At 45.5% G+C, this 72089-nt stretch overlaps 1 protein-coding gene and 1 long non-coding RNA gene across 2 annotated transcripts; one reads left to right on the forward strand and one right to left on the reverse strand.

The window, feature by feature from the left end:
* The first annotated feature begins 630 nt into the window (after window positions 1-630).
* Window positions 631-7604, forward strand: LOC115460576. Its single transcript, XR_003940514.1, has 3 exons — window positions 631-643; window positions 1686-1689; window positions 7524-7604. It is a non-coding gene; the product is annotated as an uncharacterized LOC115460576 (long non-coding RNA).
* Window positions 7605-27233: 19629 nt separating this feature from the next.
* Window positions 27234-55341, reverse strand: CLP1 (cleavage and polyadenylation factor I subunit 1). Its single transcript, XM_030186191.1, has 3 exons — window positions 55299-55341; window positions 53860-54502; window positions 27234-28885 (listed from the first exon to the last, which is right to left on the reverse strand). The coding sequence occupies exons 2-3, from the start codon at window positions 54466-54468 to the stop codon at window positions 28214-28216; spliced, it is 1281 nt and encodes a 426-aa protein (XP_030042051.1). The 5' UTR covers window positions 54469-54502; window positions 55299-55341; the 3' UTR covers window positions 27234-28213.
* Window positions 55342-72089: the final 16748 nt, after the last annotated feature.

A 72089-nucleotide genomic window follows, 5' to 3' on the forward strand; every position in this document is an offset into this window, starting at 1 on the left:
CATCCCCGTTCACTCACAACAAAGCAAGCAAACCTATGAGATGCTGCAGGACATTTAATAGACAGGAGTGGAAGAAAGCACAGCAAGTCTACAGTAAGCAAGGAAGCCCATTGGTTAATCTCTGTTTCCACTCCCCTAAGCAGTCGTCATTGGCATACACTCAAAAACAAGCAAACCTAGGAGCTGCTGCTGCACATTGTCGTTTTTACATTGTTGATAGTGCCTTAAAACGTCAAGGACAAAAGGAGGGGGGAGGGGGCGGGGGAAGGAGGGAGGACCCTGCAACTTGGAGGAAGGAAGGGAGGGACGGAGGGGGGACCCTGCAACTGAGAAAAAGGAAGGGAGGGAAGGGGGACCCCCCCTGCAACTGGGAGCAGGGGGGGGACCCTGCAACTGGGAGACGGACCGGGGGGGGGGGGATGATGACTCTGGAACTGGGAGGGAGGGGGACCCTGGCACATACTCTCATTCATACACACACACTCGCACCCAGTCTCTGTCACACACACACACTCGCACATTCACTCTCTCACACAGTCACTCACACACACTCAAACATACACACTCCGAGGAAAACCTTGCTAGCGCCCGTTTCCTTTAAAACAGAAACGGGCCTTTTTTTACTAGTGGGACAATAAAGAAGGTGACATCCTATATAATAATTCTCACCTCCAACGTTCTAATGTGCCTGGGACCGTGGCTCCCTCGGAGGTGGTCTGCTAGGCAGTTTAGAATGCACTGACGTCAGTGATGTCACTGACAGCTGATTCCAAGGCAAGGGGAGGAGTAGGGAAACATACGGAGCGTGTTTTCCTACTCCTCCTCCTGCCTGGGAAACAGCTGTCAGTGCCTCCCCCCTCGGCGCAACACCCAAGCCCCTGCCCTGCAAAACCGCGAGCCAGGCAGGGGGAGGAGTAGGGAAACACGCAGAGCGTGTTTCCCTACTCCTCCCCCTGCCTACCAATCAGATCTCAGTGCCACCCCCTCAGCGCAACACCCAAGCCCCTCTGCCCCGGCGCAGCACCCAAGCCCCTACCCCCCCCAGACGCATCACCCAAGACCCTCCCCCGGTGCATCACCAAAGCCCCTACCCCCCCTCTCGGGCACATCAACTCCCTCGTCACCCGCAGCCGCCAATACTAACGCTGTCAGGCCGCTGCTGCTTCTCCTGTGGAGCAGCAGCGGCCGGTGCAAAAAGCCAAAAAAAGATTTTTAACCTGAAACGCGGCTCCGTAGACAGCCATCTGGCATTGGCTGTCGTCACTGCAGCCGCTCCTCCTCTCCCCTCCACATCACTGCCCCTGCAGGAAGACCCCAGAGGAGCGCAGCGACGTCAGAGGGAAGAGGAGGAGCGGCTGCAGAGATGACAGCCAATGCCAGATGGCTGTCTACGGAGCCGTGTTTCAGGTTTAAAATCTTTTTTTGGCTTTTTTTTCTTTTTGTACCGGCCGCTGCTGCTCCACAGGAGACGCAGCAGCGGCCAGACAGCGTTAGTATTGACGGCTGCGGGTGGCGAGGGGGTTGATGTGCCCGAGGGGGGGGTATGGGTTTGGGTGATGCGCCGAGGGGGGAGGGGAGGGTCGCTGGACATGGGTGGCTACAGGGGGAGAGGAGGGTCACTGGACATGGATGGCTGCAGGGGGAGGGCAGGGAAGAGGGAGGTGGGGAGGGGGTCCTGAGACCAGATGGGTGGCTGCAGGGGAGACAGAAGGGATGCTGCAGGGGAAGAGGAGGGTTGCTGGACATGGGTGGCTGCAGGGGAAAGAGGTGGGTCGCTGGACATGGGTGGCTACAGGGGGGGGGCAAGGGGAAAGGAGAGGAGGGTCATTGGACATGGGTGGCTGCAGGGGTGGGTCGCTGGACATGGGTGGCTACAGGAGGGGAAAGGAGAGGAGGGTCGTTGGACATGGGTGGCTGCAGGGGGGCAGGGGAGAGGAGGGCTGTGGGACATGGGTGGCTGCATGGGGGGCAGGGGTAGAGGAGAGCCGCTGGACATGGGTGGCTGCAGGGGAGAGAGGAGGGCCGCTGCACATGCGTGGCTGCAGGGGCAGAGGAGGGTTGGTGAGGAGGGGTCCTGAGACCAGATGGGTGGCTGCAGGGGAGACAGGAAGGACGCAGCGGGGGGGGGGGGGGGGGGGGAATTACCTTGATAGCGCCCATTTATTTGCCTACCGAAACGGGCCTTTTATACTAGTTTTATTCATATTTGTTAATTTCCTTTCCTTGAGTCCTACTAGATACTCTGGGACTCACCCTGGACGACTGCTGTATTAAGGATTGTTTAGGGTTTTCAATCTGCTCTTTTCTTGCTTGAAGCAGGGAATTATGGTTATTAATTGTAATGTTCCGCAAGAGTTATCTCTAGGGGGCAAGTTTTTTGGTCTGCTTGAGCAAAGCAAATACTGAAGCATTCCAGCAGGCACCAGCCCTTTAGAATGACACAGGGACAAAGTTTGTCCCTATCCCTGCGAGATTTGGCCCTGTCTCCACAAGCTCTGACCCCATCTGCACAAGCCTCAAACAGTTATGTAGTACAACACCAGAGATACAGAAAGAGATGCATTTACTCCTGTACTGTGCAAATATAAAGATTGCACATGCCAAGGATGGTGTTAGGGGAGCGTGACTAGACAAAGCTTGACCATTTAGATTCTACAGATATTACTGCTATTAATAAAAAATTATGCCAACTGACAGATTGGTTTCAAAGTAACAAATTGATCCTAAATCCTGTAAAATCTACTACATTACTTTTCACCAATCATTCAGTCAAAACATTGTGTATACTTATTACTTTACTAGTAAAAATGGCCCGTTTCTGTTTTAAAGGAAACGGGCGCTAGCAAGGTTTTCCTCGGAGTGTGTATGTTTGAGAGAGTGTGTGTGAGAGAGAGTGAATGTGCAAGAGAGAGTGAATGTGCAAGTGTGTGTGTGACAGAGAGAGAGTGAGACTGGGTGCGAGTGTGTGTGAGAATGCGAGTATGTGCCAGGGTCCCCCCTCCCAGTTCCAGGGTCATTGTCGTCCCCCCCCCCCGGTCTGTCTCCCAGTTGCAGGGTCCCCCCCTCCCTCCCAGTTGCAGGGGGTCCCCCCTCCCTCCCTTCCTTCCTTCCTCCCTTTCTCCCAGTTGCAGGGTCCCCCCTCCCTCCCACCCAGTTGCAGGGTCGGTCACCCTCCCTCCCTCCCAGTTGCAGGGTCTGTCTGTCTCCCCCCTCCTTTTGTCCTCCACGTTTTAAGGCACTATCCAGTTGAAACAGCTTTAGACTTGTTTCAGATGGAACAACAATTTAAAAACGACAATGTGAAGCAGCAGCTCCTAGGTTTTCTTGTTTTTGAGTGTATACCAATGTCGGCTGCGTAGGGGAGTGGAAACAGAGATTAACCAATGGGCTTCCTTGCTTACCATAGACTTGCTTTGCTCACTTCCACTCCTGTCTATTAAACGTCCTGCAGCATCTCATAGATTTGCTTGCTTTGTGACTTCACCCCCAATCAGTGGGATTCATGACGTCAGTTTGATCTACAGCACCTAGCAGACCACGGTTCCAGGCAGCCTCAGAACGTTGGAGGTGAGAATTATTATATAGGATGTAATAGCCACGTTCCTGTACTTCTACCCACGCGTATTCTTGAGATTATTTTAGATAATACTCTGTTTTCAACAGCAAATTGGCCAGCTTGTTCATTGAACCTTCTTTACATTATGCTTGATTAGATCTACATGACAATTGCTTGAACCTTCAGTCCTTAATGTTAGAGTTCATTCTCTTGTGATCTCGAAGATAGATTATTGTAATTTCTTGTACAAAGGAGTCAGGGTTAAAGATTTTAAACAGTTACAGCCACTTCAAAATACTGTTCTTCGATTGATATATAAGATAGGAAAATGTGACCATATTATGCCCCATATGAAGACAGCCCATTGGCTCACTGTACAACAAAGGATTACCTATAAACTCTTTCATTTGGTCTATAAAACACTACATGCAGAAGAACCTCCCTATCTGTATCACCATTTAATCCAATGTGTCCCTGCTTGCGCTCTTTGATCTCTCAATCAAAATCGCTTATATACGCCTAGTTATAAAGAAATTCTACCTGAACATACCAGAGAATGTATTTTTTCAGTACAAGGACCACTTTTGTGAAATTCACTCCCTTCTCATCAAAAGAAAATTTGAAATAAGAAGATTTTCAGCTCTCTGTTCCCTGTACTTGGAATTAAAATATGGCACTCTCTACCTATTGCCATTAGAACAGAAAACAGCTACCTTAGCTTCAGGAAGAGGCTTCATAACAATCCATTGACTTCTATCTCCTAGTATCATTCATTATCCTTTCCTATAATGTTTTTGGTCTCATGCATTACACCAGTGGTCTCTAATTGTTCCCATACCTCACACTGCACTGAGCCCTGGAAAGGGGATATTAGCGGTATACAAGATTTGATTTGAATTTGTAGATATCCTTGACCCAATTCAAAATAGGCTTGAAGACCTATCTTTTCTTAGAAGCTTATACCTAAAGTGCTGGCTTATGCGAATCCTGCTAAGCACTAGAGTTACCTTGTGTGTATTCCTCCCCTGCTTTTCTATTAAACATTGTAGTTCTGCCCCCCTTTCCTTCACTATGTTGTGTCATCTATGAACTCCCCCTTTTATTGTTGTTTTTAGAATGTAAACCACCTAGATGGCAATGCCGTAGAGCAGGATAAAAGTGTGTAATAAACTTGAAACTAGGGCAACTGCCCTTGGCCCCTGACCAGGGAGAGCCCCAAGCCTGCTCGAAGCCGAAGAAAGTGCAGCCGGGTAGTGGGCTTTGGGGTCCCCTCCCAAATTTCTGCCCTGGGCTCCAGCTAAGTCTAACACTAGTGCTAGCACGATGTACATATCAAATCTGACATATTCTAATCACAAAATAGAAAATAAAAATTTTTTTCTACCTTTTGTTGTCTAGTCATTTTATTTTTAAAATCATGTTGGTCTCAGGCTCTGGTTTCTGCTTCCCTGTGTCTTCTTTTAACTCACTCACCAGGTTCTCTTGTCCATTTGACATCTCTCTCCATGTCTATCATCGGTCTTCCATTTCTGCGTTCCTATCATCCCCCACGTTCAACATCTCTCTTCTCTGTATCCCCGTACTTCTCTGTCCAGTATCTCCCATGTGTTCATATTCCCGCATCCATCATAACTTTTCTATCTCCCTATCCTCTCCCCCTGTGTTAACAACATCTCCCTTCTGTGTCTGGCATTGCCTCTCTGTGTCCGTATACTATCCCCACACGGCATCTCCTCTTTACGTCCCTGTCCCTATGCCACCCTGCCCATCTGCTGGTCAGAAAGAGATATAACCCATTGGTATGGACCGGTCTAGTAGGACTCAAAGAAAATAAATCAACAAGTAAGAATAAATTTCACCATTTGTTTTATTCTTAGTTTGTTCTATGGGTTTGGTTTACTAAAGCTCCCCCCCCCCTCATTTTGGGACAATTGTCAGGCCTTAAATCTGTCTTGTCTGACATGCCTTATTGCTATGGCCAAGACAGCTGTTCTTCTTCAGTCCTTAGGTTGGTATTCAATTTCACCAAGAGTCAGTTGTTTCCAACACCAATACTGGAGCATTTGGAAGTGATATTCAACATAGGCTTAGGGAAGATATTTCTTCCTGTTGCTCATCAGCAAAAGATTCACACCAAAGTCAGGATCTACTTTCCCTTCCATGTCCCAGGGTCTGGGAATATGTTGAATATGTTCAAGTTCTGGGCACAGTGGCCTTTATCTTGGATGTTCTTCCGTGGGCCAGATTCCACATCAGACCACTTCAACGATCCCTTCTCAGCTGTTCGTCACCATCTCTCTTGGATCCTCCAAGTCAAACTCGGCCTCAACTGGTGGATTCAGCGCAGCCTTCCTCTGACAATTCAGAACTGCTCTCTCTCTCTGCAGGCAGCTATCTGCAGCTCATTTGCTACTAAGGTGTGCCTTAGCTTGGTACAACAGATTCCAGATTCCTTCCAGGAGTCCGACAGTCAACCTCGAATTGCTGGATGAGACAGGGCTGGCATAGTTAGCGGATTCCTTGTATGACTTGATTTGGGTGTCGGCCAAGCAGATATCTTTAGCGGTTGCGCCACTGGGCGGGAGATGCAGCTTCAAACAGCAGCTGGTTAAGCTCTCTTCTAAGGGCAAGCTGTTGTTTGGAGAGGGCTTAGCGAAGTTGGTGAAAAATCTGGGTGACTCGATGACTCGGCATCTTCCTGAGGACATCTAAATGTTCTTTCCGGTTGGGCCGCGCTTGCCCTTGTTGTGAAGCTACCAGGTGCTATCATCCAGCTATCAGCCCAAGCAGGGTTTCGGAACGCCAGGATTTTTCCTGTCGAGATTGTCCAGATTTGTCCTTAAGGAGTGACGCTGCGCGCAGTCCCATCTTGTCATCCTAAGATGGTTTTTGCCTTTCATCTTAATCAACCTTTGTTTCTTCCCATTTGTTTGAAGTTTGCTGTGTACTCCTGCACTATTTGGATGTAACCAACAAGTTTCATTGGTCAGATCATTTGTTCGTGCTTTGCTTGGTATCTCAAAAAAGTAATGTGGCTTCCAAAACCACGATGGCTCACTAGGTCAAGGCTATCACATCCGTGTATTTGCTAGCGGTAAACCACTTCCGGCTGGATTCCAGGTGCATTCTACCCAAGCTGTTGCTACTTCCTGGGTGGAAACCTGTATGTTCTCCCTGAAGGAAAGATTAAGGGCAGCAATATGGTCTTCCTTGCATACCTTCTCTAGACACTACCATTTAGATGTCTCCACTCAGTCGGACAAAAAAACAAATGAGGTTCACACCCCTTTACTGTTGTAACTTTCCACCCCTTTACTGTTGTACCTTTCCACCCCTTTACTCTTGTGTCCACTCAGTCGGATGCATCTTTTGGAGTATCGGTGCTATCTGCGGGAGCTTCAGGTTCACACCCTACTTAAGGACTGCTTTGCTACATCCAATAAGTCTCTGGATTCAGCTGCTACTTATGCTAAGGAATGAAAAATTATGTCTTATCTGATAATTTTCTTTCCTGTAGTCACAGCAGATGCCATGGTTTTCCGGCAGTTCCTATCGGTTAGTTCTCTCTGTTGGACCATGTTGCTGGACTGTTATAATCGGTTTACATGTTTGTAGTTCTTGATTTATCACTTTTCTCTATGGGGAAGGAGCAATGTTATAATTGTTTCTTTCTGCTTTGTTATGAGAAATACTGACTGACCAAGGAGCATTCTGTCCTAGAAGACAGTTTGTTTTTTATGTATTTATTTATGGCATTTTACTCCACCTACTGGTAGATGGTCACAACTCACAAGTCTCTAAATTTATCTGCTAAGGCTAAAGGAAAGAAAATTGTCAGTTAAGAGTCATAATTTTTCATTTGTGTGTCCAGCAATGTTTATACTAGGATATATTTCTATTGTATTTTTGGTGTCTGAATTTAATATTCATTTTCCTTTCTTTTCTAGGATGCCCTGTAGAATGCTAGAAGTGATGGACTAGGACAGATATCCCTGGAGTTTTCCAAAAAAATAAAAAATTGTTGGCCTTTCTCAGACGATGTTCCACATAACTGAAGGGATGCACTTAAGGTCAATGTAAACTTGACCGATGAGCAAAAACAGCAGATATGGTGGAAGAAGGTGTTGTGTGAGCTGTGGGACCATTTCAAGCTTTGGTAAAGGTCTCGGGGGAGTACTCGTGTGTCTGTGGAGACTCCTTCAGAGACAGCGGGGCTGCAAACTTGTTTGTTTTTTTTGCCAGGAACAGCAGCCATTTACAGGCAGTGTTTCTCATACTGCAGCTTCTCTGCAACAGGTGTCTGTACAGCCCCATTGGGGCTTGTGGAGTCAGAATTGGTTTTACTGCCTCATTCCAGGGTCCATCCTCGGAAGGGAGGGTTTCCCCCTAGGGCCACTGAATGCTTATTGATTCTATCATCTTTTATAGCTTTTTAAACCTGCTTAAGTCGCTGAGGCTGGTGCAGCTGGAAGTAATGCTGTAGCCAGGACCAGCCCACCAGGGGATGCAATATCCTCTCTCACCGAGGATGTGTCTCCAGGAACTTCTGCCCAGGAGGGAAGGGTTAGGACTGCTATTGTAGTTGGTGATTTGATTATTTGGCATATAGATAGCTGAGTGGCTGGTGTACATGAGGATCACCTGGTCACTTGCCTACCTGGTGCAAAGGTGGTGGACCTCACGCATCACCTAGATAGGATTTTAGATAGTGCTGGGGAGGTGCCGGCTGTCTTGGTACACGTGGGTACCAATAACATAGGAAAATGAGGGAGCGAGGTCCTGGCAGCCAAATGTAGTCTCTTAGGTAGAAAGCTCAAATCCATAACCTCTAGGGTAGCATTTTCCGAAGTGCTCCCCTTTCCACGCACAGGGTCCAAAAGACAGGCAGAGCTCCAAAGTCTCAATGCATGAATGAGGCAATGGTGCAGAGAGGAGGGTTTTAGATTTGTAAGGAACTGGGCAACATTCTGGGGAAGGGGAGCCTATTCCGGAATGATGGGCTCCCATTTAACCAGGGTGGGACCAGGCTGCTGGCACTGGCATTTAAAAATGAACCTGGGGAAGGCTGACAGTCGTTCAAAGTCGCATGGTTCAGAACAAGTTATCTTTCAAAGATATCACCAAAACAGGGAAAGACAGGGTATCCAGATAGCAAGGTTGCAATAGAGACCATAATAGACCAGTAGTACATAAGTAATGCCACACTGGGAAAAGACCAAGGGTCCATCGAGCCCAGCATCCTGTCCACGACAGCGGCCAATCCAGGCCAAGGGCACCTGGCGAGCTTCCCAAACGTACAAACATTCTATACATGTTATTCCTGGAATTGTGGATTTTTCCCAAGTCCATTTAGTAGTGGTTTATGGACTTGTCCTTTAGGAAACCGTCTACCCCCTTTTAAAACTCTGCTAAGCTAACCGACTTCACCACGTTCTCCGGCAACGAATTCCAGAGTTTAATTACATGTTGGGTGAAGAAAAATTTTCTCCAATTTGTTTTAAATTTACTACACTGTAGTTTCATCGCATGCCCCCTAGTCCTAGTATTTTTGGAAAGCGTAAACAGACGCTTCACATCCACCTGTTCCACTCCACTCATTATTTTATATGCCTCTATCATGTCTCCCCTCAGCCGTCTCTTCAGGCAGGCGGCCCCTATGTGAAGAAGGTCAGATGAGGTGCACTACTTGTTGACCCTCGGGGACGTCAGTCCAACCCCCAGGCGGAGAGCTCCTGGCTAGCTCGCAAAATATGTTGGTCCACTAGCCCCAACAAAAATACATATACTTTCCCGTAAGGATTGCCTTTATTCAGCAACAATCAGCAACCTTTCTTCATCATATGCATACTATGACAGAACATAAACACAAACACAAATACAAAAAGCATTCCTTTAAGCAGCTGAGGATACAGGCCTCTTCAGCAGCTGCAGCAGCAATGAGAAGGAATGGGGGGGGTGGGGGGGAGAGAGAGAGAGAAGAAAGATGTGAGAGTACATAGGGCACCAACCTCTGTCCTAGTTCCCCAAGAATGTGGCTGCCCTCCTAAGGTCTGTTAACTACTCTTAGATTTAACCATACAGCACTGTGGTTGTTACAGCTGTTTCCCCACATGGAAGTACATATATGGCAATTCAGCATATTTATGCAGGAAAGTTACAAGGACAAACCCACAAAATTTGGTTATGCCAAAAATCAGCCTGTCACTTAAAAGATAAAGGGAGGCTGTCCCAGCCTATGCCCCCCCCCCCTCAGAAATATTATCTGAGACTTCATCTGGGAATTTGCCTGTCCCTAACTTGATTTCCAGGATAGCAATAAGAACTGAGAATAAAAAATAAAAATTGAAACTAAGGCTTACTAAAAAATGAAAAAAACAAAAAAAATGCTATTCCACGAAGTAACTCCCAATTTCTCCCACCTTTTCCCTGCCTCTCACAAAAGATAGTCCTCATTCAGGACTACAGTTACTGTGAGGCAAGTTCCTCCCAAACCGATTTTAGAAGCAGCAGCAAAACCTTCAACTAGTTATTGTAACTACTGTAGGGGCCTCTGCACTACCGTCTTAAAATTAAATTATTGTTTCAAACAAGACTGAAATTTTGTAGCAAACTATAAGGATGGGTTGGGATCACAGTCAGTGTTACATTTGCTTCTCCCTGCAGCAGGGGCGTAGCCAGACTTCCGTGGGAGGGGGGTCCAGAGCTCGAGGGGAGGGGGCACATTTTAGCCCCCCTCCCGCCGCCATTGTCGCCCCCCCCCCATCTCTGCCGACCCCCCCTCCCGCTGCGAACCCTCCCCCGCCGCCGCCTACCTTCCATTTTGCTGGCAGGGGACCCCACTCCCCGCCGGCCGACGTGCTCTCCGACCGTTCTGCTGCAGAGGGGGGTCTTCTTCCTTGCGTGCTGGCATCCTGCACATTGTGCATGCGGGACTTCAGACTCAGAGAACAGTTCTGTTCTCTGGGTCTGACGTCCTGCGCGTGCGGCGTGTGGGATGTCAGCGTGCAGGGAGGAAAACTTTTCTCTGCGGCGGAGCGGTCGGGGAGCACGTCGGCTGGCGGGGAGTGGGGTCCCCCGCCGGCGGGGCGGAGGGTAGGCGGCGGCGGGGGTGGGTTCGCCGGGAGGGGGGTCCCGACTGAAATCTATGGGGTCCCAGGCCCCCTCAGGCCCCACGTAGCTATGCCACTGCCCTGCAGCAGAGGTGGGCCTCCCTGACAGCCCAATATATCTAATAACCTCCAAAACCTTCCCCTAGGAAAGGTGGAGGATCCCCCCCCTCCAAAATTGGGATGCCGTCTGCTGATCCCATTTAGTCTGCTAAACGGACTCTTCAGAACTCTGCTGCGCGTCTTATTTTCCGCCTAGACCGATATACTCATATCACCCCCTCTCCTCAAGTCACTTCACTGGCTTCCGATCAGGTACCACATACAGTTCAGGCTTCTCCTACTAACCTACAAATGCACTCGATCTGCAGCCCCTCACTACCCTCATCTCCCCTTACGCTCCTACCCGTAACCTCCGCTCACAGGACAAATCCCTCCTCTCAGTACCCTTCTCCACCACCGCCAACTCCAGACTCCGCCCTTTCTGTCTCGCCTCACCCTATGCTTGGAATAAACTCCCTGAGCCCATACTCCAAGCCTCATCCCTGCCCATCTTCAAATTCTTGCTCAAAGCCCACCTCTTCAATGTCACTTTCGGCACCTATCCATTGTACCTCTTTCCAGGAAATCTAGACTGCCTCAATCTTGATTGACTGCACTTTTTGTCCTTTAGATTGTAAGCTCCTTTGAGCAGTGACGGTCCTTCTTTGTTAATTGTACAGCGCTGCGGAACCCTGGTAGCGCTTTAGAAATGTTAAATAGTAGTAGTAGTAGTCATGCTAGAAAAACTAGCTTGAAAAGCAGTAGTTGGCAACCCATCAAAGCAACCATTGCTGTTAACAACTGTAAGCTACCAGTGTCCCCCTCCACAGGCAACCATTGATCCCCAGTGGGGCCAAGTGTGCATCATAGCCACACCCAGATATCTGGTTCTTCATGTATGGTCATTCAGCTAGCACCCATACAGGATTCACCACTACAAAACCTCTCATTGGGCTTCACTCTCATTCCCTGTGGTAGTGAATCTCATTCTTTGTGATTGGCCACCCTTCATCTCTGCGATAATGCTAACAATGGAAAGGAATTATGGCAGTGCTAGCCTCTGCTATTATCTATAGGTGCTGGAAGGGGGCGAGACACCCAGCAGGCCATGGCCCAGCCAACTTTTCTACCACTGTCCTGATCAGCTGATAAGCAGACATGGCACCAAAACCTGCACTCTGCTGAGACTAGCATTATCCAGCCAGCAGTGTTCCCACCAAAAGTAGGCCCCTTTGTAGAGTTAGGAGCTGGCTTTTTTACCTGCCTACCAGTGACAATGAGCTGCTTCTTCCCTCCTTCCTTCTTCCTTTTGCATTCAGCTCTAGTGCCTACCAGGGACATGGAATGTGAAGTGAGCGAAGCACCCCGCCACACATGCGCACCAATAAGCAAATGTCACAGCCTGTAAACCAACTGCATCCGGTTCTTAGGGACTCTTGCTGTACATGCTCCTCATAAGTGTCTTCTGGAAAAAGGCATAGGCCTTGCTCTACTGTTGCTGCTCTCTGCCCCTAAGCAGGAGAGGCCATCAAAGTCATGGTATCTAATTTGACCAGAACCAGAAGTGGTCATCAAGGGAGCTTGACAAACTTTGTCTCCCGACTGCCAAGGGACTGGTGAAAGAACCAGATCTTGCTGCCTTGCAAGATCTCAGCCTTCTCCCTCTCCCGTTTTCTCCCTGCAGCTGCAGTCTATGTGCTAATCCTGTGGCTGTGCACATGTTAGATACTGTGCTGAAGGCAAACGGTGCAGTCTTCCAAACTGGAGGAGCAGTTTAATGGTCAGAGCAGCAGGCTAAGAACCACGAGGCTGGGGCTCAATTCCCACTGTGGTGCCTTGTGATTTTTGTGCGTTCAATTCTGGTCGCCATATCTCAAAAAAGATATAGTAGAATTAGAAAAGGTTCAAAGAACAGAGACTAAAATGATAATGGGGATGGAACTCTTCTCATATGAGGAAAGGCTAAAGAGGTTAGGGCTCTTAAGCATGGAAAATAGATGGCTGAGGGGAGATATGATTAAGGTCTACAAAATCCTGAATGGTGTAGAATAAATAAAAGTGAATTGACCTTTTTACTCTTTCAAAAAGCACAAAGACTATATGGATGTACTTTTCAAACAAATAGGAGGGGGGTCACATGAGGCAATGGAACAGAGAAGACACTGAATTGTGAAGCTCCTCCGTGTCCACTTTCCATCGGCCATTAAATCTGCTTTGCAATACAAAATCTACTTACTGGTCATGGGAGCTATTCAGGAATGTGTCCCTGGTCCATTGTCGTACATCGGCGGAAGGCTTTGTTGGCTGGATTATGCAGAAAATACTGAGAAAGGAAAGGAATAAACTACACATGCAGGACAGCAAGATGGTGGCTCCATGCTCTCCTCTGAACCGTGCTATCAGCTCAGCTTAGACCTCAGAGATCACCACCGAGGTGACAGCAGTGGTAGAAGCTGCCCTGGATAAAAAAACTCCAAATCTTCGATAGAGCAGAGGAAGCCCATGAACCTCCAGATACCGTTGGGCTGAAATTTGATGCTCACCAACAAATGACAAGTAATTTGGAGGACCAGGCTCATTCCTTCACTCAAAATCAAAACCAGCTCCTGAAATGCTTAGAGAAGCTAGAAAAAAGAAGTTGATGATCTTGAAAATAGATCCCGATGCAATAACTTGAGACTTGATGGAATTCCCGAATCCTTAGTGGAGAAGGACTTGTGCTCCTTTTTGGAAACTTGGATTCTTCAATCCCTTCACCTTGAGGCGTCCTTACAATCCTTCCAAATACAGAGGGCATACAGACTGGGGGCCCACCACATGGTGGAGAATAACCCTAGGGCAGTTATTTTCCGCACTTTGAATTTTATGCACAAACATAATGCAAACGATTAGAGCTTGGAAAGAGCTACAGTATAATAGGAAGAGAATATTATGCCTCCAAGGTTATTCCATCAGTGTTCAAAATTTTCGCAAAGCATTTGCGCCCGTATGTACCACACTAGATAACAAACACCTGAAATTTGCCCTCCTATATCCTGCAAAGTTGCGGGTGCTCTATGATGGACAGCATCAAGTTTTTGAAACAGTGCAAGCAGCGCAGGACTTTTGAATTGTCTGCCTGGAGCTTTGGCAGAGACCTGAGGAATTTCAGTCCATCATTGCCACAAGTAATATGCATGGAACTTCACCGCACCTTAGGTGATCTCCTGCTGTTCTTCCCTTGTGGGTCTTTGGTTGGACTGCTTAGCTTTGATATGATGGTCTGTCAAGCCATTCTCATGTTGCAGATCTTTGGTTCCTTGAATGATATACCTATTGCCTTATTGGATATGGAACCCATGTAGTTTTACATTGTTGCTTGCCTTCTCTTAGGACTGTTCCTGCCCCCTTTAATGAGATTTACATTGAGTGTGGGGCATTGACTGTTCTCTGTTGATGGGGATCTCCGCTGCTAGACTCTCAAGACAAGAACCCTTGAACATTTGTATGTGATTTTTTGTTTTAATTATTACTTTGCCTTATGGACTATCTGACTTGGTTATGTCTGCTCCCTTTGTAATTGATTGGTGACTCTTTCTGGATGTGATGCTCAACATTTGGGGACAATCATTCTTTATGGACAAAGTGTTTTGGTTACATATGATCTATAAAGGGTTTTTTCATCATCTTTGTTACGTGATGACACCTGGACCTGGGTTTGTTTTCTTTGCTATCATTGCCTGGTAACTTTTCTTGGCTATGTTACTAAATGTTTAGGGACAGTCAATCCTCATGGACACCATTATCATGCTATGTATGTTGAAAAGTTTTTATTGTGTGTGTCTTATTATACTGCCTTATAGATAGAGAAGGGACATAGCATTGTGGGTGACTTGATCTTTGCCATTGGCGAATGGTTAGTGGGGCTTGGAAGGAGGAGTGGGATGTTGTAGAGGGGGTTGGGGTGGAGGAGGGTTAGGGTGGGGAAAGAGGCTACTGCACAGCTTTGGATTTGGTATTTCTGGTGTATCCTGGAATATTGCTGTGGGGATGATAATTCAGACCCTAATTTACTTTGTTATGGTTGGTGATTGGCAACTGGTGTGGATCTGCTTACTGGGGTGGCCCAGGTTGGGATGTTGGAGGCTAGGACGGCATTACAACCCTTATTTTTTTATGTGGTGCTGTTTCTCTTCCTCTTGTCCGGGTATTACCTGATGGGGATACAGATATTCTTATGGAATGTGGGTGGTATATCATCTCCGATTAAGCTTTAAAAAAATCCTACATAGCTTTCATCATAAGCAGGCCACAATAGCTATGTTGCAAGAAACTCATTTGACAGCAGCAGAGCATAGTAAACTTGGCAAGTGGTGGGTGAGTGGTTCGTCTATGGCAGAGTTATGGTGTCACCCCTATGCCTTCCCTCCAGACGCGATTATTTTTATTTATTTTAGTTGTTACATTTGTATCCCACATTTTTCCACTTATTTGTGGGATTATTAGTAACACAGGCGGCTTTGAATGAGTTCTTACATCAAAGGGCTAAAAAGTCAGTTCTATATTATCAATATCAGCTACATAAATTTGGGAATACCACAGGTAGTTTGCTAGCTCAGTTGGCTAATCCCAGGAGCTGTTCTTCTAAAATTCTAATGCTTAAGACTGCTTCTGGGACCTTGGTAAATACTGATAAAGAAACCAATCTGTTTTTTAAAGATTACTACCAGAAATGGAGTCAATTCTGAGCCTTTTCAACTTTACAGAGGTACCAGACAGGGCTGTCCCTTGTCTCCCCTACTATTTGTGTTGATCCTGGATCCATTAATTAGGGATATTCTGGCTAATCCAGAAATTACAGGGGTTGCTCTAGGTCATACTGAATTTAAAATCTCCACTTTTATGGATGACCTACTGGTGCATCTATCTCTCCTTATGGACTCTGTCCCAGTGCTTTTAGAAAGCTTTGCTAAACACGGGGCATTTTATAGGTTAAACTCAACATGAATAAATTGGGAGGTTCTAGCAATATCTCATTCTTTGCAGAATCAATGGGTGGGTGCCTTTCCTTTGAAATAGGATACTATGGGCTTTAAATATCTAGGCATATATCTTCCAGCGAATCCAAGATCTCTATATCATACAATATAGGCATCTTACTACAGCATTCTATACAGCAATTACTTTTATGGACCACTCTTCCTTTGTCCCTGTTGGGCTGTATTGGTCCCATGGTAGCTGCATGTTCTCTGACATATTCCCATATGGGTGATCAAACATGACTTGAGGACATTGTATCAGGAGCTCACTAAATTTTGTTTGAAGGGGAGGAAACCCAAACTTAAATTAGAATTCTTGATTGGGGGGTAGGTAAAGGGTGGGTCAGGTGTCCCCAATCTACGGAGTTATAGCCTGTATTTTATGACACCTACAGGATTGGGTATGGGATTGAGAGCTGCACAGGAACGGGGTTCACAGGAATCCCGCGGGGATGGAAGCAGTTCTGCGGTGTTCCCGCAGGGACGGAGGCAGTTTCTGCGGGGTTCCCACGGGGACAGAAGCAGTTTCTGCGGGGTTCCCATGGAAGTGTAAGCTGCACCTGCCCCAGCCTCTCATCTACAGAGTACCAAGTTCTTTGAGTGCTGTCTCCTCCTTCTCCTCGTCTTCCTTGCTTTGACAGCACAAATGTGGAAAGTCTTCCATTAAGGAGGTGGTAGAGACACAAATGATTACGGAATTCAAAAAGGTGTGGGATGAACGCAGTTCTCTAATTAGAAAATGGAAGTTATAAAAAACCTAACCGTAAATGGCTACATGTGTGTGGCTGTGTCAAGTGATGTTTAGATGGCGACTCTGGCTGTGATGAACTAGGACTGATACTTGTATGGTCTGTGTCTCATACATAGCAATCTGGTTTAGGATGGGCTGGAAAGGGCTTTGACAGCAACTTTAGTGGCTGGAACATAAGGACAATGCTGGACAGAATTTTACAGTCGTGTCCCACAAATGAGAAGACGAATAGACTGGAGTGGGCTTCAACGGCAACTCCAGCAGTTGGAACATAAGTATAGGGCCAGATAGACTTCTATGGTCTATGTTCCAGAAACACGAAAGACTATAATCAAGTATATAATATCACACTCATTGATTTAATCATGAATTGATAATGAGTTTGACTATTGGGTAGACTGGATGGACCTTTCAGGTCTTTATTTGCTGTCACTTACTGTGTTACAATTAATCCTCTTTGCTCCTGGGCTGATGCACAGACCTCAGCTCTGACACAGGCATGAGCATCGGATGTCACCTGACCTACTGGCACAAGCATGTGGTGACCTCTCAGCACACAGTGCCAGTAAATCAGAGACAAATCTTAGATGTGTACACCAGAGTGTTCCAATTTTCAACTTCCATTTCTTCCTTGCCTACAGCGCTGTGGCTCAAATCCAGACAGAGACTGAAGGAGCTGACCAGAATTTTCTTTCATGTACCATTAAATTCTTACGGGGATGGGTTAAATTCTTGCAGGGATGGGTGGGGACAGGTTGGGATAGGTTACATTTTTGTGGGAATGGGTGGGGATGGGTAAGAGTCTGGCAGGGATGGGTAAGATTTTTGTCCCTGTGCAACTCTCTATGGGGAACTTAGATTTTACTTCAGGGCTGGATAATGCGGTTTTTAGGCATTGGGCTACTCGGGGTTTAGTATCTGTGTCGCCGATCGAGGCTGATAGTGCTCTCAAATCCTTAACTACCCTTCAACAGGCTTTGGGCCTGCCATCTACTGAATATTATTCATATTTACAAATTTCCCACTATATTAAGGCCCTTTTGAGTAGTTCTTGCTCTAGGGGGCTTTTAGATAAGCCGGACAGTTTCTTTGCTCCCTCTGGGAACCCACAGATATCAGTATCAGGCCTCTATAAGTTATTTGAAAAAGTAGCCCCTCCACGGCATTATGATCTTATTGCAGCCAAATGGAACATTGAATCCGGGGGTTGATTAAAAGGGGTGGATCAACTTGTTGCCATAACTCAAATTCCTACCAGAATTCACACTGCCACTTACTGGGAATGCTAATTTCACATACTTACTAGAGGCTATTTTTCTCAGAAACAAGCATTTAAGCTGGTTGTGTAAATTCTGCACTCTGTTTCAAGTGTGATGTTTCTGATAGTACTCTGTCTCATGCATTTTGGCATTGCTCATTGGTACGAAGATTCTGGAACAAACTTTTAACATTGCTGGAGCACTTTTTGGAATATTTTGCTTGGTACAAGGGGAAGCTGTTTTTCAGAGGGCAGGAGTCACTGGTTTTTCTCCGATCGGGAGTTTTTTTCAGTGACGTAAGAAACCTGACCTCTGAAAGATTTTGATAGTAAATACAGGACCAGTGATAATAAATACTTTCAGAAAACAGCTTGAGCGCATGTAAGAAAATATCATGCAAATGAGTTCTGAATAGAACAGCCAAGCTGGGAAGATTTGAGGTCCTCTTAATAAAAGTAAGAATAAATAAGTGATTTATAACCAGCTGCAGTTGTTTGAAGCAGAATATTTTGAACACCACGTGGTAATACAACATTAGAATAAGAATAGATCACCAGTGGTCCCTATTTAGGTATTTTTATGGTATACTACTTGCAATGACAACACAATATGTACTAGAACATTATAATTGGTAGTGAAGCAAGAAGCCGGCAAAAGAATCGGTTGGACCGCTAGATGACCGAGGGGTAAAAGGGGCAATCAGGGAAGACAAAGCCATAGCGGAGAGATTAAATGAGTTCTTTGCTTTGGTCTTCACCAAGGAAAATTTGGGAGATACAGGTGCCAGAAATGGTATTCAAAGCTGACAAGTCGGAGAAACTGAATGAAATCTCTATAAATCTGGAGGATGTAATGGGGCAATTTAACAAACTGAAGAGTAGCAAATCTCCTGGGTCGGATGGTATTCATCCCAGAGTACTGAGAGAATTGAAAAATGAACTTGCGGAACTATTGTTAGTAATATGTAATTTATCTTTAAAATCAAGCATGGTACCGGAAGATTGGAGGGTGGCCAATGTAACGCCAATTTTTTTAATAAAGGTTCCAGAGGAGATCTGGGAAATTATAGGGTGTTGAGCCTACCGTCGGTGTTGGGCAAAATGGTAGAGATTATTATAAAGAACAAAATTACAGAGCATATTCAAAAGCATGGATTAATGAGAGAAAGCTAACATGGATTTAGTGAAGGGAAATCTTGCCTCACCAATCTATTACATTTCTTTCAAGGGGTAAACAAACATGTGGATAAAGGTGAGCCGGTTGATATTGTGTATCTGGATTTTCAAAAGGCATTGACAAAGTACCTCATGAAGGACTCCAGAAGAAATTGGAGAGTCATGGGATAGGAGGTAGTGTCCTATTGTGGATTAAAAACTGGTTAAAAGATAGAAAACAAAGAGTAGGGTTAAATGGTCAGTATTCTCAAAGGAGAAGGGTAGATAGTGAGGTTCCCCAGGGGTCTGTGCTGGGACCAGTGCTTTTTAACATATTTATAAAATGATTTAAAGATGGGAGTAACTAGTGAGGTAATTAAATTTGCTGACGACATAGTTATTCAAAGTTGTTCAATCGCAAGAGGATTGTGAGAAATTACAAGAGGACCTTAAGAGACTGGGCGTCTAAATGTCAGATGACGTTTAATGTGAGCAAGTGCAAAGTGATGCATTTGGGAAAGAGGAACCCAAACTATAGCTACGTAATGCAAGGTTCCACGTTAGGAGTCACCGACCAAGAAAGGGATCTAGGCGTCGTTGAGACGTTGAAACCCTCTGCTCAGTGGCTAAGAAAGCAAACAGAATGTTAGATATTATTAGGAAAGGAATGGAAAACATAAATGAGGACGTTATAATGCCTTTGTATCGCTCCATGGTGTGAATGCACCTCGAATATTATGTTCAATTCTGGTCACCGCATCTCAAGAAAGATATAGTGGAATTAGAAAAGGTACAGAGAAGGGCGACGAAAATGATAAAAGGGATGGGGGCGACTTCCCTATGAGGAAAGGCTGAAGCATCTAGCGCTCTTCAGCTTGGAGCAAAGACGGATGAGGGGAGATATGATAGAGGTCTATAAAATAATGAGTGGAGTGGAACGGGTAGATGTGAATTGTTTGTTTATTCTTTCCAAAAATACTAGGACTAAGGAGCATGCGATGAAGCTACAAAGCAGTAAATTTAAAACGAATCAGAGAAAGTTTTTCTTCACTCAATGTGTAATTAAACTCTGGAATTCATTGCCAGAGAATGTGGTAAAGGCAGTTAGCTTAGCAGGTTTTAAATAAGGTCTTGACGGCTTCCTAAAGGAAAAGTCCACAACCATTATTAAATTGACGGGGAAAATCCACTGCTTATTTCTGGGATAAGCAGCATAAACTGTATTGAGCTTTTTTGGGATCCTGCCAGGTATCTGTGACCCGCATTGGCCACTGTTGGAAACATGATGCTGGGCTTGATGGACCTTTGGTATGTCCCAGTGTGGAAATGTACTTATGTAACTCTGGAAGAAAATCCAAATTACTCCTAATAGGAAGAAGGTCAGAAATTTGAGGATCCTGGTTCCAAGCCGTGCCATATCTGTCCAAACTGCATGGAGTGGGGCCAAGAGCAGACTCTATTTCAAATGTTTGGAAAGAGACTGAATAGTGGCATGTAAAAGAGACAAAGGAGACCATGGAGCCAAAAAATTCTGTTCATGTAACAGACAGGCTTTATTGTATCATCCCAATTCTGGCAAACCCAAACCATCATGAGATCATCATCCATAAAGCAATTGAAGCTTCAGCCTCGCTTTCCTACCCTTCCAGCACAAGTGGGTCAAATAATGGGAGAGGAGTTTAAGATCCTTCTTAAAAGATACAAGGAGAGTAATTGCAACACGTACAACCACTTGGGGAACAGCGCCATCTTATACAAACTAATCCTCCCCAATATTTGGAAAAACGCGATTCGAAAGTGCCAAACCCCTCTGAGAAAAATTACACTGGCTACCAATCAAAGAACATATTGCTTTCAAAATCTGCACCCTGGTTCATTAAATTATCTACAGAGAAGCCCCGGGTTACATGACAGACCTCATAGACCTACCAACAAGAAATACAATCAAATCAGCACGAACATATCTAAATCTCCATCACCCAAGCTATAAAGGACTCAAATACAAATTAACTTATACATCCAACTTCTCCTATATCAGAACACAACTGTGGAACACACTACCAAAAGCCGTGAAAACAACATACGACCACCTAAACTTCCGGAAATCACTAAAAACCAACCTGTTGAAAAAGGCATACCCCTTCGACCCAACCTAAATCCTTAAACCTTGCAATACAACGAAACCAAACCCGGAAACAGACATTGCATAACTCTTCCTGTCTGCGATCCCCCAATGTGTCTATAACACATGAACCTATTCGACCACTGCCAAAGCAGCCCCCTTCCTCCTTGTGCTGCCTCAAGAGCGAGGAAGTCAGATGCCTCCAGCTGCCAATGCCAGCACTCCCCAACCATTCTCAGTTCATGCATGAATTGAGCATGCTTGGGGAGTGCAAGTGTTGGTGACTAGAGGCACCCTGCTGACTTCCTCGCTCCTCAGGCAGTACAAGGAGGAAGGGGGTGAGTCAGGCAGCGTATTTCTTCAGCTGGTGGGGCTTCAGCTACTCCACCAGCCATTGAACAAGTACTGCAGCTTTCTCTCGTATGTTCACCCTGCTGTCACCCTTTCTCTCTATGTGTGCCCCCTGTACCTTCATCCTTTTGCTCTTACAGTATATGTACCTCCCTGCCTTCACCCATTTTCTCTCATACGTGCCCTCCTTTTTTTGAACTTCTATATCTGAAGATTCAAGTAGAACTGAGACGTCCAACGCTTCCCTTTTCCATAGTGGTAGATTTCTTTTTCCCTCAAAGAAAGTAAATCTTGTTAATAGGAGGCATCACAGTCTGGAATACCCAGTATTTCATGCAAATACTCCTTAAATGTATCCATAGGGGCCAAACCAAGGATTTTTGGAAATTTTAGAATTTGCAGATTTAAGTGTCTAAAGTAGTTTTCCATCTGCTTAAGTTTTCTGTGTATGGCAATCTTATCTTGCACCAGGGTATTAACAACCCATTTAGATTCTTCAACTTCTTGTTCAAAACATTGCACATTTTTTTTTGATGTTCTCTACCAAGACCATCTTTCTTCTGAGCCAGTATTCCCACAGTGTTGAGCAGAGCATTCAAATCCGAAGAACATTTCACTAATGAATCAACAGCATCACCCAGATAGCCTTGAGGGATACATTGGGGGCTTCGACTACTAACTTTAAGCCATTGCCCCTGAGGATTCAGTCAGCGCGAAGACAGCACTTATTCCGCTGGCTTCACTCTTCAGCACTTTCTTAGTAGGGACTCCTACCGCCATGGGACTCGGCAGATTATCATTGAAGGGTACAGTTGCCACACTTTGAGGCTTATCTGCACAGCCCAATGCTACGCACAAGTTCTTTCCTCATCTGTGGAATGCTGTTCCACCTATGGCATTGAGTGATCTTGTGGGGGTTAGACCTTCGCTCCCAGGAAGTTCAGACACTTTACCTTTGGATGACAGAGCAGAAGACACCCGAGACTACGGTTTCTGGACAAAGCCATCCATGCATTGTTGCTGCTACATGAATGAGCTGGATGATTTAGAAGGTCCGACTCTGCCTTTCCTTCTCTTCTTAGGAGCCATAATGAAGGAAACAGAATAAAGGTAATTAGTGGAGAGAAGTAAGCAGCACACTGCATTGCTTGCCAATGTCATGCTGCCATTTTGACTTCTCCTCCGGGGATCGACCATTATATTCTAAGTAGATGCACAGTGTTTTGATAAGAAGCAGCACAATGCCACAATGATTTATCTACAGTCTTTTGAAATGGATAACTAGGAAATTTCAAAGATATTTTAAAAATAGAAATATCACTGTAAGGCCTGCCTAGTCTTGGGCTGTGCTCCCATAGGGGGAGTTGTTTGGTGTTTGGGTCCACAGCCAGTTACTGTCTTGTGTCTGATCTTATGCTGTGTTTATCGATGTTGATTGGCTCTACAGAGACCAGCCTGGAGGGCCTGGGTTGTTTCCTCACTAGGTTCTCATTTCTTGTTTATGGATTCTGGTTTATTGTCTTGTTCCAATGCTGCTGGATTCTAGTCTTGTCCAGAATTCCTACTTTGTTCCAATGTTCCTGGATTCTAGTCCTGGTGTTGTCTTGCTCCATGGTACCTTGCCATATTTTTCCTTGTTTGAATTCTGTTTTGTGTCCTGCAGCAAGGTAAAGGACTCTTTAATAGCTCAACCTGTGTTCATGATTGTCCAGTTATAGTCATCTGCCAAGTGCTCCATCAGGTCAAACTCAGGCTCTGCAGATGGGGCAGTTCCAGTTATCATGGATTCTCACATACAGGTGTCTCAAGTAAAAAATTCTCAGGCTTGATAAAGTGGCACAAAAATCGTTCTGTTCTTCTCTCTCTGTGCCCATGTAGCACTTCTCTAGGCCTCAGCCTCTAAAGAAATGTCACCACTCAAACCCAGGTAAGTAAGGACAGCAATGTACAATGGTACTTGTTCAAAAGTTTCATTAAATCTCTTGTGTAGTCTTGTTATAGTGAAGGTGAAGTGCCATTAAACTTGCCTTTGAGATTCTTTGTGGACTTGTAGTTCTCCTCATAAGGGCACCAAATACCACCAGCGAAGACAGCCCGAAAAAGACACCTGGAGAAGTGACTCTCGCCATTATCTTGACCATTAAGTGAGAGAACTCCACAACTCCCTTCAAGTAGAGCAGAAAAGGTAACACCTCCTGTGAGAAAACTTGGTCTCATTAAATAAGACAAAAATTAAAGCAGCAAGTCTTGCCATAAAAATGTCTGACTCGCAGAAAGGTATTCAACCTCCGTTTCTGCAGCACTGGGAAGGAAAGGAGGTGGAGAGGAACTCAGCACTGTTAAGTGTCACCCCGGCCCACGTACACTTCCATCTGGAACAGGAGCTGGATAAGAGCACCAAGGAAGAGCTACACAGGTTGTCAACTGAGACAGAAAATACTGAACATTCCATGGCTGAACAATACCCTTAAGGGGCGATTCACACTTTCGTAGTTTTTCTGTCTCCATCCACTAGTAGATGGCCATAGCTATCCCAATAGTCTGGACTGGTCTAACACGAAGCTGCATGCATGCACACAAATCATACAACCAAAAAGGAAGGGTTGGACCAGTGGTTCCAATGAAGGATATTTTTATTAAAATATCAGTAAAATAACAATGATGTAGTCTGTGTTTCAGTGCCACAGTTTGCCTGTATCAGGAGTCAACGGTTTCAATAATATTATGAATCCAAAAATGCTGAGTACAATGTCCAGGTCATAAATCATACTGCATCAAAACACCAAAAAGTGTACTGCAAGTAAAGCACAAGTCACTTTTCAACTATTCTACAATTTTGTCGGTCAAAAAGAATTCCTCATGGCCTACGTATTTCCAAAGCCCTATGTTTCCGGATAACCAACAATTTTTAGACACTTGGTGTACAATCCTTAAATGCTCTCTTGATGTAATTATCTTGATAGCAGAAACAGTGAGACAAAAAAGTGAAGAATTACATAATAATTTTAATGCTAAGAAAGAGAACTTAAGCAGCATAAAGATTTTAATTTTCGATTGCACGAGGTTAATAAACGTTTAGATGATTTCCGTAAAGAGATCAGGAAAACAAAGAGTGAAACATTTGAAAGAAATGAGCAGGATTAATGTAGAGGTAACGTGTACCCCTGGTCTAAAGCCAGACCATATAGAAAGCAAAAAGTTGTAATTACAAAGAAGCACCCGTTCCACACACAATGAATAATGAGTCGAGATCAAGACAGCAAGATAACGTTACTTCCAAGAATAGGAAGAAAAGGATATGTAGTGATTCTAAGGTGTTATATACTCCCCCCCACCCCCACAGCCCAGTTTCATTAGTACGGACAGCATCTCACACACATGAAATGCTCTCATCCATTCCACCAAAATGTTTTCATCATTGAAGAGGCTTGGCTTGTGCTTTGCTTGCACTACACTTTGGTGTTTTTGATGCAATATTATTTGTTTACTAGATTTTGTACTTAGTATTTTTGGATATTCATTGAAATCGTTTTAACTCCTGGTGCAGGCACATTGTAGCGCCGAAATGCAGACTGCATCAAGTCATTGTCATTTTAATGATATTATAATATACTTATTTGGAACCACTGGTCCACCCCTTATTTTTTGGTTGTGTTTTGTGCTTTTTTGACTAGGGTTTTTCCACCCCCCATTTCCTTTGGATTGCACACACAAGACTGAACACATGCCATTTTGCACTGTTGCTCCATTTGCTGTAGTTGCTACTTGGCAGGGAAAGCAATGCTTGCAGTGGACAGCTCACATTGCGCCCTAGTTCAGAGACTATCAAACTTCTTTTTAGTGCCAGAAGTCACTGGTAGCAAAAGCAATTCATACATGCTGCCTGCAGCTGGTCCCTGGGCCTTCCGTGTCACTTCCAGCTGGAAACAGGAAGTTATGTCAGAAGGGGAAGGATGTGACAGAGGGAAAATTCTTTATTGTTTGTTTTGCTTTCAGTTTATCTGAAAATGTTTGATGCTGCTATTTGGGTTTGGATTTGATACTGAACTATAAAGTAAGCATCATGCTACTATCTAGATCACTGTTTATGCTTAAGAATGACTTCCCCCTAATGCAAAGTTTGCCGAAACACGGCCTATATCGGGTTTCCTAAGTTGCTTCAATAAAGCCGCTTCCCTTATCCCACTTTTGGCTGACATTATTGTTCTTGCTGGTCATTTCAACACTGTGTGGCTTATTCCCTCTGTTCTTGTTCCAGAAAATGTAATAGAACAGGACCGAATTTGGCAAGGGGTAAAAACCCATAAAAAGATACAGAATTTGAAAATATGTCAGATTGTACCAGGGGTTCCAGAGAAATAAGCTTCCCCCCCCCTCTCCCTACACACAAAAGCTCAAAGTTAAAAAAAAAAAAAAAAAAATCACCCAGTGCATTTCTATGGGAGAAACAGTGCCAGCTTCTGCAACGTAGAAATCTGATACACTCAAACACAGTGGTTTGGGAATTGCTCCTTTGAAACTGCCACTCTCCTCTTTTTTATGCTCTTGGTCACACAGAGCCAAGAACAAAATACAGATATATAGATAAAAAATCATAGATACAGGACATAATTCCATAAAACATACTCTGCATGTTTTCCCCAGCCTGTACCTCTCTCTTAGTGCTGCCTACCCCAGCTAGGCTGGCTCTTAGTACTTCATTTTCTTGTTGTAAATTCTACTGTGAAACCTAGACACTGATATGTGTAACTTTCTTAATGGTTGCTATGTACAGTGACATGTGGAGGCAAATTTTCAATGCACATAGACTTACAAAGTTCAATACTAATCTATGGAACTGTCTAAGTGCTTCGAAAATGAGCCCCTTAGTGACCAAACTGTGTAGTTTGATACTGGTTGCTATGCATGCTGCCAACTAGTAGTAGAGAAGCATGGTAATTGAGGCACCCTCTGCTTAATCTGTACAATCTGTTCTTTAAAATATGTTGATCGTGACATCCAGCGGTTAGATCACATTTGGTTTTATTTTATTATCTTTTCCAAACCAATGGATTAGACTGGTACTACTCAGTCAAAACAGCCTTCTCTCTCCTTTCCAGCTCAGATACAACACAGACACACATGAAGAGGGATTGGAAATAATTCCATGAGCAATACTCCATATTCTTTCCCCACTCGTATAATGAGAAGACTAAAATGGCCCTTTCCTAAGAGCATAAGCAATGCCATACTGTGACAGACCGAAGGTCCATCAAGTCTAGTACCCTGTTTCCAACAGTGGCCAATCCAGGTCATAAGTACCTGGCAAGATCCCAAAACAGTAAAACAGATTTTATGCTGCTTATCCTAGAAATAAGAAGTGGATTTTCCCAAGTCCATCTTAATAATGACTTATGGTCTTTTCTTTTAGGAAATTATCCAAACTTTTTTAAAACTCTAAGCTAACTGCTTTTACCACATTCTCTGGCAACAAATTCCAGAGTTTAATTGTACGTTAAGTGAAGAAATGTTTTCTCCAGTTTGTTTTAAATTTACTTTGCATGCCCCCCTAGTCCTAGTATTTTTAGCAAGAGTAAACGTGATTCACATCTACCCGTTCCACTATACTCAGTATTTATAGACCTCTATCATAATCTCCCCTCAGCCTCCTCTCACCAGTCCGCCTCTTAGAAGCATTCAAATGTTAAGACATATGGATATCATGTGACCAAATGGTGTATTACTGTGGAGGTTCTTTATCTTTCAGTCCCTCTATAAGGCTGTTACAGTACATCATTCTGATCTGCTGTGGCCAATCTTTTCAGTTCCCAACTGTGCACCACTTTAATGTGTCACCTGGGGTTATTTTATTCAGAATTAAAAACAACATCAGGATACTGGCAAAAACTCTTTATTAAAAAAGACAAAATAAAACTATGTACGCAGCACTTTAATAAAGATTCACACTATTTTACAGCTCAGCTCCTATCAGATACTTCTGGTTTGTTTGTTTTTTTTTAACACAGGACAGGGAAGACAACCAAAGCACAGATCAACATTTTAAATACAATGGATTTCTCATTATGGGTTGTATTTATTTTGTGTTTAGAAAGGTCTGAATATTTATTAAAAATACTTTTTTTTTATAAAATCTTCATTATGTAACAAGAATCTTAGCATTTAGGCCACAGGCCTGAGAACAAGCTATGTCATTGCATTGATAACGCACCAGCACAATATCAAGGGTCAAAATAACATTAAACACTCCTTCCTGTAATAATCAGAATGGAATGTCTTCATAAAGAAACTCTTTAGAAGGAAACAGTTACCTTATTACCTAAGCCAACTGCTGCGGGCCACCTGCAATCAGGAATCTGAAAAAAACTCAGGCGAGAGAAACATACAAATAAATGAAAACACTTTGTCAATAATAAAAAAAAAACATACCTATCATGTCTCCAGATATAAATCAGCTCTCAGCCTCTACATGTTAAAGTATAATAAAGGCAGTGGGATTCTGCTGGTGTTCCACACTTGAGGGGAACTGAAGAGAGAACATCAATGTCCTCTTTATTCCTGCAACCAACACTCTTTCCCTCCATAAACAAAATGGTTCCCTTTCCCAAGCAAGACCTTTTAAAGATAATGAATTCACCAATTCTCATTCTGGTTTACACTAAGGCCTGAGAAATCCTTGCACCAATTCTGACCACAGATCTTGAAGTCCAAAAATTCAATCCATGATCAGGAAGTGCCAGAGTTGTACTGGAATGAGTCCAGTATCATGTGGCTCCATAGTCATCTCATGAGTAGAGGTTCTGTTCAAGGTCCTACTAAAATGCTCAAGATCCTTACACTACATTAAATGCTGGCTATTACTTAAGGTCCATAAAGCGTATGTCCATGATGAGCAGGATGCCCTTGGGCAAAGGTCTTGGTGCCGGGGACAGTATGGTGAACACCTGCCTCTCGAGGTCCACACCTGTCACCACAATGAAGCCTGCCACACTAGTCTCAGAAATGTTTTCTTCTATGCTGTCAGCAGTGCTGACACTCAACAGATGGTGCACCATGTCTCTACCTGGTGTTACTGGCACAAGCTTCAGTTGATTGTCCTCTTGTGACATTCCCAGCGGCAGACAGGAATCTGGAATGGTTGGTGCTCCCACTTTGTAAATCTTCACATCTGAAAAGCGCACATCAAAAGCATGAGGGTAGAAGCAGCCCCGGAAGCCATAGAAATACTCACGGATGCGGTCATCCCGGCATTCACGCCGGAAGTCCTTGGAACGCTCCACCACACCACCAGATTTGGGTAGCAAGACAATGCGCACAAAGTGCGGGAGATCACGCTTCAGTTCATTGTAGAGTCGCTCCTGGTCTAGCACCACCACTACATCTACCTCAAAGGCTGAAGCTGCATGGACAAGTGCCTGGTAACCTGAACTCTTCACCCAGCCACATGTGTTAATGACACAACCACTGACTGATGCCCGTCTGTTCACCTCACAGCGCTGGTTGAAGATTTCTGCTAGGCGCGATGTGATCTACCAGAAGAAGTGAGAAAAGGAGTCAATTGTCTTTCATTTCTGTGACTCAAACTTTCCAATTCCCACAAAACAGTAATGGACACCCACAAAGAAACCAACTGCACATGAAAAAAGATGAGAGAGAGAGAGAGAAAAACAAAAAAACAAAACAACAATTAGGATACAGACCTGTGATAATGATGATGGGACCACTACATTAATAAGGATCACAATACAATCAAAATCTGTCATCACTGGAAGAAAGACACTAAAAGACAATTGCTATAGCACTTAATTTTAAAAAGGAGACCATGATAAAATGAGGAAATTAATTAGGAAAAAATACTAAAAGGAGCAGTTGGCAGAGTTCAAGGTTTGCAGGAGGTATGGACATTATTTAAGACTAGTAAAAAGGGAAAATTAGGTTCTTACCATGATAATTTTCTTTCCTTTAGTCATAGCAGATGAAGCCATTACGTATGGGTTGTGTACATCAACCAGCAGGGGGAGATAGAGAGCACTCAACTTTTCACAGTGCCTCATGGCCAGCTAGCTCCACTGCCTCTTCAGTATTTGAAACTTCCAAAGCAGTATGGCAAACCGCAATGGGAATAACATGAACTTTCCTCACAGCGAACGATGGCCCTTAACAAGGGCATGAACTCAAAAAAGGAGGGAATGAACTCATCCTCCTGAAGGGATAAACTCGTCCTCCACTTTGTATAAACGGAGGGAATACTTGCATCGTCCTGGAGGGAATAAACTCATCCTCCCAAAACATGAACTGGAGGGAATGAACTCATCCTCCTATAACTGTAACAAGAATCCTGAAGACTGTTTTCCGACTCCCCAAGGAAGGAATATAACTTCAGGAAACAAGAACAGCACCTAAAATCAGAATCACTGCAATACAGACAATCATACAGGGAGGGCTCATGGCTTCATCTGCTATGACTAAAGGAAAGAAAATTATCATGGTAAGAACCTAATTTTCCCTTCCTTGTCATCAAGCAGAAGAAGCCATTACGTATGGGATGTAACAAAGCAATCCTTAAATAGGGTGGGAACAAGCCACACCACGCGCTAGCACCTGTGCTCCAAAACGCGCATCCCTCCTGGCAGCCACATCCAGCCTGTAATGTCGGGCGAAAGAGAGCTTAGAAGCCCAGGTTGCAGCACTGCAAATCTCCTGAAGAGATAGTGCTCCAGTTTCCGCCCAGGAAGAGGAAAATCGCTCTTGTGGAATGTGCCTTAAAGGCTTCAGGCGGAGCCCGGCCAGACAGCAGATATGCTGAAAAGATAGCTTCTTTGAGCCAACGGGCAATAGTGGCTTTAGACGCTGAAGACCCTCTGCGAGGACCTGCAAACAGCACAAAAAGATGATCACACTCAGAAGGGGAATTAGCCCTTCTGCGTTTATCAGGAGGATAAGAAACAGGCAAAGCCAACTCCAAAAGGCCAGGATCCACCAGGGGGGGGGGGGGGGGCAGGCAGAGGGTCCGAACAGTGGAGGAGTGGCCTAGTGGTTAGGGTGGTGGACTTTGGTCCTGAGGAACTGAGTTCGATTCCCACTTCAGGCACAGGCAGCTCCTTGTGACTCTGGGCAAGTCACTTAACCCTCCATTGCCCCATGTAAGCCTGCCATGAGTGGGAAAGTGCGGGGTACAAATGTAACAAAAAAAAAAAAAAAAAGATCCCTGTGGAAGAGCTCTTTTAAGCATGTATGCCCTATGCAGCATTAAAACAAAATCAGGGGAGAAAACTGCTCCCTGACCGCCCAGGGCTATCAGCTCTATTATTAGCCTCACTCAGAGGACCCCCCCCCCCCCCGGATTCAGGGCTCTTCGTCGCAACGGAAGCCACGCCATGTGGAAAAGCCAAAATGGCGTCCGCTGCCAGCTCAGAGCGCGAAAGATCGCCGCTCGCCATGCTCGGGCCGGCTCTACCGTCTGTACAGCACGAATTACAGAGCCCCGCTGCTGATCTGCGCTTGCCACATTTAGAACAGCGCTTTACAGTCTCCGCAGCCATCGCCGAAAACGGCGGTAAAATTAAAAAATGGTGGTTCACGCCAAAAACGTCCCGATCGTGGGCCCACCCCAGAGGAGTCAGAAAAGTGAATGATACATACCTGTAGCAGGTGTTCTCCGAGGACAGCAGGCTGATTGTTCTCACGACTGGGTGACGTCCGCGGCAGCCCCCACCAACCGGAAGAAGCTTCGCGGGCGGTCCGCACGCAGGGCACGCCCACCGCGCATGCGCAGCCATCTTCCCGCCCGTGCGTGACCGTTCCCGCCAGTTGAATGACAAGAAACAACATGAAAACGCAACTCCAAAGGGGAGGAGGGAGGGTAGGTGAGAACAATCAGCCTGCTGTCCTCGGAGAACACCTGCTACAGGTATGTATCATTCACTTTCTCCGAGGACAAGCAGGCTGCTTGTTCTCACGACTGGGGTATCCCTAGCTCTCAGGCTCACTCAAAACAAGAACCCAGGTCAATTGAACCTCACAACGGCGAGGGTATAACAGAAATTGACCTACGAAGAACAACTAACTGAGAGTGCAGCCTGACCAGAATAAATTCGGGTCCTGGAGGGTGGAGTTGGATTTACACCCCAAACAGATTCTGCAGCACCGACTGCCCGAACCGACTGTCGCGTCGGGTATCCTGCTGGAGGCAGTAATGTGATGTGAATGTGTGGACAGATGACCACGTCGCAGCCTTGCAAATCTCTTCAATAGTGGCTGACTTCAAGTGGGCCACTGACGCTGCCATGGCTCTGACACTATGAGCCGTGACATGACCCTCAAGAGCCAGCCCAGCCTGGGCGTAAGTGAAGGAAATGCAATCTGCTAGCCAATTGGAGATGGTGCGTTTCCCGACAGCGACCCCTAGCCTGTTAGGGTCGAAAGAAACAAACAATTGGGCGGACTGTCTGTGGGGCTGTGTCCGCTCCAAGTAGAAGGCCAATGCTCTCTTGCAGTCCAATGTGTGCAACTGACGTTCAGCAGGGCGGGTATGTGGCCTGGGGAAGAATGTTGGCAAGACAATTGACTGGTTAAGATGGAACTCCGACACCACCTTCGGCAGGAACTTTGGGTGGGTGCGGAGCACTACTCTGTTGTGATGAAATTTGGTATATGGAGCATGAGCTACCAGGGCTTGAAGCTCACTGACCCTACGAGCTGAAGTAACTGCCACCAAGAAAATGACCTTCCAGGTCAAGTACTTCAGATGGCAGGTATTCAGTGGCTCGAAAGGAGGTTTCATCAGCTGGGTGAGGACGACGTTGAGATCCCATGACACTGTAGGAGGCTTGATAGGGGGCTTTGACAAAAGCAAGCCTCTCATGAATCGAACGACTAAAGGCTCTCCAGAAATGGCTTTACCTTCCACACGATAATGGTAAGCACTAATCGCACTAAGGTGATTCCTTACTGAGTTGGTCTTGAGGCCAGACTCTGATAAGTGCAGAAGGTATTCAAGCAGGTTCTGTGCAGGGCAAGAACGAGGTTCTAGGGCCTTGCTCTCACACCAAACGACAAACCTCCTCCACTTGAAAAAGTAACTCTTTTTAGTGGAATCCTTCCTAGAGGCAAGCAAGACACGGGAGACACCCTCAGACAGACCCAACGCAGCAAAGTCTACGCCCTCAACATCCAGGCCGTGAGAGCCAGAGACTGAAGGTTGGGGTGCAGCAACGCCCCGTCGTTCTGCGAAATGAGAGTCGGAAAACACTCCAATCTCCACGGTTCTTCTGAGGACAACTCCAGAAGAAGAGGGAACCAGATCTGACGGGGCCAAAAGGGCACTATCAGAATCATGGTGCCGTGGTCTTGCTTGAGCTTCAGTAAGGTCTTCCCCACCAAAGGTATGGGAGGATAAGCATACAGGAGGCCGGTCCCCCAATGAAGGAGAAAGGCATCCGACGCTAGCCTGCCGTGTGCCTGAAGTCTGGAACAGAACAGAGGCAGTTTGTGGTTGGTCTGAGGCGCGAAAAGGTCCACCGAGGGGGTGCCCCACTCTCGGAAGATCTTGCGTACCACTCTGGAATGGAGCGACCACTCGTGCGGTTGCATGACTCTGCTCAGTCTGTCGGCCAGACTGTTGTTTACGCCTGCCAGGTATGTGGCTTGGAGAAGCATGCCGAACTGGCAGGCCCAACGCCACATCCCAACGGCTTCCTGACACAGGGGGCGAGATCCGGTGCCCCCCTGCTTGTTGGTGTAATACATTGCAACCTGATTGTCTGTCCGAATTTGGATAATTTGGCAGGATAGCCGATCTCTGAAAGCCTTCAGTGCGTTCCAGATCGCTCGGAGCTCCAGGAGGTTGATCTGCAGATCCTTTTCCTGGAGGGACCACAGACCCTGGGTGTGAAGCCCATCGACATGAGCTCCCCACCCCAGGCGAGATGCATCCGTCGTCAGCACTTTCGTGGGCTGCGGAATTTGGAATGGACGTCCCAGGGTCAAATTGGTCCGGATGGTCCACCAGAGCAGTGAAGTGCGGCAACTGGTGGAGAGGCGGATGACATCTTCTAGATTCCCGGTGGCTTGAACCCACTGGGAAGCTAGGGTCCATTGAGCAGATCTCATGTGAAGACGAGCCATGGGAGTCACATGGACTGTGGAGGCCATATGACCCAGAAGTCTCAACATCTGCCGAGCTGTGACCTGCTGAGACGCTCTGGTCTGCGAAGCCAGGGACAAGAGGTTGTTGGCCCTCGCTTCGGGAAGGAAGGCCTGAGCCGTCTGGGTATTCAGCAGAGCTCCTATGAATTCCAGAGACTGGGTTGGCTGGAGATGGGACTTTGGGTAATTTATCACAAACCCCAGCAGCTCCAGGAGTTGAGTAGTGCACTGCATGGACCGGAGGGCTCCTGCCTCTGAGGTGTTCTTGACCAGCCAATCGTCGAGATATGGGAACACGTGCACTCCCAGCTTGCGTAGATACGCCGCCACCACCACGAGGCACTTTGTAAACCCTCGTGGGGCAGAGGCGAGCCCAAAGGGCAGCACACAATACTGAAAGTGCCGTGCGCCCAGGCGGAATCTGAGATACTGTCTGTGAGCTGGCAGTATCGGGATGCGAGTGTATGCATCCTTTAAATCCAGGGAACATAGCCAATCGTTTTTCTGAATCATTGGCAGAAGAGTGCCCAAGGAAAGCATCCTGAACTTTTCTTTGACCAGGAATTTGTTCAGGCCTCTCAGGTCTAGGATGGGACGCATCCCCCCTGTTTTCTTTTCCACAAGGAAGTACCTGGAATAGAATCCCTGCCCTTCCTGCCCGGGTGGTACGGGCTCGACCGCATTGGCGCTGAGAAGGGCGGAGAGTTCCTCTGCAAGTACCTGCTTGTGATGGGAGCTGAAGGATTGAGCTCCCGGAGGACAATTTGGTGGCAGGGAGGCCAAATTCAGGGCGTATCCGCACCGCACTATTTGGAGAACCCACTGGTCGGAGGTTATGAGAGGCCACCTTTGGTGAAAAAATTTTAACCTCCCTCCGACCGGCAGATCGTCCGGTACGGACACTTTGAGGGCGGCTATGTTCCCGTGGATCCAGTCAAAAGCCCGTCCCCGGCTTTTGCTGTGGAGGCGCAGGGGGCTGCTTAGGCGCACGCTGTTGACGAGAACGAGCGCGCTGGGGCTGTCCCTGTGCCTGGCGAGGCCTTCGGGCCGGCTGGGTGTACCTACGCCTTGCAAAGGAATAGGGCGCAGCCTGCCGGGCCCGGGAAAAACGTCCACCTGCTGAGGTGGATGCTGAAGGCGCTCGGTGGGAGAGCTTGTCGAGGGCGGTTTCCCGCTGATGCAGTTGGTCCACCAGCTGCTCGACCTTCTCACCAAAAATGTTATCCCCCCGGCAAGGGACGTCGGCCAGTCTCTGCTGGGTGCGGTTGTCCAGGTCAGAGGCACGCAGCCATGAGAGCCTGCGCATCACTATACCTTGGGCCGCAGCACGAGATGCCACGTCACAGGTGTCATAGATACCCCTGGACAGGAACTTTCTGCACGCCTTCAGCTGCCTGACCTCCTCCTGATAAGGCCTGGACTGCTCCAGCTTATCGACCAGGTCCGCCAGTTGCTTCACATTGTTCCGCATGTGGATGCTCGTATAGAGCTGGTATGACTGGATGCGGGTCACGAGCATGGAGGATTGGTAGGCCTTCCTCCCAAACGAGTCCAGCGTGCGAGACTCCCGCCCTGGGGGCGCCGAGGCGGTATCCCTCGAACTCCGTGCCCTCTTGAGAGCAGAATCCACGACCGCCGAGTCATGGGGCAATTGTGGCCGCATTAACTCTGGGTCCGAGTGGATCCTGTACTGGGACTCTGCTTTCTTGAGGACATTGTGCAGCGGTACCGTGGTGGACTCTCTAGGTGGTGATGGATAGTCGAGGACCTCGAGCATCTCAGCCCTCGGCTCATCCACAGAGACCACGGGAAAGGGAATGCAAATAGACATATCCCGCACAAAGGAGGCAAAAGAGAGACTCTCAGGGGGCGAGAGCTTTCTCTCTGGTGAAGGCGTGGGGTCCGAGGGGAGACCCGCAGACTCCTCTGAGGAGAAATATCTGGGGTCCTCCTCTTCCCCCCACGAGGCCTCTTCCTCGGTATCGGACATGAGCTCATGTAGCTGAGTCCGGAACCGGGCCCGGCTCGACGTCGAGGCACCAAGGCCTCGGTGTCGTCGAGCGGTGGACTCCCGCGCCGGCGGGGACGAAGCTCCCTCCATCGACGTCGACTCCACCTGCGTGGCGGTCGAGACCGGCGCCGCAAGCGGCGGCGGTGTCGACGACCTCGGCACCGGGCTAGAGCTCGCCGGCGCCACAGTCATCGGCGCCGAGGGCACAGCCTGGCGCATCAGCCCTTCCAGGATCCCCGGAAGGATGGCTCGGAGGCACTCGTCCAGGCCCGCTGTCGGGAAAGACGTGGGGGCCGGTAGAGGCATCGGTGCCGGAAGCTGCTCGGGTCCAGGAGACTGCACCGAAGTGCTGGGACCCTGACGTGGCGGTACCTCCACCACCGAGGGGGACCTCTCCTCTCGATGCGGATGCTTCGGCGTCGACTCCTCTCCGGTACCGAGAGCCGGATGCGTCGAGGGCGACCGGTGACGGTGCTTCTTTGCCTTCTTACGGTGCCCGTCACCGGTGCCGGGTGGTATGGAGGAGGAGGAGGTCGATCCCCCTCGGTCCCGAGGAACCGGGTCAGACAGGGTCCCGAGGGCCACGGGCTGAAGGAGTGACCGGGGCCGACTGCCCATGCGGTCTCTCACCTCTACCCTCACCGGAGGACCGGCGGGCCGACGGGACCTGTTCTCCTGGGGTCGATGCCATCGATGCCGATTTTTCGGGCATCGATACCGGTACCGAAGGACCGGGCGTCGATACCGATGCCGTCGAAGTCGAGGGGCCGGCGCAAGTTCCAAAAAGACGGTCCCGCAGAACTTGCCTCGCAACCTGAGTCCGTTTCCGGAGACCGAGACACAGGGAACACGACTTGATATTGTGCTCCGGCCCGAGGCACTGGAGGCACCAAGCATGGGTGTCTGTCTGCGAGATCGGCCGGCCGCACCGACCACACTTCTTAAATCCACTCTGGACCTTCGAGGACATCGACGGAAAAATCGCGTCGGCGAAGTTAAAGTCGTCGATGGTGGCGGAAATCACACCTCGAAAAAATAAATCGATCGCGCGGCCACAAGGCCGCAACGCGACGCCCTCGCTAGAAACGAGGGAAAAAGGAGCGCGTGCTTTTTTTTTTTTTAAAGAAAAGAAACTGGGGCACGCGGTAACCAAAAAACTAAACAAAACTAAACAAAATCGCGTAAACGCGACGGTCTTTCCGGGGCTGCGAAGGGAGAGCGGCGACGGCACGACTCTCCTCAGGCGCGGAAAAGAAAAGACTGGCGGGAACGGTCACGCACGGGCGGGAAGACGGCCGCGCATGCGCGGTGGGCGTGCCCTGTGTGCGGACCGCCCGCGAAGCTTCTTCCGGTTGGTGGGGGCTGCCGCGGACGTCAGCCAGTCGTGAGAACAAGCAGCCTGCTTGTCCTCGGAGAAACACTCTTACCTCACTAGACCGAGTATCACCGCTCCGGTCCTGCAGAAGAATCTCAAGTAAAAAACCTCTTTTCCAAGATCGCTGCGCTAAAGCGCGACGCAACTTTAATCATTTATTTTTTTTTTTTTTAACGCTGTGAGGAAAGCGGAGGCAAAAGAGGTAAATAAAAACACTCCGGAGGCTCAGATAAGTGGGAAAGGCAGGGAAAGGCGAACCAATGTGCCTGCATCCACTCACCGGACCGAGTATCACAGCTCCGGTCACATAGAAGAATCAAAGGAAAAACCTCTGTTCCAACTTTTTTTTTTTTTTTTTTTTTTTTAACGCTGTGAGGAAAGCAGAGGTAATAAGAACTCCGGAGGCTCAGATGAGTGGGAAAGGCAGGGAAAGGTGAACCAATGTGCCTGCATCCACTGAGTGGGAAAGGACAGGGAAAAGCAAGCTAATATGTCCACATCCACGGGGGCATGGGTAAGGCAGGGAAAGGGCTGACTTATGTGCCTTCAAAGTGAAGCTGCTATAGCCTCTAACACCCCGGCTAACAACTGGCAAACCAGGAGCCACCCCCAGGCAGATTTTTGATGGAGCTCGAAGAAGCTGCAGCCACCCTGCTTGGGGAGATAAGAGAATACTGAAGAGGCAGTGGAGCTAGCTGGCCATGAGGCACCGTGAAAAGTTGAGTGCTCTCTATCTCCCCCTGCTGGTTGATGGACACAACCCATATGTAATGGCTTCATCTGCTTGATGACAAGGAAAGGTCCATTTCCGAAACAGATGAAACGAGCACTAGCAAGGTAATCCCCCTTCCTCTTGAGTTCCAGAGCCCCTCACCCCGGCGCATCACCCAGGCCCCTCACCCCGGCGCATCACCCAAGCCCCTACCCCCCCCCCCCCCCGAGGCACATAAACCCCCTCGCCACCCGCAGCCACCAATACTAACACTGTCCAGCCGCTGCTGCTTCTCCTGTTGAGCAGCAGCGGCCTGAACAAAAAGAAAAAAAACATTTCAAACCTGAAACAGTGCTCCGTAGACAGGCTGTCGTCTCTGCAGCCGCTGCTCCGCTCCCCTGTGACGCCACTGCACTCCTCTGGGGTCTTCCTCCAGGGGCAGTGACGTGCAGGGGAGAGGAGGAGCGGCTGCAGAGATGATAGCCAATGCCAGCTGGCTGTCTACGGAGCACTGTTTCAGGTTTGAAATGTTTTTTTTGCTTTTTTCTTTTTGTCCAGGCCGCTGCTGCTCAACAGGAGAAGCAGCAGCGGCTGGACAGTGTTAGTATTGGCGGCTGCAGGTGGCGAGGGGGTTGGTGTGGCCGGGGGGGGGGGGGGGGGCACTGAGAGCTGTCTCGTAGGCAGGGAGAGGAGTAGGGAAACACGCGAAGCTCTGCCTGGCTGGGGTGTTGATGTTCATCAGGTGGGGGGGTGGTTTGGTGATGCGGCGAGGAGGGGGTGTCTGTGTTGCCCCACTCCCTGCCACTTGCTCCGAAGTGGCAGGGAGCGGCGCACTGACAGCTGATTCCCAGGCAGGGGGAGGAGTAGGTCTCCCCTTGCCTGGGAATCAGCTGTCACTGACGTCTCTGATGTCAGTGCGTTCTAGCCTGCCTAGAAGACCACCTCCGAGGGAGCCATGGTCCCAGGCAGGTTAGAACGTTGGAGGTGTGTATTATTATATAGGATGACAATGTTTAAATTCCAGATAAAATATATTCTGTGCATTAAAAAGGGTGAAATGAACACCGAATGATGGCATGTTGAGGTGGAAGAGACAGCGAAAGCCAAAAGAGCATCTTTAAGAACATAAAAAGCAAACTTTAAGAAACTAGGGATGACCACAAGAACCAACAAGTTAACAAGACAGGCCAAGAGAGACTTCGAACAGAAGCTTGCTGTTCAGGCAGGAAGTAGCTTGCTGTTCAGGCAGGAAGTAGCACTAAACTGTTTGAAAGTATATCCAAAGCACGGATCCTGGGAAAGAGCTGGCTGAACCACTAACAGAGAAGAGGTAAAAGGAAGACTCAGGGAGGATAAGGCAACGGTAGAAAGACTAAACACTTTCCTTGTCTCTATCTTTACTGATGAGAATGTTGGAGTTATTCCCATAATGAAATCCTTATTTGATGGTGATCTGTAGCAACTAAAGCACCTCACTTTGAGCCTAGAATATGAACTAGTTAAAACTGACAACCTAAAGAGCAACAAATCACCAAAATTGGATATTTCTTAACTGCTTGTAATTTATCTCTAACAAAAATCATGAGATCATTCACAATATCTAAATAAAATATATATCAAATCCTATAATATGCATCCTTAACCTGTACAAACCCCTTCCCCCACTTTTCAAAAACATATATAGCCTAATACTTCAGTACCTCTAAAATAAATTGGTGTTAATGTTGGCCACCCCCTAGTCTTCAGGTATTATAGCCAATTTAAATGATATACAAATTATGAGTAATGTTTGAGTAGTTTCATCTATGAGCTCTTTCAAGAGTCTGGGGAAAAAACGTAAGGCTAGTTAAAGATTCACCATGTTTTGGTGCTCCGATATTTGCTTGATTGGGTTACTCTGTAACCACCACGATGGTACTCGTTACAGGTTTTTAAAAGATGAATGCAGGTTACATCTAGTAAGATGTTAGATTTACAGTGTCTTAGGAAGAGGGCTTTTCTGTCATAGGAGCAGCCTGCTAGAATGTGCTGCCCAGTGCTATCTGGGATACCATGACATCAGGCAAAATTATTGAAGCTATACCGAAAAAATCAAAATCACTGACCAAATAAAAAGACAAGGCTTAGTGGGAATGTATCAGTATGGGTTCAAAGAAGGCAAGCCTTGCCTTACCATTTATTAGATTGTTTGAAGATGTAAACAAACAAGTGGATAATGGTACACTGGCTGATGAGGCGTATTTTCAAAGCACTTAGGCTTACAAATTTCCATAGGTTACTATGGAACTCTGTAAAGTCCAAGTGCTTTGAAAATGAGCCCCATAGTAACCTATGCAACTTTGTAAGTCTAAGTGCTTTGAAAATGAGCTCCATAGTGTATTTGGACATTGAGAAGGTACCTGAATAAAGTCCTTCATGACAGACTCCTTAGGAAATTAAAGAGTCATGGCATAGGAAGCAATGCCCTTTTGTGGAGTGCAAACTGTCTTAAAGCTAGAAAGTACTAGATGGATAGTTTTCCACATAGAAAACGGACAGTACTGGAGTGACCTAAGAGTTTGTACTGTGACCTGTACCATTTAACATTTGCTCAAAACAACTATCCGCTGTTTATGAACTTAAAAAAATAGACGCCTCAACTACTCCGAGGAAAGCCCAAAGAATTATTACAGAACCTCAATGGAGTTCACTTTCACTGACTTCTGCTACACATAATTTTAGATAGGTATAAGTGATGTCATCAAATCTGGAGATAATACAAAATTATTCAGTCATTAAAATGGCAGAGGATTTTGACAATTGTAATCATCTCTGTGAAAAGGTGACAAAATACATCCAAAATGTTACAAGTGGCTGATTTTTCATGTCATGGGTCCATTAGCAGTCTGCAAAAATTACATGTTTAATCTTAGTATAAAAGTAGCCATACTGGGTCAGACCAATGGTCCATCTAGCCCAGTATCCTGTTTCCAACAGTGGCCAAGCCAGGTCACAAGTGCCTGGCAGAAACCATAATTGTGACAACATCCCATGCTACAAATCCCAGGGCAAGCAGTTGTTTCCTCATGTGTGTCTCAATAGCAGGCTATGGACTTTTCCTCCAGGAACTTGTCCAAACATTTTTTAAACCCAGATACTACTTGTATAACCTTTTTATTTTTTCACATAAAAGGATGAGGTTTCCTCTGGACAAATATTATGAAAATGATGTTAACAGGTCCTGATTATTAGATATTGAATTTATTGGTGCTTATCTGCTTCACTGCTTAATAGGCTCATTTGTATGCTATTTCTTAACATACAATATTAATATAATATTAATGAATATTATATGAATACATATTGAATGGCTATTTGATGTGAAACTTCAATAATATATAAAAAAAACTAGTAAAAAAGGCCCGTTTCCGAAACCAATGAAACGGGCGCTAGCATGTGGTTTTTTTTTGTGTGTGTGTGTGTATGTGTCACGGAGTTATTTTGTGTGTGTGTGTGTGTGTGAGTGTGCGAGGGTGCGGTGTGTGTGCAGGTTGTTGATGTGTGTCTTTTTTTGTTTTATTTTGTTTTTTGCTTGGGGGTTGGGGGATGTGCTGTGCTGGCAAAGTGGGTTGGATTGGTGTGTGGCTTTGAGGGTGTGTTTCTGTTGTACTGTGTGTGTGTGGTTTTGTCTGTCAAGGAGGTTTGTGGAGGGGGGTCTTTCTGTTGGTGAAATGTAAATGTGGTTGTAGGGGGGTCAGCCTTTGTTGTGTTGTTTTTTTTTTCCATGTTTTTTTTTTGTGTTGTGCTGAGGCAGCAGTGTTGTTTTAGATGGGCGGAAGGTAGAGGAGCACGTTCTTTGTCTGTCGGCATTTTTTGGCCGTTTCAGGGCTGCTGTAGGGGAATGCTGGAAGAGAAATGTGCTGTTGCAAGCAGCGCCATCTTTTTCCATTGGGCTGGGGTTCTGGGCATCCTGGAGGTGGGTGACGGCTTGCCTGAGGACGGGGATGGTTGTTTTAAGTTGGCGGAAGGGAGAAGAGCACGGTCTCGGGCTGCCGGTATGTTTGGTCCATTTCAGGCCAGCTGAAGGGGAATGCTGGAACATTTATGCGCTGCAGGAATCAGCGCCGTCTTTTTCCGGGTGCTTGGGGAATCCCCGAGGTGGGAGACAGCTTGCCTGAGGGCTGGGGATGGTTGGGCACAACCTTGGCCGCTTCGGCAAAAGGGGAAGAGGAAGGGGGTGGGGAGTTACCTGCAGCCGCATGAGAAACCTTGTATTCTTTGTTTGTTTTGTATTATTAGTTTGCATTTCTGTTGAAGAAAGAGTGGATGCCTTTCGAATGATGGAGGTGGTGCGTCGGTGTGCGGTTGTTTCATTAGTTTGGCAGCAGTCTCCAGCGATTCCTAGGCAGGGAAGGAGTATACTCCTCCCCCTTCCTTGGTCGCTGTTTGCTGCTGGCTGGGTCGCGGGTAATCCTTCCAGCTGGGTCGCAGCTTGTCCTGTTCGCCCACGTCCCAGATGGTGACAGGCACGTTGTTTTCCGGCTCCTCTGACTCCATGTCAAGCGATCCCAAATATAGTCTGTGCTATAGGCCCTCTGGCACTCTTCAGTACTGGCATTAGGCATTTAAAAATTCCCCCCCCCCCCCCGTCTATTTTTGCACATACCCACAGCAGGAATATTCTTCTCTCGTTCCAGCGGTGGTTCTGTGCTCTCCGTGCTGCACAGATAATGAGCCATTCTGCTGGGGAATGCTCCTCCCTTATTGTCACGTAGTTTCCTCTGATTGGTCCATCTTACGTTGCCTAGTGTTGCCTGGGAACGGTGTTGTGATAGTCCTTTGTGTTTCAGAATGTTGAGGATGTTTTTTCTGATTGGTCCGTCATGCGAGGGCGGGGCAAAGAGACATGGTCAGTGTTCTGGCTTCACCACCATGAATCCATGAACCCTTCAGTGAGTGACTGAGTGATTTCAGAACGTTGAGGGTGAGTTTTATTATAGTAGATAAAAATAAAAGGCTGGGGTTTGGACTGTTGTATTACAACTTGTCTGCTGTAACAGAATTCAAACCTTATTTTTTTATCTGGTAACTTCAGTCACCTTTTCCCAGAGATGGTCACAATCTGCAGAAGGATCTGGTAGACAGGAAGACCATGATCCTAAATGGCAGATGAAATTTAATATGGACAAATACATATAGGCTCATTTTCAAAGCACTCAGACTTAAAGAAAACTTGGATATTGTTGCTATTACAGAGATGTGGTTCAATGATTCCCATGAATGGGATGTAACTATACCGGACTATAATCTTTTTAGAAATTCACTTATATCATGAGCACTGTTACTTTTTCCACATTGCCCCAGAGATCTACTGAGACGCAGTCAACGGAAGCCAGAAGAAATAAAAATCCGAGCCCCAAGCTAAGTGATCATTTCTCTATATATTAATGCGCTAAGTGATCGATCTCACATATTTCAAGAGATACATATATAAGGAGAGAGGGAGGGCTGAAGTGCTATGATGTTGGGTACTGCATATTGCTAATCAGTAGACCTGCCGGAGCGATATTTTACTGAGCACTAAAATATTAAACACAAAGTGGTTTACATTCACCACACTAACAGCATATATAAAAACATAAAAAAAGGAAGTTAAAATGTAATGCCAAGAAGTGCAGAGTGATGCATTTGGGATGTAGAAACCCAAGAGAGAGATACCGAATAGGAGGGGAGAGATTAGTAAGCTCGACTCAGGAGAGAGAGACCTTGGGGTGTTGGTGTTGGAGGATATGAAGGTGAAGAAACAATGTGACAAGGCGTGGCCAGAAGGATGCTAGGCTGCACAAAGAGGGGTATAACCAGAAGAAGAAAGGAAGTGTTGATGCCCCTCTACAATTCATTGGTGAGGCCCCACTTGGAGTACTGTGTTCAGTTCTGGAGGCCGTATCTAAAGATGTAAAAAGACTGGAGGCTGTGCAAAGAAAAGCTACAAAAATGGTATGGGGTTTGCATTGCAAACCATACGACGAGAGACTTGCCAACCAGAACATGTATACCTTGGAGGAAAGAAGAAACAGGGGTGACATGATACAGACATTCAAATATTTGAAAGATATTAATCCACAAATGAACCTTTTCCGGAGACGGGAAGGTGGTAGAACTAGAGGACATGAATTAAGGTTGAAAGGGGAAAGACTCAGGAGTAATGTCAAGAAGTATTTTTTCACAGATAGGGTGGTAGATACGTGGAATGCCCTCCCGTGGGAGGTGGTGGATATGAAAACAGTAATGGAATTCAAACATGCGTGAGACTGCACAAAGGAATCCTGTTTAGAAGGAATGGATCTATGGAATCTTAGCGGAGATTGAGTGGTGACGCCATTATTTGGAGAATAAAACCAGTGCAGGGCGGACTTCTACGGTCTGTGCCCTGAACATGATATTGAGGGGCTGGAGTGTAAATTTTAAGGGGTTTTGATGTTAGCTTCAGAACTTTTAGTAAAGGAATAGTGCTGGGAAGACCTTTACGGTCTGTGCCCTGAGAAAGGCAGGGACAAATCAAACTCTGGTATACATATAAAGTATTACATACCATATAAAATGTTCAGGTCTTTATCTGCTGTTATTTACTATGTTTCAAAGTTCCATAGGCTACTATGGGGCTCAGTTTCAAAGCACTCAGTCTTACAAAGTTCCATATGGAACTCTTAAGTATAAGTGCTTTGAAAATGAGCCTCATAGTAACCTATGGAACTTTTAAGTCTATGTACTTTGAAAATGAGCCTCCACACAACACTGTAATTCTAAGTGTTTTGAAAATACGCCTCATTGTGATGCAAATAGGGAAAAATAATTCCAACCACAGGTACAAAATGCTGAATTCTGAGTTAGGAGTCACCATCCAAGAAAAAGATCTTAAGAATCATTGTGGGCAATATGTTGAAATATTCAGCCCAATGTGCTGTGGTTGCCAAAACAGCATTCCTTCTATTTGAAAAGAAAAGGAGAACAAAACAGAGTATGATTATGCTTTTATCAGTACTGCATGTAGTTCTGGTAACCACATCTCAAAAAGGATATAGCAGAACCAGGCTACATAGATTAGGGCTCTTCAGCTTAGATAGGAGATTGACAACTGTATAAATAGTAAATGGAATAGAATGGTTAAACAGGGAACAGTTGTGTAACCTTTAAAGCATCAATAAAACAAGAGGACACATCACAAAACTATTGACCAGCAAACTGAAAAAAATGTAGAAAGTAGAGCTGTACCAAATAGAATATTTTATTATTTGGCCAAATACAAATAATTTAAAAATATTATTAGTCTGAATATGAATACCGAATACAAATATTGGACACTGAGCTTTAACATAACAAATAATAAAAGAAGCAACGTAAAATCAGAGATCACGTGTTTATTTCAGTAGGATTTAGCTTAGAGGCCCGGATTATTCGTATTTGAACTTAACTCACTATTCGGCCGAATACCAATAATATATTTGGGGCTGAATCAAATCAAATATAAATATTTGGTACAGCCCTAGTAGAAAGAATTTTTTCATGCAGAGCATAATTAAGCTGTGTTATTTTACTAAGATGTGAAATTTATTACCAGAGGACACGGTCAAGGTGACCGACAAAGATTCAAAAGTGGTTTAGACAAATTCCTGGAGAAAAAGTCCACAAAGTATTATTAGCCAGATAGAATTTGAACAGAAATTATTATTATACTCATAGCTGCAAGGTTCGTTTTGTGTTATTCCTGGAAATGAGTTATCAGAAATAAATCTACTTTTTGGGTGCTGGCAGGTTAACTGTGATCCAGACTGACCACTCTCAGAGACAGGATGCTGGGCTCAATGACCCTTGGTCTGATTCTACAAGGTTTTTCTTTTGAGGCTTCATTTCCTGGAAGTAACCAAACTGTACATAATCATAAATTATTTCACACATACACTCACATTGGGATCTCACTAAAATGTAGTGCCGATAAAGCGAAGATACATACCTGTAGCAGGTATTCTCCGATGACAGAAGGCTGATTGTTCTTACATATGGGTCGGTGTCCACGGCGGCCCAGGAAACAGCAAATTTTTAAAAGTTTTGCCAGAGCCTTCTGGCGCACGAACCATGAACATCGCGCATGCGTGGGCGACTTCCCCCCGTCGCGTGAGCGCTCCTGCTCAGTTTAATCAAAAAGCAAATAATAAACAAACAACTCCAAAGGGGAAGTGGGCAGGTTTGTGAAAACAATCAGTCTGCTGTCCTCAGAAAATACCTGCTACAGGTATGTATCTTCGTTTTCTCCGAGGACAAGCAGGTTGCTTGTTCTCACAAGTGGGGTATCCCTAGCAACCAGGCTCACTCAAAACAATGAACATTGGGCCTCTCAATGGTAAGGACATAACATAGATTGACCTGAAACCATAAACAACTAACAGAGTGCAGCCTGGAACAGAACAAAAATGGATCTAGGGGGGTGGAGTTGGATTCTAAACCCCAAACACATTCTGTAGCACCGACTGCCCAAACCGACTGTCGTGTCGGGTATCCCGCTAAGGCAGTAGTGAGATGTGAATGTGTGGACCGAAGACCACGTTGCAGCCTTGCAAATCTCCTCAATGGAGGCTGACTTTAAGTGAGCCACTGATGTAGCCATGGCTCTAACATTGTGAGCCATGACATGGCCCTCCAGTCAGCCCAGCTTGGGCGTAAGTGAAGGAAATGCAATCTGCTAGCCAATTAGAGATTGTGCGTTTTCCGATGGTGACTCCCCTCCTGTTGGGATCAAAAGAAACAAACAACTGGGCGGACTCTCTAAAGGGCTTCGTCCGCGCCACGTAAAAGGCCAATGCTCTCTTGCACTCCAAAGTGTGCAAACTGCTTTCGCCATGGCGGGTATGAGGACGGGGAAAGAATGTTGGCAAGACAATTGACTGATTAAGATAGAACTCCGACACCACCTTTGGCAGGAACTTAGGGTGCGTGCGGAGGACTACTCTGTTGTGATGAAACTTGATATAAGGTGCATGCACTACCAAGGCCTGAAGCTCACTGACTCTACGAGCTGAAGTAACAGCCACCAAGAAAACGACCTTACAGGTCAAGTACTTCAGATGGCAGGAGTTCAGTGGCTCAAAAGGAGCTTTCATCAGCTGGGTGAGAACGAGATCCCATGACACTGGTGGAGGTTTGACAGGGGGCTTTGACAAAAGCAAACCTCTCATGAAGCAAACAACTAAAGGCTGTCCAGAGATAGGCTTACCCTCTACACGGCAGTGATAAGTACTAATCGCATTAAGGTGAACCCTTACAGAGTTAGTCTTGAGACCAGACTTGACAAGTGTAGAAGGTATTCAAGCAGGGTCTACGTAGGACAAGAAAGAGGATCTAGGGCCTTGCTGTCACACCAGAGGGCAAACCTCCTCCATTTGAAAGAGTAACACCTCTTCGTGGAGTCTTTCCTGGAAGCAAGCAAGGCTCGGGAGACACCCTCTGAAAGACCCAAGGAGGCAAATTCTAAGCTCTCAACATCCAGGCCGTGAGAGCCAAAGACTGGAGGTTGGGATGTAGAAGCGACCCCTCGTTCTGAGTGATGAGGGTTGGAAAACAGTCCAATCTCCACGGTTCTTTGGAGGACAACTCCAGAAGAGGGAACCAAATCTGACGCAGCCAGAAGGGTGCAATCAGGATCATGGTTCCGCAGTCTTGCTTGAGTTTCAGCAAAGTCTTCCCTACTAGAGGTATGGGAGGATACACATACAGAAGGCGTGTCCCCCAATGTAGGAGAAAGGCATCTGACGCTAGCCTGTCGTGGGCCTGAAGTCTGGAACAGAACTGAGGGACTTTGTGATTGATCTGAGTAGCAAAAAGATCCACCGGGGCGGTGCCCCACGCTCGGAAGATCTTGCGGACTATGCCCATATTCAGTGACCACTCATGAGGTTGCATTATCCTGCTCAACCTGTCGGCCAGACTGTTTACGCCTGCCAGGTAAGTGGCTTGGAGAAACATGCCATGACGGCGAGCCAAAAGACACATCTGGCCGGCTTCATGACACAGAGGGTGAGATCCGGTGCCCCCCTGCTTGTTGGTGTAAAACATGGCAACCTGATTGTCTGTCTGAATTAAGATTACTTGGTTGGACAGCCGATCTCTGAAAGCCTTTAAAGCGTTCCAGATCGCTCTTAATTCCAGGAGGTTGATCTGTAGACCTTTTTCCTGAAAAGACCAGGCTCCCTGAGTGTGGAGCCCATCTACATGAGCTCCCCGTACCTCAGGAGAGATGCATCTGTCGTCAGTACTTTTCGCGGCTGAGGAATTTGGAATGGTCGTCCCATGGTCAAATTGGATCGAATCGTCCACCACTGAAGAGAATTCCGAAAGTCGGTGGACAGTTGGATTACATCCTCTAGATCCCCCGCAGCTTGAAACCACTGGGAAGCTAGGGCCCATTGAGCTGATCTCATATGGAGATGTGCCATGGCCGTGACATGGAGGCCATGTGCCCCAGAAGTCTCAACATCTGCTGAGCCATGACCTGCTGAGATGCTCGAACCATGGACACCAGGGACAGAAGGTTGTCCGCCCTGGTCTCGGGAAGATAAGCTCGAGCTGTGTTCAACAGGACTTCAATGAATTCCAATTTTTGGACTGGTGTGAGATGGGGCTTGGGATAATTTATGATGAACCCCAGAAACTCTAGCACCCGAACAGTCATTCGCATAGACTCCAGAGTACCCTCCTTCGAGGTGCTCTTCACCAGCCAATCATCGAGATAAGGAAACACATGCACTCCCAGTCTGTGTAGCGATGCTGCGACTACAACTAGGCATTTGGTAAATACTCTGGGCACAGACGCCAGGCCAAAAGGCAGTACATGGTATTGAAAGTGCTGTGTTCCCAGCCGAAATCGAAGATACCTTCTGTGAGCTGGAAGTATTGAGATGGGTGTGTAAGCATCCTTTCCAGAGAGCATAGCCAATCGTTTTCCTGAATCAAGGGAAGAAGGGTGCCCAGGGAAACCATCCTGAACTTTTCTGACAAGAAATTTGTTCAGGGCCCTTAGGTCTAGGATGGGATGCATCCCCCATTTTCTTTTGCACAAGGAAGTACCTGGAATAGAATCCCAGCCCTTCTTCCCCTGGTGGAACGGGTTCGACCGCTTGGGCCTGTAGAAGGTGGAGAGTTCCTCTGCAAGTACCTGCTTGTTCTGGGACCTGTAGGACTGAGCTCCCAGTGGGCAATTTGGAGGCTTGGATTCCAGAATGAGGGTGTATCCTAACTGGACAATTTGAAGAACCCACCGGTCGGAGGTTGTAAGAGGCCACCTTTGAACTTCCCCCCAGCTGGCAAGTCATCCGGTACGGACACGTTTACTGAGGCTATGTTGAACTGGAGCCAGTCAAAAGCCCGTCCCTTGCTTTTGCTGGGGAGTCGCAGTGGACTTAGGCGCATGCTGCTGACGAGAACGAGTGCACTGGGACTGAGCCTGGGCAGGCTGCCAAGAAGCAGGAGTGTACCTACGCCTAGCATAGGAATAGGGAGCACTCCTCTTCCCTCCAAAAAACCTCCTAGATGAGGAGGTAGTAGCAGAAGACGTCTGGTGGGAGAGAGAATCCATAGCATCATTGTGCTTCTTGAGCTGATCAACCAGATCCTCTACTGTCTCACCAAAAAGGTTATCCCCCCGGCAAGGAACATCCACCATCAGCTGCTGGACCGAATGATCCAGGTCAGAGACACGCAGCCATGAGAATCTGCGCATCACTATACCTTGGGCAGTGATCCTGGATGCTACATCAAAAGTGTCAAACGTACCCCTGGCCAGGAATTTTCGACACGCCTTCTGCTGCCTGCACCTGGCGAAAAGGCTCGGCCTGCTCCGGAGGGAGCACATCAACCAAGCTAGACAGTTGCCTCACCGAGTTCCACAAGTGGATGCTCGTGAAGAGCTGGTATGTCTGGATTTTGGCAGCGAGCTCAGCAGCCTGATATGCCTTCCTCCCAAAAGAGTCCAAGGTTCTAGATTCTCTGCTTGGGGGCGCCGAGGCATAGTCCCTAGTACTCTTGGCTCTTTTCTGGTGCATTTAAATGCAGCTCTACAGATAGGAGGTTACAGCAAACACATTCCACAGGTCTTAAGCCCTTACAAGTGTTGCCCCTACAGAATTCTTTTGCTCCGTTACAGCACTGTGATGTTCCTGAAAATAGAACTGAAGCCGAAGAAAAAGCAATGAAGGTGAAACAAACAGATATGAAATTACCCAAAGAGAACAGACACCCCCAAATCACTAATGTTGAAACACATACTAGGAAATGTAGACGGAAAGCAATGACCACAAATGCTGGCAGTCTAAGCAATAAAGTTCATGACCTTCAAGCCCTGATGTTGGAGGCAGACTTAGATGTTGTTGCAATCACTGAGACGTGGCTCAATGGTTCCCATGAATGGGATGCAAACATACCAGGCTATAATCTATTTAGGAAGGATAGAGATGGTTGTAAAGGTAGAGGAGTAGCTCTGTATGTGAGAAATGATATTGCAGTGACTAAAATGACAAGGACCTGGGGAAAGGAAGAAGTGATATGGATCACCTTAAAAATAGAGGATAGAACCTCTGTCCACGACACAAATGGAGGAACTAGATAAAGATCTGATCGCAGACATTCAAAAGTTGGGAAAGAAGAGAGAGGTTCTGTTGATGGGAGATTTCAATCTGCCGGATGTAGATTGGAAGGTTCCGTCTGCGGAATCAGAAAGAAGTAGAGAGATTGAAAAGCATCCACTAAGTGCTCTGCTCAGACAAATGGTGACGGAACCCACGAGGGAGGGAGCGACGCTGGATCTGGTGCTCACAAATGGGGATAGTGTGTCAAATGTCCGAGTGGGTGCCCACCTGGGTAGCAGTGACCATCAAACAGTTTGGTTTGATATGACGGCTGAAGTAGAGGGCGGCCACTCAAAACTAAAGTCCTGGATTTCAAGCATGCTGACTTCAGTAAAATGGGGGAATACCTGAAGAAGGAGCTGATGGGCTGGGAGGACAAATGAGAAGTGGAAGGACAGTAGCCCAAGCTGAAAGAAGCTATAAATAGGGCCAAAACCTTTATGTAAGGAGAGTAAATAAAAGCAAGAGAAAAAGGAAACCGATGTGGTTCTCCAAGCAAGTGGCCAAGAAAATAAAGGCCAAAGAGTTGGCATTCCTGAAATACAGAAGAAGAGGAACACAGAGAGGAATACCGGATGAAACTGAAAGAAGCCAAGAGAGAGATACGTCTGGTGAAAGCGCAAGAAAGAATGGCTAGAAATGTAAGGAAGGGTGACAAAAATTTCTTCAGCTATATTAGTGAAAGGAGGAAGACTAAAAAAGGAATTGTGAGACTAAAAGATTCTGCAAACTGCTATGTAGATACTGATGAAGAAAAAGCAAATTTGCTAAATAGATACTTTTGTTCTGTTTTCACAGAAGAAAATCCTGGAGAAGGACTGCAGTTGACAGGCAAAAGTACAAATGAGAATGGAGTGGATACAGCACCGTTCACGGAAGAGAGTGTGTATGAACAACTTGAAAAGCTAAAGGAGGACAAAGACGTGGGACCGGACAGGATCCACTCCAGGATATTGAAGGAGCTCAGAGAGGTTCTGGCGGGTCCTCTTGACGATTTGTTTAATAAATCCTTGGAGAGGTTCCGTGGGATTGGAGAATGGCGGATGTGGTCCCTCTTCATAAAAGTGGTGATAGGGAAGAAGCTGGAAACCACAGGCCAGTAAGCCTCACTTAGTTTATTGGAAAAGTAATGGAAGCGATGCTGAAGGAAAGGATAGTGAATTTCCTGGAAGCCAATAGTCCACCACCATGGAATTGTGAGGTAGCTCAGACCTCATCAATCCAGGCTCCCCGTGGATTCGATATTGGGATTCAGTCTTTTTTGGGATCACGGGATTAGACAGAGGGAACGACCAGTTTCGCATAAGAACTTCCTTGAGTACATTATGCAAAGGAGCCGTTGCAGCCTCTCTAGGCAGAGGATAATCCAGGACCTCGAGCATCTCAGCCCTGGGCTCATCCTCAACCTCCATAGGGAAGGGAATAGCCACAGCCATTTCCCGGACAAAGGAGGTGAAGGATAAACTCTCCGGTGAAGAAAGTCTCCTTTCTAGTGGAGGGGAAGGTTCAGAAGGAATCCCACAGGACTCGTCAGAAGAAAAGTACCTGGGATCCTCCTCTTATTTATTTATTTGCTACATTTGTATCCCACATTTTCCCATGTGGCTTACATAGAGAGGGCGTTTGCAGACTCCGGTGTGAACAAATACAAAGTGATGTTGTGGTAAGATAAAGTTCATGTGGCACAGCCACATTAGGGCATCGTATACCTCCCACGAACGCTCATCTTCAGTAATGGACAAGACATCCCTCAGAGCAGTCCAAAACTGAGCCTGCCTCGATGCCGAGGAACGACGTCCTCGATGGCGGTGCCAAGAAGTCGACGCCTGCCTGGACTCCGGTGAAGCTTCCTCCACCGACGTTGAAGGAGAGTCGACCTGGGTGGCAGCTGACAGTGACGGTTGGGGACCTCACCACAGGCGAAGGGCCAGATGCCTCTGCAGCAGACGGTACGGAAGGCGCAAGCACCCCCGACACCGAAGCAGACTGGCGCAGCAACCCTTCCAGAAGCTCTGGAAGCAGGGCCTTGATGCGCTCGTCAAGAGCCGCCGTTGGACAAGGCTGCGGGGTCGGTAAAGGAGCCGGTGGCAGATTCTGTCGAGGCTCAGGAGCAGGTACCGGGCTGCTAGGCCGACACATCGGCACCTCCTAAATGGAGGGAGAGCGATTCTCTCGGCGCCGACGCTTCTCGGGTGCCGAATCCCTCGATGCCCAGAGCTCCTGGCACTGTGTGTCGAAGCAGAATGATGAACGGTGCTCCTTCGCCTTCGCTCGACGCCGTCATTGATACTCCTTGGTACCAATGAGGAAGACGTGGAATCCTCATGTCTCCTCGGGGCTGGGTCTGACAAAGGTCGGTCCCGGGGGGCCTGCATAACAGGAGGCCTCCAGACAGGTGGAGACCCACTCGATGCCTCACTGCTCCCAGCACGAGTTGGTTGTTCCACAGCCATTACCGCTCCCAATATCGATGCGTCCCTCGATGTTGAAGGACCGGACAGAGCCCCAAAAAGCTTCTCTCGTTGGGCCTCTCGAGATGCTTGGGTCCGTTTCTTCATGAAAAGATGGACTGCAAGCGGCTGGGCTATGGTCAGGCCCAAGGCACGATAGATCACGCGGTACCCGAGATAGTCTGGTTGCACAGAGTACAACGTTTAAAGCCGCTGGGTGTCTTTGATGACATGGAAGAAAAAACAGCTTTGGAGAAATCAAAAGACATGATTGTGCCTTTGAAAAGAAGAAAGGCACAAAAGAAAAAGGGGTAAGACCCGACTGAGCGGCCTAAAACACAGCTGCTTCGAACAAGAAAGAAAACTTACAAAACAGGTCTAAAAAATTAAGAAAAAATACGGGAAGGTAAAAGTTAAAAAAAAAAAACAAACAAAGAAATGACGCAAATCGTCGAAAGACTCTTCCTGGGCCAAAAAACGAAGAGACAAACTAAAGTACGCTGTCTCTCTGCCGCGGACAAGAAAAAACTGAGCGGGAACGCTCACGCGACGGGCAGGAAGTCGTCCGCGCATGTGCGCGCCAGAAGGCTCTGACAAAACTTTTAAAATTTTGCTCTGAAAAAATTTCCGGTTTCCTGGGCCACCATGGACGCCGACTCACATGTGAACAAGCAGCCTGCTTGTCCTCGGAGAAATTCATTTTTACACCCTTGACAACATACCTGCTTCATGAAAAGCCAGGAGATTGAAAGGAAATTCCAGAATTGAAAAACAGAGCCAAAAAATGTTAAGGGGTTAGTATTTGACAAAGCTCAGAGCCAGATGGGAGCTCTTGAGATGCTTGCAGAGCTGACTTCCTTCCGTTTCCAGTAGATGTAGCAACAGAGTGGTTCCCATGTTGAAACTACTGAGCTGCCATACCTAGAGGCAACAGCACTGTCTGTGCTGCAAGACCTGCCTTCACAAACTGTACTCCCTAAAAATCACCAGTACTATTAAAAAGTTGTATAACTAGTGTGCTGCCTAGTGCGCTAAATATGTGCAAATAAACTTGGGAGGAAGGCCTGTAGGAAGAGGCACAGTTTTCATATCAAAGCCATTTATCACTGCATCTTCATATCCCACCCCACTCTGCCATTCCCTAGATATCCTCACCTTGTTGTACAGTTTAATGTTGGTGCCAGGAGTAGTTGACCCAAAGTGATATACCAGTGGTGCCTGTACTGAGAAGCCCTCCTCCACATCTGCTGGGCGCTCAATGTATAGAGCTCCCATGGTCCCTGGGATGGAGATGGCACCCTGCCCCACATCTAGATCCACAAAAGTGGGCCGCCGCCCCATGCGCACACCATAGTTCAGCAGCAAACGACATACAGTGGACTTGCCAACATCAGTCGGTCCCACTACCATCACCCGAGGCCCTCTCTCATCCTCCTTCTCTGCCTGCTGCCTCATCTGCTCAAGTGCAGTGTGTGTATTGAGATATAGCAGCATAGGTGTGTCCTTGGAAATGTAGGCCACCTCAGTATGCCCACTCAGTTGCACAGTGCATCCATGCCAAGTGAACACTGCCACCTTACAACCAGCATCAAAGTTAAATTTCTTGTTGCGGGTCAGCTCAGTGCCAAAGACTTCAGCCATGCCTGACAGGAGTTCCAGCTGGACTGTCTGCGATGCTTCTACTTCAAAGCGCAACTCTGTCTCTTTCTCTAGTTCATACTTTACTGCTGCTGTTCGCTTCTCCTCACCTGACTCCTCCGCCATGATTTGTGTGAAGCAGTGCCCACAGTTGTTGTACCTTTGGTAAGGTAAGAAAATAGAGCATGAAAATCTATACAGGATCAGGAACTAAATGGTAAACTGTGGGTTGAATCAGAAAACCACCAAGTTCAAGTACACAAAAGATTAGTCCAGAGGTTAAAACTGTTTTTTATGTAGTTGTTTGTCTTTAGCATATTTTAGGATTCCAAATAAGAATTGGTCCCAAACTGCGATAACCCCAAATGCCAAAACATTTCTTCCTTTCCAATTTATTAAATCTACATTCATTTGAGCTCATCCAGTGGTGTCTTTGGAACTTTATTTATTGCTTTAGAAGTCACTAACAATCAGCTGTTTCTGATCATATGCTGTATTTCATCTTTAAATCAACCTTAACTTCATTTCACCACGTCTTTAATTTTTCCTTATGATCATTATGACATAGGTGCAGCAGAACACGGTTTCAACTGTCGAGATGGGGGGGGGGGGGGCGGTAAGAATAAAAATGCACAGGTGCCAACTCTGTGGATACAGAGAACCTCTAATACTGAGCAAATGTCTTTATTCTGTCTATGGAAGTGCAATTTGTGTTGTGTTTAGTACCCCAATGATTCTCAAATGTTGGCGCCTACCACATTGTGGGACAAAAAGTCGAGAGAGCCACAGCCCCTAAGACCCATATCGTGCCACCGCTTATGGCGTGAAAAGATGACACGAGCGATATTATAAAAGTATCCAGACCAACGTATTATCCATATTCGCCCAATCGTTCCGCTGCCGAATCCCCAGAAGATCGAAACGAGACAAACCGAACAGAGAGAAGAATCACTCACCGGGAAAACCGCAACACACTCGAACGAACAGGCCGCAAGCAACGACATCACTTCCGGCGCGACACGACGAGTGGGATGGGCACAGACCGGAAGTATCTACTGTTTAGAAGGCAACATGCTGCTTCTTGTTCAAAGCTCTCTAAATAGCCAGGACTGAGGAAGAACTGAGCGATTGGAGCCTGTACGGACAGAGCAGCCCTGGCGCAGACACGTTCACGCAAGTCGGTATAGACGTCAGTTTGCAGCGCCAGGAAATAAAAGTTTCTTACCTGTAAAAAATAGTTACTTACCTGTAACCAGTGGTGTACTGGTAAATGTTTAACGACAGGCTTTTTCCCCGGTCCACCTCTGCGCCCCACCCCACCCCAAATTGCAGAGCTGGCTATGGCCGGGGAAAGAGCCTGGGGTGGGGGTGCAATGCATTACTCCAAGAAAAAAAATAAATAAATGTAACATAGTAGATGGGCAGAAAAAGACCTGCACGGTCCATCCAGTCTGTCCAACAAGATAATTTCAGGTATGCTACTTTTTGTCTATACCTTACCTTGTTTTGTATCCCAGGTTCCAATCTAATTCATGTTTAATGTGGGATAAAATGCCATAAATAAGTAAATAAATATAAACTTTTAAAGTTGAGCACCGGATTCTCAAAGTGGACATATTCCAAACACTATAATGAAAATAAAATTATTTTTTCTACCTTTGTTGTCTGGTGACTGGTTTTCTGATCATGCAGACCCAGTATCCGATTCTGCTGCTATCTGTCCTCTTAACTCCGTTTCCAGGGCTTCCTTTCCATTTATTTCTTTACTTTCCGCCTTTCTTCTTCATTTCTTGCCCTAAATCCTTAAGTAAAAGCTGGGTCCTCCGCAGACTTGACTGTCCAGTGGATCCAGCTTCTGCCTATTCATCCATGTGCAGTTTTTCTCCTCTTCCTTTTCCCTCATCTCATCTCCTTCCTCACTCTTCCCTCTCCTCCACCCATGTCCAGCAACCCTCCTCTCTCCCCTGCCCTCCCCTCTGCTCCACCCATGTCCAGCAACCCTCCCCTCTCCACCCATGTCCAGCAACCCTCCTCTCTCCCCCCTGCCCTCACCTCTCCTCCACCCATGTCCAGCAATCCTCCCCTCTCCCCTGCCCTCGCCTCCATCCACCCATGTCCAGCAACCCTCCTCTCCCCTCCATTCACCCATGTCCAGCAACCCTCCTCTCCTCCATCCACCCATGTCCAGCAACCTTCCTCTCCCCCTGCCCTCCCCTCCATCCACCCATGTCCAGCAACTCTCCTCTCACCTGCCCTCCCCTCCATCCATACCCAGCGATTCTCTTCGCTCCCCTGCCCTCCCCCTCCAGCCACCCATACCCAGTGATTCTCCTCGCTCCCCTGCCCCCCCCCCCTCCAGCTACCCAGGTTGTCCTGTGGATTCTTCAGGGCAGGCAGGAAAGATCCCTAGTCTTTCCTGCCTGCTGCTGGCGCTGACTCCCATGGTGCTACTGCATCGCTCTTCAAAATGGCCACCGAGACTTACAAGGGCGGCCTCCAAGACTTCAGCAGAAGTCTCGCGAGGCCGCCGCTGGAAGTCTTGGCGGCCGCTTTTAAAGAGCGATGCAGTAGCGCCGCGGGAGAGTCAGTGCCGGCAGCAGGCAGGAAAGACTGGGGATCTTTCCTGCCTGCCCCGAAGAATCCACTGGTATGTGCAGTGGAACCCTGTAGCTCGGGGGAGGGAGGGAGGAGAGCCGGCTCGCCCTAAAGAACAACTGGCTCGCAAGATGGGAAAAAAATTAACAACCGGCTCTTGTAAGCCGGTGCGAGCCAGCTCCAGCACACCACTGCCTGTAATGGTAGTTCTCCGTGGACAGTAGATCATCTAGCCATACAGTTGAAGTGTCGCCCCAGTGACGTCACTGACACGGTCCTTCTCAAAGCACAGAAAACTCAAACGGAGCTCTCTGCGCACTAATAGCCACTATATGTATTGAATGCTCAATCATCCCGCCTTAGTTAATGAAAAAACTGGCGGCAACTCTGGGTGGGAGGGTGGGTCTGTGTGGCTAGATGATCTACTGTCCACGGAGAACCACCGTTACAGGTAAGTAACTATTTTTTCTCCATGGGCATCGATCATCTAGCCACACAGTTGAAGACTCCCAAGCTATAAAAGGGAACAGTCCAAACAAGAGTACCAAACATATGCATATGCACTGTTAATAGGACTGTTTCCTTGAAGTGGTGGTGAGTTGACGCCTCCAATTAATGAAAATAAACATTTGTTACAGAGTCTACTGAATAGGTATCCAGAATATAATAGTGTTTTGTAAAAAAAAAAAACCCAAACCCAATTTATTTGCTTTTAGTATTATCTAGTAAAAACGTGTCAGAGGAACTCCTGATCTCCATATAATTCTTCTTCTATGTGCTGAGATAAGGAATGTTTGAACAGAATGATAACGGTCAGTACAGCCCTAGTAGGAAAATGGTTGGCATGGTCTACTGAGAAAAAAAGATGTCCTATGAGACAGGAGGTCAAAGGATGTAGTACAAAGCAAAATGTAGATAAAAAGGATGAATATAGAGTGAGATATGAGTTCCTGTGCTAACCAACCCAACATTAGGGTAATGGGCAGCATATTGGTAATAGTCAATGCTGGGGTAAGAAGGAATGAAGCAACAGCTGGAGTTAAGAAAACCTAGGTGAGTGCAAAGAAGCATCATAAGATGCCAAAGTTTTATATATATATATATATATATATATATATATATATATATATATATATATATATATATATATTCTAAAATTGAAGAATGGAAAACAAAAATGTTATAGAACAGCTACTGTAGAACAATTTCCTAGTCATATTTTTGAAAATAGATAACTGTAGGAATAAGAAATATTGAGAAAGAATAAGAAGTTCGAAGGCAGAACTGAAAGATCATACTGTGGCCAGAAAAAGGAAGAGGTGTCACAAAAACATTGAGTAAACTGTTGATGACTTACAGGATTATCAGCCACAGAAACATGGAATAGTGTAATTGTAAGCAGATATCCACTCAGAGTGGAAATAGAAATACTGTTGGAAGGACAAGAAAAGTACTCAACATCTGTAAAATTATATATGTGGTCAGATTCAAATTATACCAAGAGGGGGAAGATAGGCAATAGGGAAGAGATAATAGGAGAAGAAAGCAGAGGGAGATGTAACGAGGGGCTGGCTGTGTATTATCCAACAATATGAAAGTGGACAGATGTTTGGTGCAGGATTGAAACAGTAGACACCATGAAGAAAGGAAAGAAGCGCGGTAGTCTAAGTAAGGGAGGGAGGGAGGGAGGGATTAGGAATCTAAACAAGGTACCTTGATAAATATAACACAATATGTGAAATTAGTGACAACAATCTTTCATTTTATTATTCTTTATTATTCACTTTAACAAAGGATGTTAATTTCTTTTGCATACAGCGATAGTAGTTTGTGGGGCTGAGGGGGGGAGAGAAAAAAGTTACAAAATACAAATTGGTGACACAAGTTGTAGACATGTTTGATCAAAAGGTTATATCAATGGCTTTATCAATGGTTGTATATTAAGGTTTTGTTACAGTTCTTGTATCATCAATAAAAACAGTTGAAACATATATGTGGTCAGATTCAGGCTGACATACCACATGCAAAAATATAATCAGTGACATCTGAAGAAGGTATTAAATTGCTGAACTATTGACCTGTACCAAAAGAGTAGATTGAAGAACAAAGACATTCAGTTAAGTTGAATGAGTGATGTCTGTGGCATGAAAATCAGTACCATTGCAAAGAAAACAGGGTGATACTGAGGTATGAAAATTCAGCATCTATTTACAATATAATGTTGATTTCCATTACATATATGTATTTATTTAATGTGGAATGGTGGAGTGACCCAGCAGCCCACAGTCCTTGATATCCAGAAGTGGCCGCTTCCAGTGCCACTGATGCTGGCCATGATGCTAGACAAACCACTCAACCCTCCATTACCTCAGGTACAAAACTAGATTATGAGCCCTCCAGGGATGGGGAAATACCCCATGTACCCGAATGCAACTCACTCCTAGCCACTATTTTTTCTCTGTGTATAGAAGATATGCTAGTCACACAGCTGAATGATGTCACGGTGACGTGTCCGACCCAGTCTTCTGTAAAGCTAAAAAGAAATGATCTTAAAACAGTTATGTGCATGTCTCTTCTTTCCCACTCTTTTTAAAAAAATATATATTTTATTGAGTATAATTGAAAATACAAAAATATATACTTAAATTCATGTATAAACAAGCCACAAATGTATAATAGTAGCAAGAACAGCGCAACAAGTACTACAGAGAAAGCATGAGTACAATGAGTGTATATCTAGGATCAAAGTATAAATACTCTCAGATAATAAAATAGCTGACCTTAGTGCCTTATATGCTAGATAAATAATTATTACAGAGCTGCCAAGGGGTCCCAATTTTTGAGAGGGAGATTTTAGTACATGCCCCCAGCCCCGCCCCACTTTGCCTTGGTTTCACCCACTCTAAATGGCTTTGCCCCCTAGGGCACCTCAAACCCATGGCCATTTCAGAAACTATTTTATTTAATGGCCGAATACCCTTTTCAATTAGCTTTCAGAGGCCAAAATCTCCTGCCTCAGGTCAGGTCAGTATAATGCTGTTATGGTATCCTCTCCTGACCTGAGGAAGGAAGTGCTGGTCTCTGAAAGCTAATCAAAAATGTTTTAAAATCAGTGAAGGCATCACCTTTTTTTCTATTTTATGTTTTATTTGCATTTATTAACACAGCTACCACATTACTTAATATTAAATTAAAAATAAAATTCTTTTCTGTACCTTTGTTGTCTGGCCATTTACTTTTTCTAATTGTGTTTCTCCCGAGTCCCAGTCTCTTGATTCTGCTTTCGTCTGTCTTCTCTAAACTCTCTTGCCAGGGTTTCCTGTCCATTTGTCATTTTCTCTCCTTTTTCTTTGTTTTCTTCAATATTTTTCTGCCTCTCTCTCTGTCCAGATTTAATTCATTCTTACTATTCATTCTTTAATTTCCTTCTTTTTACTTCATCTACCTATAGCTTTTCATCTTTTCCTCACCCTTGTTCTCCCCATGCCCCTTCCTCTTATTCTCCAGTTTTTCACTACTCTGTCCTCTTCCCCTTTCCACCCAGTATCTCCCCTTTTCCTCCAGTCTCCCCTCTTTCTTTCTGCATCCTTCCATCCAGTGTCTCCTCTCTTTTTCTCCCTACCCTTCCATCCAGCATCCTCCCTCTTTCTCTCTCCTTCCACCCATCTACCCTCTCTCCTGATTCTTCCATCTAGTGTCTCTCTCTTTCCCCCGCCTTCTATCCAGTGTTTCTCTATCTCTCTACCCTTTTCTGTTCAGTGTCCCCTCTCTCCACATCCTTTCAGTCTCCCCCCCTTTCTATCTGCATTCTTTCATCCATCTCCCTGCTTTCTCTCTCTATCCTATCCAGCGTCTTCCCTCTTTCTCTTTCTATTTCTCTCCCTATCCTTCCATCCAGCGTCTTTCTCTCCCCTTCCTTCCGTCCATCTACCCCCTCTCCCGATCCTTCCATCCATCTACCCCCTCCTGATCCTTCCATCCAGTGTCTCTCTCTATACACTTCTTTCCATCCACTGTCTCTCTCTCTCTTTACCCTTTTCCATTCATCATGTCCTCTCTCTCCCCATCCTTCAATGCCTCTCCTGTTTCTCTCCCTACCCTTCCTTACACTTTCTTCCCTCTTTCTGCTTTCAGCTAGGATGCCCCCTTTCTCCCCATCCTCTCTCTCTCCAGCCCTTTTTCATGTCCCCTCCTCACCCCATCTTTCCACTCTCTCCACTCAACCTCCTGCCTCCCGCTGTCCCTTCCACCCAATATCCATTTCCGGCCACTGCTGCTTCTCCTGTTGGGCAGCAGTGGCTGCGACAAAAAAAAACCTAACAAATATAAAAAAAAAAGCAAGCACAATGTCAACTTCCTGCTCCGGGGGCCAAGAGAGGAGAGAGGAGTGGCAGAGCCGACAGCGCATGTCTGAAGGCTGCAAAGCATGAGTCTCCCGCTGACTACAGGAGACTTGGCAGGTCTGTTATTAAAGCTTTCAGTTTTAACAACTTAGGAGATTTCTGGAAAGTACAACTTAAATTATTTTCATATTTTCATATTTCTTATACAATCAATTCCACCTCATTTGGAAAGAAAAAGATGTTATCCTTCCAATGATTAACAATAAGTTTAAGGGCAACAGATACTAGAAAATCAAATATAAATTTGTCCGATTCATCAGATATTTCAGGTAGGATAATTGATATCCCTATAATAAGTTTCAAGGAGACAGTAGTTGACAAGTGAAGGATATCAGATATTTTACTCCAAACCTCAGATCAAAAAATTTGGAGATTGCTACATTCAAATAACATATGTAACAGTAGTTCTCTGTGGATAGAAGATACAAAACACAAATGAGTATACGAATGAAGTCCTGCGACAATTATCTGACACCTCCTTCTATTTACCTTTGGAAAAGGATCCAACTACTGACTTGAAAGTCGAAGTAGATTTTTGGATAGACTTTGGTTATGCCTCTGGCTTTTTAACTTATAAAGAAAAAGACTTTTTGACAGTCACTCATCCGATCACACCTACTATTTACATGCTACCTAAGGTGCATAAAACACTTTCTAATCCACCAGGTAGACCTATTGTTGCTGCAATTGGATCGTTGTTGGAACCACTATCTAAGTTTGTAGATGTTTTCCTGCGTCCTTTCATTCCACACGTCAAATCTTATGTATGCAACAGCACTCATGTAATTCAATTGTTGGTGAGTTTGAAGGAGATAATGAGAACATTATACTAGTCACATTTGATATTGAGAGTCTTTACACTAATATCCCTCAGGACAAAGCAATCACCATGCTCACTGATGTTCTCAATGACCGGACAGAGACATTAAGGGTACCTACTTTTTTCATCGCTCAATTAGCAACACTAGCGCTACAAGAGAATTTCCTATGTTTTCAAGGGAAATTTTATAAACAAATAAAGGGCACAGCCATGGGGGCAACCATGGCTCCAGATATCGCTATCAAACATATAAACGGCAAGTGACCGTACTCACTTGCCGCAGACTTCCCTCTCTGTCCTGCCCTCGCATCAGAGGGTGGAACAGAGAGGGAAACGGAGTCGAATTGTTGGACGCCGCCGCCACCTGGAAAGGAACATCGCGCGAAACAACCTCCACCCTACCCCCCCATCCCTGCCGCCGCTCCCGCCCCCCTCCATATCGGGCCCCTGACCTGACAGCGCCTCTCACCTCCGTGTGGAAGCGCTGCAGGCAGCAGCAAAGCAATCTGCTGCTGCCTGTTGCGCTTTCACACGGAGGTGAGAGGCGCTGTCAGGTCAGTGCAGGGGGCCCGGCCCGGAGGGGGGAGGGAGCGGCGGTGATGAGGGTAGCTGGACATGGGGGGAGGGCAGGGGGGAGAGGCCATGGTTGCTGCACTTGGGGTGAGAGCAGGGCACAGAGGAGGGTTGCTGGGGAGGGGGGGAGGCCAAGGGAAAGATGAGGGTCGCTGGATATGGGGGGGGGAGGATCGGTGGATGGGGTGAGGCCAGGGGAGAGAAAAGGGCTGCAATACTCACCTGTTTTTACAGGCTTAACGGCTAGTCAAACATATAAATGACAAATGACCGACTCACCTGTAAATGTGCAGTAGACTTCCCTCTCTGTCCCGTCCTCGCGTCAAGACGTGATGACATCAGAGGGCGAAACAGAGAGGGAAACGGACGCTGCCACTGCCGCTGCCGCTGGAGCCGAAACAACATCACTGGTGCACCAATCTCCACCCCCCCATCTCCGACGTCGTCGCCACCACCGCCGCTCCCGCCCCCCTCTGTACCGGGCCCCCTGCACTGACATAACAGCGCCTATCACCTCCGTGTGGAAGTGCTGCAGGCAGCAGCAGAGTGATCTGCTGCTGCCTGCAGCGCTTTCACACGGAGGTGAGAGGCGCTCTCATGTCAGTGCAGGGGGCCCGGCACGGAAGGGGGAGGGAGCGGCAGTGAGGAGGGTAGCTGGACATGGGGGGAGGGCAGGGGGAAGAGAGGAGGGTTGCTGGACATGGGGGGATGGCAGGAGAGAGAGCAGGGGGGGGAGACCAAGGGAAAGATGAGGTTTGCTGGATATGGGGGGAGGGCAGGGGAGAGAGGATGGTTGGTGGACGGGGGAAGGCCAGGGGATACAGGAGGGCTGCTGGACATGGGGGGGAGGGCAGGGGAGAGAGCAGGGTTGCTGGACATGGATGGATGGAGGTAAGAATTAATACATTTTGAAGAAAAACAAATCTCGCCCGTTTTAACAGGCTTAATGGCTAGTTTTATATGTTGCACACTTTGAACAAGAATTTTTAGAATCTCACCCCTTCAAAGATGAAATAAAATTATGGAAGTGATACATCGATGACATCTTGATGTTCTGGAAAGGTGATCTTGTAAGACTCCAAGCATTCCACATCTGGCTCAACTCTCTGGACCCTAATTTAAAGTTCACTATGCACTATCACCAACAATCTATTTCATTTTTAGATATCAATATCACCAAACAAACATACGGCTTTGACACTACCATCTTCAGAAAGACAATAGACAAGAACCAATTCTTGCACTTTAATAGCTTCCACAGTAGGAGACTCAAGGAAAATCTTCCCCAATCTCAATTCCTACGTCTAAGAAGACTATTGTGTAGTCAGTTCGAGGAGTTTGAACAACAATCCATACCAATGAAAAAAAGATTCCAAGACAGAGGTTAACCTCTATGATGTATCAACAATGGTCTTTCAAAAGCAAGAGCAGCAGACAGAGAGCATCTCCTTCAACCACGTGCTAAGAAAGAACCACCAGACATTGCACAAAAATTGGCATATCCTTGAGGGCCATCGCTGTTTTCAAAACAAAAAAGTCACCGTAGCATACACTCGTGGGAGAAGCATCAAGGAGATTATAGCACCATCCACACTACCTGTCAGTAACACTTTGAATAATCTTGAATCAAGAGATCTCATCACTGGACACCACCCATGTGGAAACTGTTCCGTCTGTTCATTATCATTGGACATCAACACTTTCAAACATCCATGGACTGGCAAAATTTACTCATTACGCAACAATACTGACTGCAACACAGTACAAGTTGTTTATGTCATCACATGTCCCTGCTCACTATTGTATGTAGGCAAGACCACAAGGAAGATCAAGACATGCATTATCGAACACAGGAGCAACATTAGACGGGGCAATCTCACCGCCCCTCTCGTCCAACACTTCATAGATCTTTCACACTCTCCCTCTGATCTTCGGTTTTTCATATATCAGCTTGTATAAACATCATGGCGGGGTGGTAATCTTGACCAGTTACTGTTACAAAAAGAACAGCAATATATTTTCGAAATGGATATGGTCACCCCATCTGGCCTTAACCTTGAGATTGATTTGTCTGTTTTTTGATCCATCCAATTACTTCCCCCATTTGGATTTTTTAATATATCCTTTCAATATGTTTTTCCATCCTGTTTTACCATTTCTATGTTTTATAAAAATTTGTTATTTCTATTTTCACTACATGTGGTTATGTTTACCTCTAATTTATCATATTTTAGATTTTTTAAATATATTTTTTTGATTATTTCATCAATGCAGTTTTTATGTCATTGTTGCGCTTGTGAGCTCCTATGCCCAGCGAAGCACAGATGAGACAAACACAAACCTGAGCTCTGCAAGGTGGCCGAACAATTCTGGGACTTCACCTGGAGTGACCCTTCCTCCGGGGGTTGAGCCCCCAGGCCCCAGGGTCGACAGGACTTCGAGACACCACCCGAGAGAAGAGGCACACCAAGAGCACAGTCGGAAGTCAGGCAGAGGTCCAGGCAGGCAGCCAACAAAGAGATAGTCAGGATTCAGGCAATGGTCAAGGCAGGCAGCAAACAAGAGATGGTCAGGATTCAGGCAATGGTCAAGGCAGGCAGCAAACAAGGAGATAGTCAGGATTCAGGCAATGGTCAAGGCAGGCAGCAAACAAAGAGATGGTCAGGATTCAGGAAAAGGTCAGATTCACCAGACACAGGAAAACAGGAAACACCACGAACTCCACCGAAGTTGAAGCCGAAGCAAAATGCGGACAGTGTTCTGCTCTTAAATAGGCCTCCTATCAGAGGATCCCTGCCACAGCTGCCAGGCGAGGACTCTTATTGGGCACGCCTATAAGGATGAACTTCTTAAGATGGCTGCCTCTCAGGAACAGATACAGATGAACTTCTCAAGATAGCTGCCCCTCAGATGAACCTCTCAAGATGGCCACCGCCAGTAGTAGCAAGGTAGGAGTGTAACAGTCATTCACACAAATATATATGCATGTATACGTGTTTTAACATATCTTTGTATTTTTAGAATTTAGTTGTATAGATCTTTTATGGCATATAGATATGAATGTGATGCATGTTATATGTGCGTATATATATGTCCCATAATCATGCCATACATTTATAAGCACATACGATAAGTTATCCATAATGGTTTTTATTACAGTGCATGCAAATGTTCTCATTGCAATATACGCCTTTGCTATTGAATAAGCAATTTTTAAGATCTAAATTATTCATATTACTGACATTTTGCCTAGATCATGATGTTCAGGATATAGACCATTAAAAATTTCCATATTTTTAGACTAAGGTCTTCAAATAACTGACATTTTTACTATATTTAAGACAGGTCATCATTTTGGGTGTATTTGCTTAACATGGTTTATTATTTAAATTAGAGGGTTTTTTTTTTAAATAGACGTTTTGATTATTTTTACCCATAGGCAGTAATTGGTTACCATGGTCTAATCTGAACCTAAAACCCACACATATAAAAACGAGGATGGGTTAGCGTTTTCCAATATGACAGCCTAACTCACGCATATACATGAGGATACGTCATCACACACATTTTTTTATTACAATATCCAAACATCATTTTCATTTATTACTTTTATAATATTTTGTTTACACATACAATAGATATTTTTTATATAACGCTGAGCTCGCTGTATTTTATGTTATTTTTTTTTAAATGGTCATTGCTGACGTCACTAGGGTGCACATACTTATACCGGCACCGGTAAGTCATTCTGTTTACTTGATTGACTTCGTGATTGAAGGAGTGTGTTTTGTTTACTAGAGTATCTCTCTGCTTAATTTTGCGCGCAGGTAAGTTTTGCTCTAAATATATCTTTTGAACTCCACCTCATAATATATCTTTATTTAGTTGCTCCAGTTGTATCTGTAAGCACTTGATTCTGATAGAATATGATCCGTCTACACATTTAAGTGAAAACACCAACAAAAATGGCTTTTCCCGCCATTTTTTGACACATTGCTCTGGAATATTAGTACCGCAATAAATATATTGTTCATAGCCTCATGGCATTACCAGTAAGAAATATATACTCCATTACTAGATTATTCACGTATTGGTATACAGTACATTTCATAAGGTAATATTATCTTTTGCCATTTATCTACTTTTACAGTATATTCGTTAGATTTTGTTTTCCACAATGAGGCATATTATAGTCATCGGACATTTGCTATTTGGTGTTAGTATGATCTACCATTGCGCATTATCGCTATCACTGTCAATTGTTTTGAAGCAGATTTTATTTTGTAATTTTCGTAACACCAATGTGATGCTTACTGTCTGCAAACTTGTTATTTATATGATGTGTCTTTTTTAAGGGACTACACGGCATTGCAGTATATCGCTCCTAACAACTGTATTGAGTTTCACAATACTGCCGCACGTTTTCTGCTATTTCTCGTGGTGAGCCCTTCTTTTCAGTTGTTTATTTATAACCTTTTGTTTAAGTTTATTTATCTAGACCCCTCACTGTATATACACGATTTGTAATAAATAAAATAGGCTTGTCAAAATGCACATTTAAGGTTTGCTTAATGTGAAATACATCAACCCATACACTATTATGTTCATTTTTATTATTAATCTTATTTTAATTTTCATTTTATTCTTATTTTCAAATGTTTATATATATATATTTATTTATTTAGCATTTTCAATTTATATGAGTAGATTTTATGTTGTTATGAATGCATTTTTTGATTGTGGTTGCACATATTGATATTCACTTTTTCAGTAAATATACCATGTTGTTGTTTTCTTGTTACATTTGTACACTGCGCTTTCCCACTCATGGCAGGCTCAATGCGGCTTACATGGGGCAATGGAGGGTTAAGTGACTTGCCCAGGGTCACAAGGAGCTGCCTGTGCCTGAAGTGGGAATCGAACTCAGTTCCTCAGTTCCCCAGGACCAAAGTCCACCACCCTAACCACTAGGCCACTCCTCCACTCTATATATATGCCATGATGTTATGATTTAAAATGGTCGGCGTCCATTTTTTCATTATTTTTTATTACTATATTTGTTTATTATTTTTTTCATTTTTCATTTTATTATTTTTTATAGTTGTATCTTTTCATTTTTTTAAATTTGTTTATTCATTTTTTAATTAATTTTTTTATAGAATTGTAATTTTTCATATTTGTATTTAAAACATTTTTAAAAATATATTTTATCTGTATGGAGGTAAAACTTTAATGTGAGATAGTAAACATCATTTTTTTCAATATACACCCAAAGATGTTATGATCTCATTTTGTATTGTACAAGCTTTTGGATGTATATCATATGACTTCATGAAGGCACAATGTCAGCAAGGTATTTTTTTCAATATAGACACACTATGATATTAATTTTATGACTAAGTATAAACTAGCAGGCTCATTTTAGTTTATTTTATGGTTTTATATAATACATATTTTGAATGTCATTGGCTTTATATGCTATGTATATATATTCTAATGTTTATGGTTCCTAATATATGTGTACATACATGTACATATGTATGTATGTGCGTGTATATAAATATATTTAATATTTTTAAACTATTGTTTCTATGTTTAATGTAGTCCCCTGACGCAGGCACTAAGTGCCGAAACACGGACCGTGTCGGGTCCATTCAAGAATTGTTTCACCAACGTATATGATTAAAGGTTCTATCCCCCTTTTTTTGAAGGCCCTTGTTGCTTTTTGTTTTGTTCTTAGTGCACTAATAGCAACATTAGTGCATGGCCATTAATATAAAAATTGGAAAATTAGCCATTTTACTGCTGTGGTTAAAATGGTCTTAGCGCACTCTTGCATGGGTATTTCCCACCACTTTTTACCACAGCTTAGTAAAAAGACCCCTAAAAGACAGCAGCTTGTCACTAAGGGGCCCTTTTAATAAAACTTAGTGCATGCTACATGTTAAGAAGTACATATAAAATGGGCTTCTTCATATTTGCTAATTCTGTTAGTGTGCGTTAAGCTTTAGTAAAAGGGCTCCTAAATATTTTGAAAAAGGAAAGGACTACTGAACTGCTCGATACGCAAAAGATATCATTATTCCAAATTGATAGGACCAAATGGTACAAGTCTCATATAAATTATGGAATTTTTTAAGTCTAAGTGCTTTGAAAATGAACCCCATAGAGTCTAGCAGGGCTGTCATTAATACAACATAAGAACATAAGAGTAGCCATACTGGGTCAGACCAATGGTCCATCTAACTCAGTATCCTGTTTTCCAAACAGTGGCCAAGCCAGGTCACAAGTACCTGGCAGAAACCCAAATCCTGGCAACACTCCATACTAAAAATCCCAGGGCAAGCAGTTGCTTCCCATGTCTGTCTCAATAGCAGACTATGGTTTTTTCCTCCAGGAATTTGTCCAAACCTTTTTTAACCCCAGATATGCTAACCGCTGTTACCACCTCCTTGGCCAAAGAGTTCCAGAGCTTAACTATTCGTTGAGTGAAAAAATATTTCCTCCTATTTTCGATTTACTTCTACTCATTCTTCACCACTCAGGATTTTGTAGACCTAAATTATATCTCCCCTCATCCGTCTCTTTTCCAAGCTGAAGAGCCCTAACCTCTTTAGCTTTTCCTCATACAAGAGGAGTTCAATCCCCTTTATCATTTTAGTCGTTCTTCTTTGACAGGGTCTTCTTTGACAACTGACAGGGTCTTAGAGTACAGACCTGTGATAAAAAGCAGCCATATTTTTGCTCCCTAAAATATATCTAAAAGAGTGTCCCAAGAGGCTTAACTCCACATAGAAGGAAAAGAAAGACTTTAAGAACTCAGTAGAAATTGCCCATGAACATCAGTACAGCCAATGTGGAAACTAAAAAGAATCAAACCTTTCTTCCCAAGGGAAATATTCCGCAGCCTGATACAATCAATGGTGCTAAGCCACCTAGACTACTGCAATGCCATCTATGCAGGATGCAAAGAACAAATCCTTAAGAAGCTTCAGACTGCTCAAAATACAGCAGCCAGACTCATATTTGGAAAAACGAAATACGAAAGTGCTAAACCCCTAAGAGAAAAACTTCACTGGCTCCCACTAAAAGAATGAATTGCGTTCAAAGTTTGCACCCTGGTCCACAAAATCGTTCATGGTGAAGCCCTGATCTATATGTCAGACCTCATAGACCTGCCAACTAGGAACACAAACAGATCAGCCCGTACATACCTGAATCTCCATTACCCCAGCTGCAAAGGACTGAAATATAAGTCTACATATGCATCTAGCTTCTCCTTCATATCTACGCAACTTTGGAACGCACTACCAAAGACCATAAAAAACAATGTATGACCTAACAATCTTCCGAAAACTGTTGAAAACCGACCTATTCAAGAAGGCATACCACAACGTTCCATCCTAACCACAGACTGTAAATGAACTAGACAAAACCGCACCCCACGCTTGACTGATAACCAAATGGCTACTAATGAAAATTATGTAATACGCACTTTATTCCTTAGGACAGAAATGAACTTTCTATAGTTGACTATCCAACTTATGCTATAATTAACTCTATCACTCAAGAACCTCTATGCAATACCTTATTGTATCGTATTTTATCATGTATGCACCTTACTGTAATATCATTTGTAATTCTCGACCCGGAAATGGCGTTCGCCATTACAGCATAATGTAAGCCAAAGTGAGCCTACAAATAGGTGGGAAAATGTGGGATACAAATGCTACAAATAAATAAATAAATAAAATCAGCCCATTTTAAAAGTGCTGCATGTACATTGCTGCTGCCAGATCCCAAGATTTCTATGCAGACGCTACACGACCAGGGGGGGGGGGGGGGCTTCAGGGATGATGTTTACTACACGTGTAGGGGCTGGCTATGCATGTTCACCTATATGAATACAGTTTCTGCATATTTAGAACCCTTTTGATTTGTACATGTACCATGACAGCATTTTATGAGATCTACATTTTATCTCCTATGCATTTTTCTCACTTTTCAGATGTCTTTGGCCTTCTGTCTTGGTCAACCATCATGCCCAGCATGCCTCACCATACCTTACTCACCTGCCCACTGACTCCATTCCATTAATAACTATTATTTAGTGTTCCCCATTCTGCATGCTGCCCAATTGGAATGTACTAGATTGTGCATTTTTATTTGCTGCTCTCTCGTTATGGAATTTGCTACCCCTGGTGATTCTTGCTGAATTGGGCTTCAAAAATGTAATAAATGCTGTTAAAACCTGGCTTTTTCAACAAGTCTTTGGTATAATTTAGGCTAGTTGCCCTGATTGATGACTATCCATTAGTCCATACTTCTCCCCCCCCCCCTCCGTAATTTCTCCACCTCTCTATTTATCCCCTTTTTTCTTTTAGTTGTGTTTGTGCTGGTTGCTCTCAGTGTGAATGCAGTCTCTTTCCTATCACAATTTTGTAGTTCCTTTGAAAATTTTGTGTTATTGGTTTCACTTTGTAAACCGCTTGGATATGCCAGTTAGGCTCCTTTTGCAAAGCTGTGCTAATGATTATGGCATGCTGAATGTGAAGAAGACCACGGGAATAGAATGGGCTTCTTCGCATTCAATGCACACTAATTAGTAGTGCCGCTTTGTAAAAGTTCTATGAATTCCTGTGAGCTGTTGCAAAACTTGATCGGAAATTTTGTTTAAATATACATGTATTCTCCTTGTCAGATTAGAAATACACATTGTGATAAACACAGGCCTGCCCTTCCCTGAGGAGGCCGCTAGGGGGCGCTCTCCTACAAGAAATAGGGAAAATGCCATGATCTGGTCCCTAGAGGGAGCTCCCATTGGACATCAGGGTAATGACCTGAAGGGGCCAGTAGAAGGAGCTCCAGCCAAGGACTGAGCATGGGGACCAGGGAGTATCTGGAGCAGAGGTTCCCTGTTAAGAGAAGGACACCCAGAAGGCTCTGGACTCTTCCAGAACTAGGAAGAGGGGCCCAGAAAGGGTGTGGTGGACTATTAGCAGCCCCATATAAACAGTACCTCCTGAGAAGCTAAAGGAGAGATGAGATGGGAACCTGGAGGAGCCTGCTGGAGGAGGAGTACTTGGAAGAGGGAAGAGAAAGAGACCCTAAGAGGGAAGGTACTTACCAGGCCATGTTGTGATGGACTTGTAAACCAGGCCATGTTGTTGATGGACTTGTGAAGTGTTTAAAATGAACTAACAGCCATGGAGTGGAGGATAGGACTGTAAGGTCAATGAGAGTGAAAGTCCTATCCAGGGGTGGTGGCTGTTTTTACACTGAGACCCCTGGTCTCCCAAAGTAAAGGGGCTCAGTGAGTGTCATTGCAAGTGAATGATAAATAGAAAGAAGTTGTT

Source organism: Microcaecilia unicolor, chromosome 1 (assembly GCF_901765095.1).
Source record: "Microcaecilia unicolor chromosome 1, aMicUni1.1, whole genome shotgun sequence".
Lineage (NCBI taxonomy): Eukaryota > Metazoa > Chordata > Amphibia > Gymnophiona > Siphonopidae > Microcaecilia > Microcaecilia unicolor.

Excerpts from the sequence above, each read along its gene's own strand:
- CLP1 (XM_030186191.1), bottom strand. The coding sequence starts at position 54,468 with ATGGCGGAGGAGTCAGGTGAGGAGAAGCGAACAGCAGCAGTAAAGTAT. Across the intron at positions 28,886-53,859 it reads ACATTAAACTGTACAACAAG|ATCACATCGCGCCTAGCAGA; the intron begins GTGAGGATATCT and ends TTCTTCTGGTAG.